A 72,089-nucleotide genomic window follows, 5' to 3' on the forward strand; every position below is an offset into this window, starting at 1 on the left:
AATGCATCTTCCTACATGATTTTTATCTATGCTTTTCCATAAGTCCTCTCTATAAGATCTTCCCCAAATGTGAAAGGCCTTTTCTTTATTCTTTCAATATCCTTAGACACTAAGCTAGCATCCAAGCTACTTGTTCTCTATCCTTCTTGTTACATGATGAACGTATCTTCATTTTCTAGTCATATATATCCTCTATGCCTCCTATGCTACTTAGCACATATAAAGCAACCGTGAAATTGTGCTGTGGTCAATTCACTCTCATTATGTGTTTTTCCATTACCCTTTCATTACTTGAAATCAGATAATCTTGTATCATTCTGTGAATTGAAGCCAGCTTGGATTACAAGAACAATGTTGACATTTGGGCTTTTGTGCCATAGAACAGTTTGGACCATCAAAAGTACTGTTCAATTTCCCCACTTTGATACAATCTGTTCTCCTCCTCCAGCTCAATTCTGGCCCCACTTTATTGCAAGACAATAGATTTAGAGGTAATCTTAGAGGTCCTTTAGTCCAACCACTCCTTTTTTTTCTTTTAATAGATGAGGAAATAAACCCCAGAGAAGTGAAAGTTGCATAGGTCATGCAGGGCTCTAAATCCAACCATCTTTTCACTTATCTGTGAAACAATTTTTTTAGTCTCCCTGTCTCTCTCTGTCTCTCTGTCTGTCTCTAGCTCTCTCTGTCACTCTCTGTCTGTCTCTGTCTGTCTCTCTGTCTCTCATTCTCTGTCTCTCACTCACACACACACATTACACACATATATACATATATATCAAATGAGATAATATGTACAGCACTTCACAAACTTTAAAGTGTTATATAAATGATAATTAATAGATACTCATAGATTAACTCAATATACTGCCCAACCAGGTATATGGCATAGTGTCTAGGCAACATGTTCTTTTCATATACTTTTTGTTCCAGTGTATGAAGACTAAACCACGATCTTTTGCATTGGTTGGGTTTTCCCAATGAAGCTTTATAGGGTGAAGATCTAAACGTAATAAAGACAACATGATCTGTGAAGAGTAGTATTTGAAACAATATTAACATTGACAGAGAATACTTTTATTTGGACTATGTTTAGGATATCTTCTAAGAAACTAGTGAAGACTTATGCAAGCAAATTTGTAAATTTAAAAATTATGTTACCTCTACATTAGAGGCAAATCTAGAAAAACAAATGCAATCATGTCATATATCATAATATATCATGCTATATATGTCATATTGTACCATATGACACAACATAGAATTGATGGTTGGAAGGAGCCTTGGAGGTTTTCAGTTCCCTTTACAGGAGTATATCAGTAGATTCCAAGAGAAAAATATTCTAAACTGTCTCAAGACCGACAGTCTTCCCTTTCTGATAAGATGACATTGACAAAATGCCTGTTGAATCATATTTTCTACTGATTTTCATTATCCCATTAGAGATTTGGCCTATGGGGGAATGACTCTGACCTTAAGATATAATGAAAACAAATAAAAGGTACTTCTTTCCTCTGGCTAAGTAAGACCTTGCATTGCAATTTAAACCCCTTTCCTTTATTTTTTATCCTCCAGTACCTTGTATAGCAAGCAGAATAAGTGCTATTCTAGATAATTATATTTGAGGGCTAATGAATCATTGCTTTAGAGAATCAAGAAGACATATTAGAAAGACTGAATGCAGGCAAAGAATATATATATATATATATAGAGAGAGAGAGAGAGAGAAGGTTTAATCTTCTAACATTTTAAAATATGTACCCAAGTGGCAATTGTTATTGCAAATTCAATTTTGGCAAATGTTAAATGGCAGGGCACTGAGGAACATGAAGCAGATAAAGAGATAGACAGATATGGTTCCTACTTTTAGAGAGCTCAGTATGTACTTGTGAATATATGAAAGCATATAGTTTCCCAGAATTAACTCTGAAAACAACAGCATGGAAAATCTGAAGATTGGAACAGTGCCCCCACAAGCCCAGGAGCAGAACCCAGCTTTAATATAAAGTTAAAAGTCAAGAAATAGGCTGGAAACAGAAGCAGAAGCAGAAGCAGAAGAAGAAGAAGAAGAAGAAGAAGAAGAAGAAGAAGAAGAAGAAGAAGAAGAAGAAGAAGAAGAAGAAGAAGAAGAAGAAGAAGAAGAGGAGGAGGAGGAGGAGGAGGAGGAGGAGGAGGGGAGGAGGAGGAGAGGAGGGGAGGAGGAGGAGGAGGAGGAGGGAGGAGGGAGGAGGAGGAGGAGGGGAGGAGGAGGAGGAGGGGAGGAGGAGGAGGAGGGGAGGAGGAGGAGGAGGGGAGGAGGAGGAGGAGGGAGCGTTCGAGGAGGGAGGGGAAGAGGAGGGAGGAGGGGAGGAGGAGGAGGGGGAAGAGGAGGTGGAAGAAAAGAAGAAGAGGAGGAAGAGGAAGAGAAAGAGGAGGAGAAGGAGAAGGAGAAGGAGAAGGAGAAGGAGAAGAACCTGACCATAGAAAGTTACTTTGGTGACAGGGAAAATCAAAACACAAACTCAAAAGAGGACAGCAATGTCAAAACAGCTACATGATAAGCCTCAGTGGGGGGGGAAGGGGATATGAATTGGTGTCAGGGCTCAAAAGCACTCCTGGAAGAGCTCCAAAAAGAGGTTAAAAATTTTAAAAAGAGAGAAATTGAAGAAAACTTGGGGAAAGAAATGAGAGTAATGAAAGATAATTATGAAAAAGTCAATAGTTTAGTAAAGGAAAAACAAAAAATAGGAAAATATATAAAAGATTCACTGAAGTAAATGACTCCTTAAAAAGAAGAATAGGCCAAATGGAAAAGGAAGTACAAATGCTCACTGAAGAAAATAATTCCTTAAAAAATAGAATTAGGGAAGTGGAAGCAAATGACCTCATGAGACACCAAGGAAAAATGAAATCAAAAGAATAAAAAATAGAAAATGTGAGATGTCTAGTTGGAAAAACAATTGACCTAGAAAATAGATTGAGGAGAGATTTATTGGACTACATGAAATCCATGATAAAAAAGGAATCAAGATATCATCTTTGAAGAAATCATCAAGGAAAACTGCCCTGATATTCTAGAACGAGAGGGTAAAATAGAAATGGAAAGAATCCACCTCCTCATCACCTCCTGAAAAAGATCCCAAAATGAAAACTCCCAGGAATATAATAATCAAATTCCAGAGTTCCCGGGTCATGGAGAAAATATTGCAGGCAGCCAGAAAGAAACAATTCAAATATCAGGGAGCCATAGTCAGAATAACACAAGATTTAACTAGCTTCTACATTAAAGGATCAAAGGGTTTGAAACATGATATTCCAAAAGGCAAAGGAGTTAGGATTACCAGTAAGAATCACCTACCTAGATGAGTATAATCCTTCAGGGGAGAAATGGATATTTAATTTAAATAGGGGACTTTCAGGCATTCCTGATAAAAAGACCAGAGCCAAAAAGAAAATTTGACTTTTTTTTCTTTCTTTTTTTTTAATTTTTAGTTTACAACACATGGTTCTACATGAATTTGAGTGCCAGATTTTCTCCCCTCCCTCCCCCCTCCCTCCCCAAGATGGCATGGAATCTCATATAACTACCACGTATAACTTCACATTGAATTAATTTATACACTAGTCAAGTTGTGGAGAAGAATTATGACCAATGTAATGAATCATGAGAAAGAAGAAACAGAACCAAAAAAAAAAAAACCCAGAAAACAAAAACAAAAGAGAAGAAAAAAGGTGAGCATGTAGTGTGCCTCAATCTGCATTCAAACCTCACAGTTCTTTCTCTGGATGTAGATAGCATTCTATATCGTGAGTCCCTTGGAGTTGTCCTTGCACCTTGTGTTGCTGAGAAGAGCTAAGTCTGTCAGGGCTGGTCCTCACGGAATCCATATATCCGTGGAACTTGATAAATCTAACCTCAAAATAAATAAGAAAAAAGTTAAGGAGGTAAACAGAATTTTAGAAAAGGCAGGTATGATAGACCTCTGGAGAAAACTGAATGGGGATAAAAAGGAATATACTTTCTTCTCAGTGGTACATGGCACATACTCAAAAATTGACCATGTGCTAGGGCATAAAAACCTCACAATCCAGTGCAGAAAGGCAGAAGCAGTCACAGCACACTTTTCAGATCATGATGCAATAAGAATTATTTGTAACAAAGAACCATGGAAAAATAAGCTAAAAATTAATTGGAAACTAAATAATCTAATTCTAAAGAATGAGTGGGCCAAAGAACAAATCAGAGAAACAATTAATAACTTCATTCAAGAGAATGACAATAATGAAACAACATACCAAAACTTATGGGATGCAGCAAAAGCAGTTCTTAGCGGAAGTTTTATATCCCTAAATGCTTACATGAATAAAATAGGGAAAAAGGAGATCAATGATCTGGGCAAACAGCTGAAAAAGCTACAAAAAGAGCAAATTGAAAACCCCCAATTAAATACCAAATTAGAAATACTGAAAATCAAAGGAGAGATTAATAAAATTGAAACCAAGAAAACTATTGAATTAATAAATAAAACAAAGAGCTAGTTTAATGAAAAAACAATAAAATTGATAAACCTTTGGCCAATTTGATTTAAAAAAAAAGAAAGAAGAAAATCAAATTACCAGTATCAAAAATGAAAAGGGTGAGTTCACCTCTAATGAAGAGGAAATCAAAACAATAATTAGGAATTATTTTGCCGAACTGTATGCCCATAAATTTGACAACCTTAGAGATATGGATGAATATCTACAAAAACATAAATTGCCCAGTTTAACAGAAAAGGAAGTAAAATTTCTAAATAACCCCATCTCAGAAAAAGAAATTGAGTACGCCATCAATGAACTCTCTAGGAAAAAATCTCCAGGGCCAGATGGTTTTACATGTGAATTCTATCAAACATTTAAAGAACAACTAATTCCAATACTTTGTAGACTATTTGGGAAAATAGGTGAAGAAGGAGTCCTACCAAATTCTTTTTATGACACAAATATGGTACTAATACCCAAACCAGGTAGAGTCAAAACAGAGAAAGAAAATTATAGACCAATTTCTCTAATGAATATTGATGCAAAAATTTTAAATAAAATATTAGCAAAAAGATTGCAGCCACTCATCACGAGAATAATACACTGTGACCAGGTAGGATTTATTCCAGGAATGCAAGGCTGGTTCAATATTAGGAAAACTATTAGCATAATTGACCGTATCAACAACAAAATTAGCAGAAACCATATGATCATCTCAATAGATGTGGAAAAAGCCTCTGACAAAGTACAACACCCATTCCTATTAAAAACACTAGAAAGCATAGGAATAAATGGAACCTTCCTTAAAATTATAAATAGCATCTACCTAAAACCATCAACAAGCATTATTTGTAATGGGGATAAGCTAGATGCATTCCCAATAAGATCAGGGGTGAAACAAGGATGTCCATTATCACCCCTATTATTCAATTTGGTACTAGAAACATTAGCTGTAGCAATAAGAGAAGAAAAAGAAATTGAAGGAATTAGATTAGGAAAAGAAGAAACTAAATTATCACTTTTTGCAGATGATATGATGATTTATTTAGAGAATCCTAGTGAATCAAGTAAAAAAACTACTTGAAATAATAAACAACTTTAGCAAAGTTGCAGGATATAAAATAAACCCACATAAATCCTCAGCATTCCTATACATTACTGAAAATTTGACTTTTAAATGCAAAACTCAAGAGAAGAACAGAAAGGTCAACAGAAAAGAGAAATCAAAAGATATTCAATAATGTTAAACTGTTTACATTCCTACATGGGAAGATGAACCTTGTAATTCCTAAGAACTTTATTATTATTAGAGCAGTTAGGAGTATACATAGACAGAGGACATAGATATGAGTGACTATGAAAGGATGATATCTAAAAAAAAAATCTGTTTTGCCTGACTGCAAATGTATAACGTGTATCAAATTGCTTGCTAATCAATGAGTTGGGTGCGGAAGGAGAGAATTTGAAACTCAACTTTTTTAAAGATGAATGTTAGAAATTGTTTTTATGTGAAATTGGGAAAAATAACAAATTATTTTTAAAATGAAGTATAAAAAGTCAGCATTCATCCAATGCTGGTTGGTAAAAATCAACTCCGCCACTGACAAATTAATTTATACTACATGTCACTGCTACACAACAAAATATCACTGCATATAAGGCATTTTCTCAGTGACTTTCCTGTAGTATTCTTTGGATGTTTTTCCATCCCAGGGCTGCATCTGGATATGAATTTATCAGTGAAGAAATTTCCTCTACCAACGACGGTGAGCAACAACCCTTTAACTCAGTCTTAGAGAGTTGCCTGAAGCATTGAGAGCTTACCCAGAGTCCCACAATCATTATTTGTCAGACCCTAATATCTATTCCCAAAGAGGAGAACAACTCTACAAATGCATATTTACAACTATTCTAGAATTTATAGTCTTGGAAAGTTGCCTAACATACTAAGGAGTTAAAAGTAATTTGCCTCAGGTTACAAAACAGGAAATGATTCAGAACTGAGACTTACCCATCCCTGATTCTGAGGTTGGCTTTCTCACCATTAGTCCATATTGCTTCTCTCTTTGAATACATGCTTCAAAAAAACATTGGATTTTATTGTAGTTTCGTTATGCAGCCTAAGTATTTGTTTCAGGCAGAGTAGTTCTCTATGCCTCTCAATACAAGCTTAACCATGCCATTTCCAATGCTACATTTTTCATACATAATAGCAATAGCTGATATCACTACATCACTTTAAGATTTTAAAAGCACTTTGTATACATATTATTCCATGTAATCACCACAATGACCCTGAGAGGCACATATTATGGGAATTATGATTCCTATTTCACAAGTGAGGAAATAAATTTTGGTCACAAAATTAAAGAGCAACAACTACAACTCTATGACATTCACAAGGTGTTTTCCTCAATCCAACAAAATGTGTTGTATGAGTATTATTATCACCATTTCACAAATAAGGGAACTGAGGCTCAAGTAAATAGAGTAACTTGCTCAAGAATAAATATCAGAGATAGAATTCAAACTCAGGTCTCCCCTGATGAATAATGGACTTGGGTTCTTCCCACTATACTACACTGCCTCATCCTTGAGCAGATGAGTCAACAAAGAAGCATTTCCTTCTCATTTAATTAATGTTCATGCATGTCATATGACTCTGTACCATCAGATATGGATAGCCCAAATGGCTGACACAGCACCAGAAGGCATGCAAGGGTAAGGACACAAGATGGGGGTGGGGGGGAGTTGGGGAGGGCAGACTATCCTGCCAACTGCACCCATTGCAAGGATAGTGTCACAGCCTGTGAACTACACTTAGCTCCACCAATGAAAAACACATGTACAGTCTTTCAGGGGGGCAAGGGAAGTTAAAAGTGAACCACATAGTTTTAAATACTAATCCTGTATGTTTTGTAAAATTTCTATGAGTTATTATTAAATTATCTTTTATTGTAGTATTATATTTTATTATAATATTATGTAGAATATATATTCCACATAGTATATATATTCTATATAATATGATTTATTATTTTATTAGATTATCATTTCTATGAATTATTATTAAAATTTCTATAAATTATTATGTTAACAAGCAAGGATCCCATTACAAATGAATGGCATAATACAATATCATTTATTTCTCACACTCATTTACATTAAGGTATTTAAAAAGCTTTTTCTGTAGAGAAGATTCTCTCTTAAATGTTATATATGTTTATTTATACACACATACATACATATATGCACACATATATAGCATGTAAATATACACATATATAGATAGGTTTATCTTTATATAACAAATTTATTTACATATGTATATGTATATAGGTAAAACTTACTAAAATATTTACTAATTGAACATAACAATCAATTATACATAGAGACATATCAATCAGTGTCCTACTATTTGAACCCCAAAATAATAGAAGTCAGAGAGAGGAAAAGGATTGGGAATGGGAGAGGCACAGAGAGTCATTCATATAGACATGGATTAGTGTTTGGAACACTCAGCAGCATGGACCCAGTGAGAATGGAAGAGGACCAGAATGGGAGAGCAGGAGTTTGGGGTCTTATTTTCATAATGTTTTGTGGGAGACAGACTAACTCTTATACATTTCACTTAGGGATAGTTCATTAATATATTCAAATCATCTCAAAACTGTCAGTAAAACTTTAAAGTTAACAAATCCATGTCATCTGAGTTGTCAGCATCATTTTATATTTTGCTAATCTTACTGCAGATATCTAAAACTCACATGAAATTTATGTATCATAAGACCAAAAGGCCCTGTCAGCAAAGCCTGGATGGCTTCCCTTGATTTAGTAAATATTACCAGAAGGTGACTTCTGCTTACTATATGATACAATTTATGCTCCTTTGATCTTTGGGACAGTTTGAACATGACTTCTAGGTTCCCCTTTACCATTTTACTTCCTACTATTCCTACTTTATGCTGGCTACTTATAAACTGGCACTCCCACTGTTCAGTGCCAGCACACAAATTCTGTTTCCCACCTGATACCTAAGTAAAGGCTGTTCCCTAGCCTGGAATGCTTTAACCCCCTTTAAAGTACCAAAGTTCCATTCAAGCACCACCTCTCCCAAGCACTTCCTTTACCCCACAGTTGTTACTCCTTTCCTCTTTCCTGTTTTTGCATTATTATTCTTATTTACTTGCATGGGTACATGTCATGCCCCCTAATTCACTCAATATAAGTTTCTTGAGGTCAGGGATTGTTTTAATATTGTCTTTGTATTCACTGTGTCTAACAGGACCTGGAACATAATACATTGATAGGAACATAATATACTGATAATGATAGTATATCGACTTATGAAATGTTATTGAAGAAAATAAAAAACTTGGGGTTGTCTTCCTGGTTTGTTTCCCCCCTCCAAGACTTTATGGTCTAAGTATATCATTACACCCCAGTAGACCCACAGTCCATAAAAGAATATGAATGTATCTGACCTGTTTTCTTTCTCTTAATTCCATACCTCATTCAGCATATCATCTTTGCTTTTAAAATTGTGTGCCCCATTATGGGAGTTTTTGGTGTTGTTAATACATCTCCTCTTAACTTTGCATTGTAAACTGTGCTGGCAAGAGCTGCCCACTTTCCCATGGTACTTTTAAATGAGCACAGAGGCTAATAAGCAATCAGAACAGCTCATGAAGAATCCAAATATTTAAAAATTTCATTTACAGTTATAGTGCCATGTCAGAGACAGAACCTCTCTCAGCTGGGATCTCCTGGCTCACACAGTCTTTTTACATGTGATTTCTTTTGTTCCACAATGCTGGTGAATCTCCCAACTGAAATTTAACAGCAAACACAATTCTTTTTTTTCCTTTTAACCCTGACAAGGAGAGCCAAGGCACAATATTTGTGAAGCAGCTGCAATACAAATATAAAATGCATGTAATTTCATTCTTGTCATCCAATCCTCACACTTTTTAATCTATGTTTATCTTACATTTTCACTTAAGAACATTTAAAAATAATTAAATGACTGGAAAGGTCTTTATGCTGAGAGCAGATGGCAACAACTTCCTGAATCCAACATTTTTTCTCAGCTGAGAATCCTGCATGAGACAGAGCAATAGGGGGGTGTCTGGTGTTTGTCCGTTCAGTTTCTGTGTAATATGTTTTGGCTTAGTGGCAGTTGGTACACTGATTTGTTATAATAAATGAGTTTTCTGTTTGCTGCAAGCCCTCTCTGTGCAACCTTTAGTTATGAATTAGATGAATATATTTTTAAATTGTGGCCACCAGAAACAATCTACCTCCACTTCAATAGTCATTCTAGACAAAGCAAGACAGTAGTTTACATCTGACTGACCAATATTCCAATTGCGCTATTTTTTAAAAGATTTGATTGTTTTAATCACTTCCTAATGAACCATTCCTTATGCCAATTCAATAAATCAATAAATTGGCTGTATCTGGCAATGGATGCCTTTCTCCGAACAATGAACCCTCCTTTATAGCAATTCAATAAATCAACAATTTGGCCACGTCTTTCAATATATTCATTATTCCACGCCTATAGTCCACCACCTCTCAAATGAGCAGCTCCTCAAACAATCATGAGGACATAGTACGTATATGGCATAGGGCTGGTCACAGGCTTCAGTCTGTGGAGTAATAAAATGATACCTTTTCAAAACCCTTGCCCTATCATTTCCCATTACAATAGAAGTTAGGATTACCACCTTTACAGTGTTCTGTCTCATCTCTCTTCTGCTTTGTTTTTCTTCCTGCACTTATTTTGGCTCACTTTCTCGATTGTTTTGTTCATCTCGTTACTCAGTATTAGTTCAATCCTCATGCATTGATTTTTTCATCTTCTGATCCCAACCCCATGAGGTGCTTAGAAAGACTACTGATACCAAAATAAAGTCAAAGTGGGTTCATGATTTAGCAATTTGGGAGAGCAATTAATAGTTTACCTACCAGATTTATGGGAAAGCAAGGAATTCATGACACAACAAGAGACAGAATTACAAAATGAAAAATGGATAATTTCGATTATGTTAAATTGAAATGTTTTGTATAAAAAAAGGCAATGCAACAAAGATTAGGAGGGAAGCAGAAAATTGGGAGAAAATCTTTACAACTAGTGTCTCTGATAAAGACCTCATCTCTAAAATATACAGGGAACTGAGCCAAATTTATAGGAATACAAGTCATTCCCCAATTGAGAAATGGTCAAAGGATATGAATGGGCAATTTTCAGAGGAAGAAATTAAAGATATCTATAGGCATATGAAAAAATGCTCAAAATCACTACTGATAAGAGAAATACAAATCAAAACAACTCTTAGGTACCACATCTCTCCTGTCAGATTGGCTAAAATGACAAAACAGGAAAATGATAAATGCTGGAGAGGATGTGGGAAAATTGGAACGCTGTTTCATTGCTGGTGGAGTTGTGAACTGATAAGCCATTCTGGAGAGCAATTTGGAACTATGACCAAAGGGCTATAAAAATGTTCATGCCCTTTGACCCAGCAATACCACTTCTAGGGTTGTATCCCAAAGAGATCACACAAGAGGGAAAAGGACCCATGTGTACAAAAATATTTACAGCTACTCTTTTTGTAGTAACAAAGAATTGGAAATCAAGGGGATGCCCATCAATTGGGGAATGGCTGAACAAGCTGTGGTATATGAAGGTAATGGAATACTATTGTGCTATAAGAAATGGGGAAGATATGGATTTCATAACTACATGATATAATTCTGAGTGAGCGGAGCTGAACCAGGAGAACATTATACACAACCACAGATATCTGGATTCTGTGATGACTAAACTGGATAGACCTCACTCTTCTCAGCAATACAAGGTTCAAAGACAACTCCAAAGGACTTATGAGGGAGAGAGCTATCTACATCCAGAGAAAGAACTATGGAGACTGAATGCAGATTGAGGCAAACTGTTTGCTCTCCTTTGTTTTTTTTTTCTCTTTTGTTTTTGTTTTGGGTGTTTTTTTTTTATTTTGTTTCTTCTTTCTCATGATTCTTTCCATTGGTCATAACTCTTCTTTACAACTTGACTATTGTGTAAATAAGCTCAATTTGAAGTTATATGTAGAAGATATATCGGATTCCATGCAGTCTTGGGGAGGGAAGAGGTGGGGGAGGAAAATCTGGAAATCAAAATCATGTGGAACTGAGTGTTGTAAACTAAAAATAAAAAAAAAAATCTTAATTAAAAAAAAAGAAAGACTTCTGCCAGTACACAGCCAGTGAAGAATAACTTCGAATCTAGGAAGGGTCCCTTCAGAGGGAGAAAGAGGCTTCTATAATAATTTCAAAGCAACTTCAGAATGTTCCAAAGCAGCTATGACATTCAAATACAACATTGCCATGGATTAACACCACATGGGAGGTAAGATGTTTCTGTACTGATACTGAACATTGCCTATACCCTGTCCATAACTCAGTCAACTTCAGCATCATTGTATCTCCCTATCCATCCCTGAGTAACTTTTACCTGGTCCCCCTAAGGAAGAGAAAGCAAGCAGCAATAGACATCTTTCGAGGGGAAGGAAGAAAATAAGTATTTCTTAAATGCCTACTATGTGCCAGAAATTATACTAAGTGCTTTATAAATATTATCCAATTCAATCCTTACAGTAACTTTGCAAGGTAGGTTCTATTATCATCCCCATTTTACAGTTGTGGAAACAAGTAGACAGAGTTTATGTGACTTGCCCAGGGTCACGCAACTAGTAAATATCTGAGGCTGGATTACAATCCAGGTCTTCCAGGCCTGGCTCTCTATTTGCTGTGCCATCTAAGTGCCTTAATAATAAACAAGGTCATTTATATACCACCTACTATGTGCCAGGCATGTGCTAAGCACTGCACAAATATTATCTAATTTGCTCCTCACAAAGCTGAGAGGTAGATGCTATTATTATTCCCTTTTTACAGTTGAGGAAACTAAAGCAAATAGAGGGTAAGTGACTTGCCCAAAGTCACAAAGCTGCTAAGTTATTGAGATCATATTTGAACTTGTCTTCCTGACTACAGGCACAGCACTCTGCCTACCCTATCACCTAGTTGTTCCCCATTTTTAGGAAGTTACATCATTCTTCTAGAGAGATGTAGGGAGCATAGAAGATAGGAAAATGAAAATAGCAAAAGAGGAAAGAAGGTGATGTAACTGGGGTGTATGTCTAAGAAACAATATGGTATAGGAAAGCCAGATCTGAAGGAGGAGTCAGGAGACCAAGGTTTTCAACCTGGATCTGCCACTGACTTGATGACCTTGTGTAATGTTGATGGAATAGGAAGATCTTCCTTGGCCATTAATAGGCCTATGTGACCTGCTTTGAGCTCTGGCCTAGCTCACAACTGTGATACATTCTGAGTCACAGAGCCTACTGTGGGAGGGAGGCTTGCTTAGTGGAGGCTTGCTTGTGGGAAGGCTTTCACATCCTTTGGTACTAAGCTGATTAGGCACTGAGTCATGAAGGTTGTGATGCCTTCTGGCTCTGAGAAGTGTATATATCCTCTGAGTTGGTATTTTGCTTTGGGGGTTCACTTATGAGAAGGATCTTTTGATTCCCTGGTTGAGACTCTGAGTGTATTCAGACCTGCCCACCACTAGACTACTCAGATGTAAAGGCTCTCTCAATCCAGTGATGTATGTAAAGTGGATAGCAATATTGCTTTCATTCAGGCAGTCAGAGCCCTATCTGTTGGTCTTTATGCTAATTTCTCTGCTTGTATTTTCTCTGATGTTCAGGGGGCTAACTTTTCCCCTGAACTAGTGAATGTAATTAAAGAAGATTATTGACCCATTTAGAATTGCTTTCCTTTAAAAGCAGATTAAAGGGGGCTAAGTGGCACAGTGAGTAGAGCACTGGTCCAGGAATCAGGAGGACCTGAGTTCAAATCCAGCCTCAGACACCACTTACTAGCTGTGTGACCTTGGGCAAGTCACTTAACCCCAATTGCCCTACCTTCCCCCCCTCAAAAAAAAAGCAGATTAAAGAAACTATGCTAGCAGGTCATCCTGAGTTTGCTAGGGTGCTTGCTGCTACACCTTGCCAAGACACTCTTTGGATCTATTTCTTCATTTGTAAAATGAGAGGGTAGGACTATATGATAACTCATATTTACATAGTGTTTCAAGATTTGCAAAGCACATTCAGCACATCAACCCTCTGAGGTAGGTAGTATAAATATCATTTTCTCCATTTTTGAGATGAGGAAACTAGGGTTCAACTAGCTGAAATGTTTTTTCTAGGGTCTCCCTGCAGTAGCTAGTGGCAGGATTCACAGCTAAATTTCCTCAAATCCCAAACCTAGCACTCCTTTCACAAGTTTAGACTGACTGTTAGGTCTCTAACATTCTATGATTCTGGAGTAATGCATCTAAGATCTATTGCTACAGCCTCAACTATTATCTTCAAAATGTTTTGGTACAGTTAGGAAATTGAAATGACTGTACTCCTGTCTATTTCTTCCATCCATGAGAAAATTAAAAAAAGAAGGTTGAACAAATTGTTTCTAAGGCATTGCTAAAGTCTCTTCATAAAGCAGAAAAAAAAAATTAGTATCCAGGCAACCTAGCCAAAAATGTTGATGATATGGCAAGTTAAAAAAAAATTAAAATCTTAAAATAAAAGTTGCTGGAACTTTTTGCCCAAGATAGAGTATACAAAGCTGAATTCCCAGAATCCCTTTTCACTCATTCAAATATTTGACAGCCTACTAAGCCTAATATACTATAGAGGATAATAATAAGCAATAAAGATACAGTTTTTGACCTTAAGGAGCTTATGGTTTACTACTGTAGACAAGGTACTTATGCAAATACATATAATAAAGAGGAGTAAAGGGTAGTAGATGGGCAAGAAGTTACAAAAGTTAGCTGGGGCTGGATCTTGGAGGGTTTTGAAAATCAGGATATACAATGTTAACCCTAGACAAAATTGTAAAGTAGAAGAAATACTTTAAGGCATTTCTATCTTTCTTTTCTGTATCTCCTTATCCTTTGAAATCTAACCTTCCTCTACACGATCAGTACACTCATATCACCCCTTTACCTAGAACATTTCATGCAAACCTCAATTCTTTCAGTAAATCCAATGGGATGACCATAATTTAGGAAGTGCCCTTTCTTCACGTCCCATCAAAACTTAGTTCTCTTTTGTCTAAATCCTTCTAATCACTTTGAGGTGATTGACTTACCATCTCTAATAAATTAATCTACAAACTGTTATAACTAAAATATTTGCATTTTTCAAAGAGGATTATTGATTGACTCTGAAAGAATATACCTCCAACGATGAGAACTTAGGCAGCCTTGCCTTTTAAGTAAATTCTTATAAATCACATTGAGCAAGTGTCTGCTCACTCCTCGAACCAGAATTGAAAAGACAGTACTGGACAACTAACAAGAAGGCATGAGTTGTAAGAAGGCAGAGTTAGATAGCATGTCTCTTGGAACCTAGCATCTGAACTCAATAGGTAATGCACAAGATACATAGTTATTAAAACTAGAGAAAGCAAAAAAATAAAACTGTTTTTGTTGTTCAGTCAGAACTAACTCTTTGTGACTCTTTTTGGGGTTTTCTTGGCAAAGGGTGGTTTGTCATTTCCTTCTCTAGCTCATTTTAGAGATGAGGAAACAGAGATAAACAGGGTTAAGTTTCTTGCCCAGGGTCACATGCTAGTAAGTATGTGAGGCTAGATTTGAACTCAGGAAGATGAGTCTTCCTGACTCCAGGCTGGACATTCTATCCATTGTGCCACTTTGCTACCTAAAGAACACAATGGAACACACCAACTCACGAGGTAAAGCTGTCTGATCTAGAATAGTGGAGTAGAATTGAGTTCAGAACCCTCCCCTCTGCCCTTTATCCCTGCTCTCTATCTCACTATTGCATTAATCCTCCTACTTCACAATTACTCAAAAATGTCCAGTTGAATTTTCCATGTCAAAACAAATAAAACCTTTAAAAAGGAATGGGGAAGAGTAGTCAACCTCATGCCTCTGAAACATCAGATGAACAGTAGCTCCTGCCCCTTTACTGAAGAACTTCTGAACTGATGTGAGTTTACAAATGTCATGATTATGAGAGTATTATCACTTACTACGATTTTCCTTGCTTGCTTGGAGAAAAAGGCATGCTCTTCACTAAGGATTACAAATCTGGTGCTAGAAGACTAAGTGGTTATCCAATCCAACTTCCTCATTTTAAAGATAAGAAAAATGAAAACTAGCAGATTAAGTGATATACCCAAGGTTTCATATATATCCATTATGTGGTAGCAGCAGGACAGGGAGAATTTCAACTGAAGACCTCTGATTTCTGAATCAGTGTTCTTTCTGCTGTATTTTCTTCCACCTTTCACCTATGTCCTGACTGTATGCCCTCTAGATCCAACATCCTTTCTTTCTCTATCTGTAACCAGAATGGCCTTTGTTTCCTTTGAGTGACTCAGCTTACCTCATGGAGCCTCTGGACGCTGTGGCTTGCTCTTCCGGGGCAGGAAGTCCAGTGACCATGCCAGGAATCAGAACTTCCTGTGTGATGAATCATGGGGCTGGCTGAGGGGAGGTGTTTGCTCCAGAGCCACACCCTATTGGGTGTTAACCTGGTCTATGCTAGGGGGAGGGGCCAGCTCAAGAACCAATTGGCTCTGGTCATTCAGGTGGCGCTTGATGGTGTCAAAAACTCTATAAGAGGGGAGAGGACAGCTTGAAGAGCTCTCTTGCCTTTTCTGGTTGGTGTGGGAAGCAGCGGCAAGCAAGCGTGACTCTGGGCCAGCCCTTGCTCTCAGGCCAAGCCCAGATATTGGTAACTATGAATTGTATTGGGTCTGTCTGCTGATATTTGTAATTTGTTTGTATTTTGGTTTTGAGGTTCAGGTGCTGGTTTGTTTTCCCCTGAACTAAATGAATGTTTTGAACCTCAGGGTGCTGGTTTTTTCCCCTGAAGTAAGTCAATGAATCTGTATTTGGTCTGTCTCTTGATGCTTGTCTGTATGCTCCCCTGACCTAACTGAATGCTAACTGAATGCTGGCATTTTCCCCTGAACTAAATGAATGTTGTCTGTATGCTAACTGAATGCTGGATTAAAGTAAGCTGGTCAACCCCTTCACCGTGCTTTCCTTGTTTAAGCAGATAAAAAGAACCTGTGCTTTCCCGGCATCCCAGCAGCCTCCTGGGTGCCGGCAGGCCCCTGGGTGCTGGCTGTGGGTGCATCTTACGCCCCCACAGAAGCTGCTAGCTGGGTTGTTAAAACACTATCTTATGTTACCTGGGATTCAACCCTGAGTAATTTGCATAAGATTCTCCTTATCATGGATAGAATGGTCATTGAAGGCTGATGCCTATGTGAGGGACAGACTACACACTCACATGCTCAATTGCTCTTTTTTCATTGACTTCTTATCATCTACCTGGAAAACAAACAAACTTAGATCTCCTAAATCCTAAAAAACAAAAATAAAATTATCCTCTTGGACCTCCTACACACCCAGCTCCTATCTATTCTCTAACCTTCAGACCCAAACTTCATAAAAAAAAAAGACCCATCCATTATACAAGACTCTTCTACTTTGCCTATAAGTACATACAATGTGATGTTTTTCTCCACCTATCTCCCCCACTCTCTAAATCCTTTCCCTTGATTCAGTTCTCATTGTCTTTGATGTCTCTGCAGCAGCTAATGTTGCTGACCACCTCTTCGTTCGTGTACTTTTGTTAGATGGTCTGTAATACGAGAGTATTGGACTAGATGAAGATAGGTCACGTCCAGCTTCAGAATTTTATACTATGTGATCTGAGTACTGGATGTGGAGATGGTATCTTTACCAAGAAGATCAAACTCCTTTAAAATACTTTTTCACTTGATAAGTACTTGTATTTTCTCCTCACCACCATCACTCCACTTGGATAGGGAGAGGGGACCCTGTAACAAATATGAGGGAAAATAAATCCCCACAGAAGCCATGTCCAAAACTATGTGTCAACAAGCAGTTTCCAAGAGAAGTTCAAACAATAAATAACCAGAGGAAGAGCTCCAAGTCAGAAATAATTAGAGAAATACAAATTAGTTTATTTACTCTTTCATTAAACAGTTCAGTAAATGATATCCCTCCCTCTCTGTCCCTGTTGCTCTGTCCCTCCGCTTAGTGCAGAGTCTGGTAATCCCAAACTTAAATTATTTCAGCTGTTTCCTCAAGGAAATCTCTGCCTTCTACATTGGCCCCTTCAAGTCATATTAAGTTTGTTACCAGATTTGAATTCTTCCCTCATTGCTTGGACCATGAAAGGTTTCTTCATAAAGCCTTATATTCTGAAGCTCAGATCTCAAAGCCTCCCTTTTTTGGATTTTCTCATTATGAGTCACCCTTTATCTCCTAACCTATAGGCAAATGATTCATAGTTCTGTTTGTCTAGTTGTTCTGATCTTGATTCTGAAGCTACTCTTGACTCATATTTTAAGCTCTCTACTGCATAGCCCACTCAATCAGGAATCTTTAATCTTGAAATCTCTAGCTCTCCCACAAAGTTTCCCAGGCCATTATGGTTGCCTTTGGCCCCACAGGGGCAAACTTCAGTAATTCTGAACAAATCCAACAAGCATTTATTAAATACCTACTACACAGGGTATCACAAAACTCTTGGTGCAATTTTAAGCTTTAATAGTTTTCATAGCTTAAAACTGCATAAAGACATTTAGGACATCCTATATAAAAAGCACTTGTGTTAGATAATAGAACACAAAGATATTCTCACATACTCATAGCCACAGAATTCCTTGTGTCAAGAAGCTTATATTCCATGGAAGACATATGATATAGAAACACATAGCATAATTTGAGGAAATAAAGAATACTAGTTTTCTATAGACAGCAAAATAGTACAATAGAGTTCCAGGCTGGGAGTCAAGAAGAATTGAGTTCAAAACCAGCCTCAGACCCAACTGGCTGTGTGACCCTGAGCAAGTCACTAAGCTGCTATTTGCCTCATTTTCCCTCTCTGTAAAATGGGGATAACAATAGTATTTACCTCTCAGGGTTGTTGTGAAGATAGAATGACATAATTATTGTAAAGCATTTAGCTATTACAGTGCTGACACATAGGCACTATATAACTGTTAGCTGTTATCATTATCATCATCATCATCGTCATCATCAGGAAACATTTCCTGTAAGAGTTGGCGCATAAGCTGATCCTTGAATAAAGCTAGGCAGAGGTAAGGAGGGACTGCATTCCAAAACTGGTGGATGGTCTGTACAAAGTCATGGAGGTAGGAGATAGAAGAGCAAATAAACCGGCTAGTTTGTCTTGAATGTAGATTATGTGAAGGAGTAAAATAATATGAAATTAATCTCAAAATGAAGGCTATGAGGAACATCCCAAGGAAGTTCCCAAGAGAGTATTTTGTCCTAGAGGCAGTAGGCGGCAGGGAATTCACTGTGCCACTTCATTTGAAGATGAAATGAGTTTCAGGAAGCCTCTATGGTTACCTTTTTGGGGAACTCCCCTCTTCCAACAAATGGAAACTGAACATGACTCAGTAGGTGAGTTTTATTTAGTTGTCTGGAGCATTCGATGAGAGCTAATTGATTTGCCCAGGGCTTCCACATCTAGTAATTTTGACTTGTAAGATTTGACCCCTGTTCTTCCCAATTTCAAGCCTAGTACTCTAACGCAGTGTCACACTGCCTCTACTGAAATGAATTAATGCATATAAAAACATATTGACAAACTCCCAGGTGACGGGGAAATATAAGGTATTATTGTTGTATTCTTTTGGTTATGAGGACTTCAGATTTCTCTACATTTCACCAACTATTATCTGAAGGAAGAATATAATTCATAACATTTTGTAGAGACAATAATGTTTTCAATTAAGTTCATAGTTAGGTGGATGAACAAATTAAATCATAGACATAGAATTAACGTATTTGTGTTTTATATCAAATATTGCAGTGCCTCTTTATCAACTTTAAGACTTGAAGAAAGTAGAGGTCCCAAGCAGTTTCAAAGGATACACTACTGAGTGTCCTCATAGTTCATTGACTTCCAGTCCTTCAAAGATCACACAAGGGACTCACACAAAAAGCACAGCAGGACAGTAAACAGTTGCCACAGCTGTGAAACTAAAACAGTCTCTAAACCATGAGAATACATGGCAAACAGAAGAAAGGGTAGAGGTTAAAATTACTGACAAAAGATCAAAGTTGTTATGTATTCCCGTACAAACAAAACAAAAGGGAATTCTCCAAAATTACTTGGTTTTCCATGCTCTTTTCAATTCGATACAAATTAATTAAGTAATTACTTTGGGCAAGGTTCTGGAGATAGGAACCTATGCTCAAAGGTGCTTACATTCTCCCAGAAAAGCAAACTGACATTCTACTTGAGTCTATTTGATGCAAAATAAAATCTATTGAATTGGATTTTTTAAATGTTTTTTGCCAGCTTTTAAAAATATTTTTTCTAGATCTAACAAATGATTTTATGCATACAAAGCTCTCATTTAAGCTCATCTATGTTAGGCCTATTTTAATTAATGAATTATGTGAAGTAGCTTGGGATTTCTCAGAGATTGGCAATGTGTAGTAAAGGATGAAAGAAATGGGCACTTTGGGAGTGTTAGAACAACACTGAGACAGGGTATCTTGGGGGCTAGAATGGGCCTCCAACAGGGATGCATTCTCCACAGACTACCATCAGGGGATCCCTGACAAAATCTTCCAAACCTAGAACTAAAAATATCAATGGGTGCCACATTTTTTTGATATTCTATTTAAAGTTCATAATGTCAGAGATTAAACTAAGCTAAATCATAAATTCCAAATGGAATACATCAGGTAAATGTTAAATTTCAGACCAAGTAATGTGGTATGAAACTAAGCTGCCTAAAGCTAAATCCAAGTGGAGTATAAGAGCAGGTAGATCCTAGTAAAGCTAGAAAGGATACAGGTTCAGGTAGAAGGAAATACCCTATTCCCAATGGACAACCTAGATTGTTCCAGAGAAGCTCATCACCCTAGAGCTGACTGATGGTTAATGAAGCTTTCAGCCACAGCAACTCATGAAGCCTTAAACAATGGCAGGGGTGGGGAACCTGAAGTCTTGAGGCCACATGTGGCCTTCTCGGTCCTTGGGTATGGCCTTTTGACTGAGTCTAAGTTTTACAGAACAAATCCTTTTATTAAGGGGATTTGTTCTGTGAAATTTGGGTTCAAAGGGCTGCACTGGCCTTGCGGCAGCAGTTCCCCACCCTTAAACTAGGGTATGGAGAATTGCCATTTGTGTGGAAGGATAGAGTATTCTCAGTGACAAAAATAATAATAACAGTAAAATAACATCCAAATGCACATTTATATATTTTGAAGTTTATAAAGTATTTTCTCCACATCACACCTGAGACAGAATGATGAAAGTGACTCTCAGAAAGGCTAAATCAAATCATAGGTCCTTGAAGTAAAGATGCATACATTTTTGTGTACATGTATATATACACATACACATATACACACATATATACATATATACACATATGTAATATATGTTCATGCATATCCTGTGTGTGTTTCTAGATAAATATCATGAATTCTAGAGCTGGAAAGAAATTTAATTATTATTTAATTGAATTGTTCATTTTTTGTAAATGAGACACTTGAAGTTCAAAGAGATAAATACTTTCCCCAAGGTCACAGAACTAATTAGCAGCCAAAGTGGGATTTGAATCTAAGTCCTCAGACTTCAAAGCATATATATGTGTGTGTGCACGTGCGCGCGCGCGCATGTGCGTGTGCATGTGTGTGTGTGTGTGAATGTGTGCATGCATAAGTCTATGCAACTGTGTGTGTGCTTACATATACAAATGTAAGTACACACACACATATATGTATACGTATATATATCAGAGTTTAGAACTAGAAGTTTAGATATGATTGAATCTAATCATTTCATTTTGCATGGTGGGTCACTGAAAGGTTAACAGTTGACAAACAACATAACCTCAGCTCTCAATGAGCTTATAATAATACTCATCTTTTAACCAATCGATAATTAATCTACAAATACTGCACATCTAGCTTCTCCAGAGCTTACCATTAGCTAATATAAATTTCAAGAAACCAAGAGATCACCTCTATTCAATGATGAAAAATGAGAATGGACAAAAGTCCTGAAGTATTCATCTTAAGACAAGTATTAATCTTGTTGTTCTGTATGAATTAAGGAAATTAGTTCTTCTGTATGAGTTAATGAAATTATATTTTAGGAAAAAAAATTGACACTGACACAAAAAACAAAATATTTCAAATAGGCTATAACGATGTATTTTAAAAAGCATATGTTAAAATCAGGTTATGTTTATATCAGGAACATAGGGTTGATTCATCATAAGGAAATTTTTTTGCATGTGATTCAAAACATTTTAAAAAACCATAAGTAAAAAGAATAACCATTCTCATTCTGGGTCATGTGAGCAATAAGATGGAAGGCTATAGCAACCTACTCAAGTACACAAAAGATTTTAAAGATTCAACTACAAAGTTCTCCTAAAAGAAATAAACAACAATTTAAAGAGCTAAAAGTATATTCAGGGCTCGTGACTGAGCTGTGCCAATATAATAAAAATAACAATACTTAAAATGTTAACTTACACTTTTAATGTATACAAATCAAATTACCAAGAAGATGCTATATAGAACTTGATAAAATAACAAGAGAATTCATTTGGAAAAATGAAAGATCTAAAATATCAAAGGAAAGTATAAAAAGATGTAGGGAAAATGAGGGAAAACACTTAAAGACCTTATAGTATATTATAAAGCAAAAATAATCAAAACCATCTGATATTGTTGGGGGAAAATATAGATCAATGGAACAGACTAAACAAGGGGTATTTAGAAACAAAAGAACTAAATAACCCAGTATTTGATTAAGTGGGAAACATAAATTATTTCAGAAAAAAAATCTTATTTGATAAAAATTCCTTTAAAAATGGAATGTAGTCTGCCAGAAATTATGCTGAGGCCAACATCTCATACCATATTTAGTAATACATTCTAAATGGATACATGAACTTAATATTAAAGATTACGCTATTCAAATATTAGAAGAGAAACGTGATATACCTCTCACAGTAAAACAAAAAAAAGAGACAAAGGCCAAAAGAAAAATAGATAACATTGATTATTTGAAATCAAAAACCTTCTCCACAAATAATGCCAATTATTCTGGATAAGAAGGAAAGTGGTAGAATGGGGGAAAAAAATCTTTGTATCAAATTTCTTTAATAAGCATTTGGTATCCAAGATATATAATTTATACACAGATGCACACATATATTTGTGTTTGTAGGTGTGTGTGTATATATGCTATTCCCCAATAAATAAGGGGTCAAAGGATATGAACCAACAATACACAAAAGAATTGCAAAATATTCACCACCGTATGAATGGATGCTCTGAATTACTAATAATAAAGAAGTTAAAATCAAAACAATCATAAGGTTTTACCAAACACCTTGCAAATTGGCAAAATGACCAAAAAATAATAATAATCAATGATAGTAGTGCTGTTGAATCAGAGGTAAACTAACACATTGTTGGTTGAGTACGAAATGGTTCAATCATTTCGGAAAGGAATTTGGAACCATGCGAATAAAGTGACTAAAATGTCCATTCCCTTTCAACCAGAGACTCCCTTAAAGGGCTCAAACTCCAAGGAAGCTATTGATAAAAAGAAAGTCCCCATGTTCTCCAAAGTATTTATAGCAGCACTTTTTTGATAGCTAAGAACTGGAAACAAAGTAGGTGCCCATCTATTAGAGAATGGATAAACATATTGTGGTACATGAAGTGGTAGAATATTACTTTTCTGTTAGAAATTCTGTGTATGATGAATACAGATAAGCATGTTAAGATCTATGTGAACTGATGCTGAGTAAAGTACTCTGAGCTATTAAAATAAAATGCATAGTAACAACAATAATGTAAATGGGGAGAATGACTACACACTAAAAAATCAAATGTAAATATAACAAAATTATACAGATCAAACAGCACTTAAGTGAAGAGATATGAGAAAACAGCCCCAATCAACCACTCCATGGAGGTGGGAGGTCTACAGGTATTGTACATTGCACATTTTAAGACTTTTTCAATGTATCGATCAATTGGGCTTATTTTTTATCTCAAAAAAAAAACCTCACAATTTAATTCATGAAATATCTCTCTGGGAGTGATTCTTGCTATAACTATGATGATGTAAGAAACAGAAGATATCAATAAAATTATTTGTTTTAAATAACAGTCCCAATTTTATCTTGATGAATAAATTAATTTCAGTGTTAATTACCAAATTACTCATTTGCAAATGAATAATCAAAATCTGCACAGCACTTAGATCCTCTCTTGTTGAGCACGGCATAACACAGTGTGGTCCCATGGCAGTTTTTCATTCATTGCCAGTGCAATTTTATTTGCATTGAAATTTATTTAAATTTGGTTCATGGGAATAACCTTCTGAGAAATACTTTTTAATGGATCCTTGGGGACTAACATACTGCAATTTTATTCCAGCCATGTAAAGTAAAATAGAAACATGAAAATGTTAATATTCAATAACTGAGTAGTTAACAATTTTACTTAACATTTCTTAAAGCAAATAATCTTGGGTTGAACTCAACAGTGCAGAAAATCTTATTAGAGAAATTTCCAATGCCTATAAGCTCACACTTCTGGTCCATTTCATTTACACTTGAAAATTAAATCTAAAAGTCTCTTCTTTCCCAGAGGCAATTATGGGCACAAAATAGAGCACTTGCCAAAAAAAAATGCTATTTTAAAGGGATGCTGTAAAATAAGAAGGAACTATTGTGGCATTCAGAATGAATTAGTTTTCTTGAATTGTTATAAATGTCTACTATTTATGTATTTTTACAGATTAGCAACAAATCTGAACATTTTAAATATGAGTGTCCATAACCCTTTGCTATAAGACTCTGCTTTCTTTGTGTGTAACCAGTTATCTGGGCAAATTCAGATAACGGAAGGAAGAGCAATCATTATGATCAGAATTTTCCCAGTTAATTCACTACAAAGATCAGGTTCATAAGATAATTACTTAACTCTTTACTTCACTTTTACATACACAGCCTTAGTCAAATGGGATAAACATCTGCATTCACAGAATCTCAAGGGGCTTTATAATTTAAAATATAGCATTTATGAACTGATACAAAGGGGTAGAAACTGCATCTGAAAGATAGAGACCAGGTCTGAAGCTCAATTTTATGAGTGTCAGTGAGAAAAGCCTTTAATCAACCAACTAGGTATAAACAGTAGACCTGTGACTTCACTGGAAATACAGAATCCCCATATTAGGAAATTTTCTCCACTAACATAGGTCAGTACCTACACCTTGTCAGTACTCTGCAACTTGTAGTCTTCAAGAGTTGCCTAGAACATCAAAAGGTTGAGTAATATGTTCAGGATCCCATAGCCAGTTCATGTCAGATGTAGCACATGAACACCGATCTTTCTGGATTTGAAGTCAGTTCTCTATCCACTAGGCCCCACTCTCTCTCATCAACTAGGTACCATATAAATCATAAACCAGACATGAAGAAGAGAAGTAGAGTCTGGAAATGATAGATATTTTAGTGAAGCATTGACCAATGACTTTGATTTGAAAAGTACCCTTCACTATGACACAGTATGATGACTTCCAGAAAATATTTTGATAAAATAGGCTAATACAGTGCTATCATCAAGACACCGCCTTCTATAATTATGAGTAGTAATAAGACGAGGCTCTGGCCTACGTGTCCAAGGCCAAAAAGTAACCAATTCAGCTTGAACTAAAGGTTTGCATTTGTCCTTCTGTATCTTTTTCCTCTTATGGATTTTCATGTAATTCTATGTTAAAGAGGAAATATTGACTTTATGTCCTGCAAGTAAAGGGTTATATGTCAACTGAGAATTCTACTAAATTGGAAACCAGTCCAGGCTACTAAGGAAGAGTATGGATTGAATAAGTAAGATTACCAGAGGACAAGATCGGGAAACTGAAAGGAAGTGTATATTAAGTTTTCAAGAGCTTATGACAGAAGGACATTTGTTTTTTCATTTAACTATCTCTTAGGCAAAGGAGACAAAGAAAATTTGAGGTAAAAAGTCATTAATACAATGAAATTGAGATGGGGAAAACCCTGAAACACCTCTGTTTTATGAAATGTCTAACCACAAATAGGTAACAGATAAGAAATGGAATTTTAATATAAAATGGTGAAGGATACTTAAAAAACTTTGTGTGTTTAAACCAGTGAACCATTTAAACCATTTAAGCCTTAATGACTTGCACGCTACTATAGTTAAGGATCTGGTAGCTAGCGTATCAGGAGCAACATATGCCCATATAGAAAATTGGAAGGCTAGCAAAGGGAACCTGTGGAATCCATATTAGAGAAGAGACTTCAGTGGTAGCAAATCAATCAATCAACACATAAATATGTCTATTCACCAGAACATACTGTGGAACAAATGAGCGGATAGCATTTTTTTTTCTTTTGAAGTGGATCTAAGAGGAGCAAAAGAGGCCTGACCTTGGAAATGAGTTCAATTTCTGCTTCTTACATATACTAGATGTTTAATGATAGGCAAATGATTAGCTCCCACTTGCCCAATTCTAAATTTTAATGAATCGTTTTCTTCAGTTAGCTTTTATACTCCCTTTTCCATTTGGCCGATTATACTTTTTAAGGAGTTGTTTTCTTCAGTGTACTTTTTTTCCGTTTTGTCCACTGTATATTTTATAGGAATTGTTCAATTTTTCTTCTACCTCTCTTATTTGACTTTTAAAATCCTTCTTGAGCTCTTCCAAGAAGGCTTTTTGTGTTTGAAACAAGTTCATATTCCCCTTTGATGTTTCAGATGTAGGTATATTGACCATGTTGTCCTCTCCTGAATTTGTGTTTTGATCTTCCCTGTCACCAAGATATTTCTCTATGGTCATTGTTTTTCTTTGGTTCTTCTTGCTCGCGTTGTTTGCAGTTTTTCTGGCTTTTAAATTTGATCTCTGCTTCTGGGGCCCAGGGGGCACTGTCCCAAATTTTTTGTGCTGGAGGGTAGGGGCCTGGTTACTGATTTTCTGTGCTGGGGCCTCAGGTGCTGGCAACTGGATCTTGTAGTGGTCTAGTAGTTTACCTGGAGCCAAGCTGGAGGCGGTGGTGGTGGCTGGTGTGTGTCTAGTGTTGGCATTTGCCTGCTCCTCCACCCTGGGGCTCTGGATCTCCTGCTGGTCCACTGAGGTGGGGCTTGCTGCTGGCTTTCTGGGACACCTCTCATCCTGTACTGGTCCCCTTCAGCCACAGCAAGAGGGACCTTTCCCATGATCCCCATAGCCTCACAAGTGAAAAGACTCCTATACCCCGGCTTTCTGCTGGCTCCACTATTCCAATTTTTCCTGGCGCAATATTCTCTATGTTTTTCAGGGTCAACAAGGGAAGGTGAAAGGGACTTACTCTGCCCCCTGGCTCCCAGAAGTTTAAATAGGTAACTTTCAAATGTTCAGTCTCTGGGCTGCTAGTCCCAGGAGCAGCTGCTTCTGCTACCGCAGGCCCAGCACAGGACCAGGCTTCTCTCTCACCTAGTTCTGACAGACCCCCGTCATGTGCTGAGAGGTCTGGGAATCACCACTACTGCCAGTGATTCGGTCCCCTGGGGTCTACCGTGATAGACAAAAGATGATGGGCAATGCTCTAAAAATATAAGATAGAGATGAGTGGCCACTATTTATTATTAGCAGAAGTTTCCAGTCTGAGAATTCCTCATATCACTGAATTTACAGTAAATCACAGGACTGAGTTAAAAAAAATAGGTGATTCTATATTAGGCAAACAGCCTAGTTATAAGTTCTAATGTTATCAGTGGAGACAAAGCAATCTCATAGAAAGAACACTTTAATGGATAAGAAATCCAAGCTCTAGTTTCAGCCTTCGTGCTGTGAATGGAGCGTCCTTGGAAAAGTCATTTGGTCTCCGTCCACAAACACAGCTATTTGACTCTTTCTAAAGAAGACACTAAGATAGTGGAGAATCTAGATGGGCTAATGGGTTTCTGAAGCACGTTAAGTAAGAAGAGGAAGAAAAAGAGGAAAAAGAAGTGGGAAGAAATAGTCAGAAATTATTTCTAGAGTGGCAGATTTAAGCCCCAAATAAGGAAAACTTTCTAGCAATTAGAGATTCTACAAAGTGTAATGATATGGCTTGGAAAGTAGTTAGTTCTCCAGCCAGGAAGGGCTTCAAGCAAAGGCTCAGTGACTGCTATGTCAAGGACATCAGAGAAAGGATTCTTGGGTAGGCAGAAGCTGGATTTAATGATCCCTGAGATTCCTTCCAACTCTGAGATCCTGTCTTCCTGTAATTTGGTTAAATGAGATTGGAGCTCTATTATAGAGGGCATCTTTTTTGCTACTGTTCAAACTTGTGGTTTTAACAGTATAGGCAACTCTAGTAAGGAAAGTCCCTTCCTTGTGCACATATACAAGTGTTCTGCAACTTAAAATTCAGGACATCAAAAGCACAAATGTCCCAAATAATACAATCAATATATGTAGAGGAAAGAGTTAAACCTAGTTCTCCTTGACTCTAAAGTCAGTTCTTTTCCCATTATGCCACATTCTCTCTTACAGTTGCTTTTAAATGCCCCAAATTACAGTTTAGTGGGGAAACTTTTTCTGGGATTAAACAATTTTTTGAATTGATCTATTTGGAATTCAGAAGATCTGGTTTCTAGGTTCAAACTCCATTTATTAACTGGGTGGTCATGGGCAAGTTAACGTCACAAGCACTCTCTATATGTCAGGCATTCTGTTAAGTGCCGGGGATAAAAATATAAGTAAAAAGGGAGATAACCCTTGCCTTCCAGGAGCTAACATGCTGATGGGGGAGGCAAACATGTAAAAGGGAACTGAAAAGTAGAATAGGAGGAAGTAGGAAGGGAAGGGACTGGTCTGGGGGCAGAATGACAAATCAAAGAGTCAGAAACACATCCACAAGGGGAAGGAAGGATGACTGGTCTAGGACCCTCCCAAGAGCAAGTAACTTCTCTGAACTTTAGACTTCTCATTTGCAAAATAAAAGTGCGGAACAAGATGGCTCTAAAGGTCTTTCCAGTTCTAAATATATGATCCTGTGATCTTCGCTTATGGAATAAGAAAACAGATTTCACTATTACCAATCTATGATAACAGACACTGTAGTCGATTGTGAGTAGGTATAGTGATCATTATGCCAAGGTAATTGAGATCCAATGAAGATCTTATTGAGATCTAATGAAGACTTGTGAGCAATGGAATGACATGACCACACCAGGGTATTAGTTGGATTATTTTGGCAGCTGCACAAAGGGAGGAAAGAAAGTGAAGAAGGTGGACCTGATGGAATAAAGACTAGGTCACCAGGAGCCTGGGTTATATATGAGAAGAGAGTGCCAAAAGTGTAATACGAACAGAGTCAAACATTTCTTTTTATGTGTAGCCTTTTTTCTCCCACTATCCTCATTCCAATTATTCAGTACTCCTATTATCCTTTAATGACAGGGACAATCCTTCCATCTCTGGGGAGGCTCAGCCGCAGAGACAGGTTTAACCTGGATTTCCAGCACATCAGCTTGGACCACTTCTGTTTGTGGCAGATTTTGGAAGGAAACTCTTAATTACAAATCAAACACAGCTGAGCAAAGTAGGTAGTAGCATCCCATCAAGAGAAAATCTTCTGCCTCATGCAACAAAATTTATATATGATTTCAGGTTTTTGATAAACCTCTTAAGGATCCTCACTCTCAGAAATGGACTGGATCAAATTAGATGTTTGTGCTATTTTAAAGCCTCATTTGAACACATTATCTCACCATTTCATGATTAGGTCATGAACATCCCATTTAAAGTTCATAGCCAAGTTCTCATTGTTTTCTGTATGTATTTCTTTGAAAGGAATTCTGCCCATGGAGCAGCTTCATGGGGTACGGAAGATGAGGCTTTAACTGATTAAGCCCTGTCATGAATTGAAGGTTTCTGTCTGTGTGTGTTCCAGTACCATCAATAAACACTTCATCTAATTACTGAGAATGCAGCCAATTCCCGCCTTGTGATCTGATGTGTTTTAATACAAGCCCAACTGACCCAAAGAACCATTTTTAGGACTGAATGCACTATTTTGCTTATTTCCAAAGTCAATATGCTCCTGAAGTAAGGCAAAGACTCATGAATTTGGATTTTTACATATTAGAGACTTGTGCTATTTTCCATAGGAATGAGTTGAAGTTTCAACTAAACTGCAAATTCCTTGAGGGCAGACATTATATAATACCTCCTCCTGTATCTTCAGAAGGCCTACAGCAAGTGTGACCATATAACTTAAACATAGCTTGACTTCAATATCCAGGTGCCTAATAAAGTGTACTCTTACTTAACTAATTCATTTAATAGTACAAATTGAATTGAAGGGAGAAAGTTGATTAGCCAAAGTAATCATTTTAAATTAAGAACTAACTAAAAGTCATTAAGAATTAATTAATAGAATTAACTCTTTTCAAATTTATCAAACAATTCAGCCCCTCACAAATACCAAGGCAAATGCCTATCAAAATTAATGGTGTCAGACCTTTTCTAATAATAACTTATATTTGTATAACATTTAAAAATAGTTTTTAAATATATTATCTCATTTTATACTAATATTAACCCTGAGAGACAGATAGTAAAACTATTATTATTGAAGGGACCTGGTCAATGTAACATAGTTATTGAGTGGCAAGACCAGACCACGAACCCAAGTCTCGACTTCATATCCAGCATCTTTTCCTTAATCCTCTGCTGTTTGTGAGAAGTGAAATAATATATACATAGATTTTTAAAGACAAAAGGAAACTTAGAGATCATTTAATTCAATTTGTTCATTTCCTAAATTGAGAAAAATCAAGACCACAAGATCCAGTGAGGTCCAGATCTTTGCTTACCATATACAACTTATTTTGCAACCTAGTGATAGGACTCAAATGCACATCACAATTCTATCATCGTGATTCTGTACCTACCACACCCCGTAACTGAGTGCAATGAGCCGAGTGTATTGGAGCACCATGAAATGTGGCCTGTGGGGGTCCAGGGGCAGCTAGGTGGTGCAGTGAGTAGAGCACCTGCCCTGGAGTCAGGAGGACCTGAGTTCAAATCTGGCCTCAGATACTTGACATGTACTAGCTGTGTGACCTTGGGCAAGTCACTTAACCCCAATTGCCCTGCCAAAAAAAAAAAAGAAAGAAAGAAAAAGAGAGACCAGCCTGTTTTAGCAGTCAGCATTCTGTCCACTCATATGAAATTTAAGAAAAGTAAGCACAGAGTAAAGAAATCCCTGTGCAATTATCATTGTTAGACATCAGTGTTTCTGGGTCAAAGATAATATTTGCAGTATTGTTTGATCAGTGATAGCTAATATGCCATCCTGTAAAGAACACTGAATTGGGATTCAGGACACCTGGGTCCTAATTCTGACTCTACCACTAACTGGTTTTGTTATGGTGGGAAACTTACTTAAACCTCAATACAGGCCTCAATTTCCTCATGATGAAAATGAAGGAGTTGAAACAGACTGTCTCTATTGTCTCTCCCAGCTTTAAGGTTCTATCATTTTATTTTTAATACTAACACTAAAATGCCCAATATACATACACACAAATAAATATAAGCAAACCACACTCCTCTGATTTACCAAGTTAAAAAGAGAACCGTAAGGTCTTAGAGCTGGCAAGAACCATAAAGTCAAAGGAAAACCACCTTTGTTCCACTTCAGATTATGAAAACATTATGTTATGTCAAATACAATATAAGAAAAGTTTCATTCATCACAGCATTAAAAAAAAGGTAAAGAAAAAAAACAAAGCAAGAAACCAATGTGTCCTTAAGTACTTCAGAAAGTCGCTAACTGCTTTAGGAATGAGGATGTCATGAAGGCTCTTCATGAGAGGATCAATCGATTCATGAAAATCATTTTAAGTACTTACTTTGTATAAAATATGGTATAAGTGTGAGCAACACAAAGAGAAAATTTGCTTTTACTCCCTGTTATCACGGAGTTCATGAGAAAGAAAAGGCTCATAAGATCGTCCCATAACAAAATACAAGAGAAATCACAGCAATGCTTAGGACATAGCAGCAAAGCAGACAAATAAAGCATATTCTTTAGTGTCATTTCCATGTCTCTTTATGATTTAGGACTATTTGATAGTTCCAAGGACTTGGATGTTGAGAACTTTCCTTTGTGAGTCTTCAGTATTCGATAGACATTTGCTAGTTCATATCTCAATTATCTCTGCACCTTGTGGCAATGGTAGCCAGGCTGGAAGCAAAGTAGGTGGACTAGAGGCAGTGGGTGCTACCACTACTACTAGGCACCAACAGGCAAGTAGTTGATGGTGGTGCTGGAGATAGCAGGTACAGAGGCTCTAATTAATTCACAAGGGTTGTTCCTGTGAACAACCCTTGACTACCACTAGGTAGCTAGATGTGTTCCTAGGTTGAAGCTGGTGGCCTGGGATCAAGGGCTCTTTGGCATAAGTTCACCAGGGACTAAGGGAAAGTGGTGGTCAGAGTGTGATGGTGTCTTGACCTATCTAGCACAGGTTACTTCTCATCTTTTCCTCAAAGCACTTTGCTCCTTCATCTTGGTTGGATTGTTTTCATGTCTGTGACAGTTGTTTGGCTTTGGTGACAGCCACAGATTGTTCCTCTGGACAATGACTGGGGTAGGAGGGATATATTAACTGGAAGCAAGACTGGTGATATGGAGGGATGGTACTGACTTCCTAGAGGTCTTGGCTTTACCTGTCCTTTGGTAGTATGATAGATCTTAGTACCACATAGAGATTAAGGGACCAAGGCCTAGAATAAATTAGATGCTTAGTAAATGTGGGTTGATTGAAGGAAAATGAACTAGAACTGCTTCTGGACCTAGAAGAATAGGGTGCTAATCCTATTAATGACCTTGTACAGCTCTGGACATGCAGGCCAGGTTCAATCTTAGGGGAATGTGACCTCTCTAGAGAGGATTTAGGCTCTTTATTGAACTATCCAGTTTTTATACCACACACTCTCCCATTCTGGATCCTTAGGGAAAACTACTTAAAGCTTAAATATGGCTCACGTCTAGGGTTTCCACGCAAAAGGGGAGGAGGAGAAGAAAGGCATTCAGTAGACAATTAAACTCAACTGTAGGGGAGCTATTTTTCTTCCTCCACACACAAAATAAGTGCTACATAGAAAAGACTCATGAGCATGCATTGACAGAAATTTTAAATGAATTGTAATAACTTTGTAACCCTATTATACTCTCCTTAGAAGTATAAGACTCAAACATTAAAACATGAAGCAGTTTGCTAGATTGACATTTTACATCTCAACTCAACTTAGCATTGTCCAAACAATTCCTCCAGATCCACAACTTCTGGCAAACCAGGCCAGAGGTTGGGTTTATCCCTCTGCTGTTGAACATCATCTCCAAAGCAAAAGTTACTTCTTCCACAAGTCTTCTCTGACTAAAAAACCCAAGAGCTCCAACCTCTTGTATTCATGAGGCTGCTTCTGTGGCTGAAAATGTCCATCTCCAGATCATTATCTGGTCACTTGTGCTAAAGAATGAAACATAAAGCCAAAAAGAAAAGTAAATCTGGTACAAAACCAGACTCAGTTTACCTATCCAAAACTGTATTTTAGCTTCCTTGTGCTCTCCAGACACCATGCTGCCAGAGTGAGGGGTAAAGAGCCACATCCCTCCCACCTACCTAGAGAGCTGTATAGATATATGTGGGGGGCGGGGAGAAGAAAGGGAAGACGTGAATGCTCATGTCAAAGCTAAATACTAACCTGTAAGCCACATAAAGGGAAGGATTCTGTTTTACTAATATTTCACTCTTACTAGGATTTGACATCTACAGAACACATATCCTGGTGGGTATCACTAAACAAAAGTAGAACCAAAAAATATTTGTGTATTGTCATGTTAGTTTCAGAATGGATGTGTTTCACTACTGAGTCAGTCACAAAGATAACAAGAACTGATTACTGAACTCACTGGGACCACATGACACTGTAGATTGCCCACTAACTTGATATTAACTACATGTCAATGCAAAACTCATTAGTTACATTAATGTAATTGTAATGTAATATAATTAATTACATTAAGTACAAAACACTTAATTCCAAAAAGCAAAGGTCCCCTTGGCAAATCAGGCATATATTAGAATAAGTCTCATTGGATCATAATTTTATAAATGGAAAGGATTTTGAAGGTCATCATCAGATAAGAAATTTGGGGTCAAGTGAGGATAATTGACCTATCTTAAATAGCACAGGTGGGAAAGTGACCAAACTGGGATTGAACCCCCAGTCCTCTGATTTGAAATTGAATATTCTTTCTACTGTACTATACTGTCTCCTCTGTATCCACAGTGTTTCCTTTAATCAGGCAATCATTTTTTTTCCTCATTGGAATTGTTTCCCTGTACACATTCATAATTTCATTATTAAAAACTTCCCATCCATCTTAGACTGTCTTTCCCTGTAGAATTTAAAGCTGTAGGTTCATATCCATACTTTCTTTGAACACTTTATCATGGTCACTTCTCCCCATGGTTTCCTTTTTTTTTTACTTCTTGGAACTAACTATTCATGACAAATCAATGTCATTTTCCCTTTGACAGAATTTCTAGGATAATAGATCAGGAGAATGCCATGGACATAAAATATTTGGATTTCCAAAAGACATTCAATGAGTCACATGTAATTCTTGTATATGCAGTAGAAAGATGTGAAGCTGACTCCCTCAAAAATGAATTCCCCTTTACTACAGGGTCCCAAGAGATGGGGCAAATGAACACTTTCTGAGGATGCTCTGGAAGGGATTTTGGATGTGGTTTGAATGAGATCCCTTCCAATTTTTCAGTTCTGCCATTCTCGTGCACACTTGTATCATCTTTCTGGGGAAATTACTATGACAAAAAATTTAGGATTTCTACCACTAATTATTATAGGATCCTAATATCTTCGGATCATGTACTGAGATCTGGAAAGAACCTTAGAGATCATCTAACTCAATCCCTCATTTCTCCTTAACTGATAAAGAAATTGAAGTCCACCCAGGTGAAATGCCTTGTCCAAAGTCACACTGAAATTAAAGGCAAAAGTAGGATTTCAATTAAAGTCAAATTGTCCTACGTTCAGAGCTTTTCTGATGCTCCCTCCCATTATTTGATCCAGATTGTAGGTTCACAAACAAAAACTCAGAATGAATGTCGGCATCTTTTGGCTCTTCACTGATTTCTAGTTTTGTGGTACTGTCAGGTTACTGAGAAGCCTAAAAACTGATAATGTAAATAAGTTTTTATTATATTCTTTAAAGAAAAGAATCTTGTAATGGATAAATATGACCTCATTCAAACTAATTATTATGTACATGGCTAGAATTGGTCATTTCTTTCAGAAGCATACACTTTATTGCCAAGAGAAAGACTACTTCACTTACTTTGCTCCTGTACAGAATTGCTCTCACTATGTCTAATTAAGCAACTTAATTAAGTAAAGAGCTCAGCTCCTTCCACAATTCCTACAAGAAAGAAATTCCATTGGTTGCCTGTGAGTAATATACAACCCTTCCAAATAAAAATTATGGTACAGGGTAGGACTTAGGAGCACGGAATTTCAAAATGTTTTTGCTATATCCGATCAGTCACCAAATTTTGCTATTTCTACCTTTACATGTCTCTCATTTGACCCCTTCTTTTCACTCACATAGCTGAAAACTTAGCTAAGGCTCTCATTATTTCTTAACCAGATAATTAAAGCATTCTTCTAATCGAACTTCCTATCTCAAGTTTCTCAACCATGCCAGTCCATTCTACACACAGCTGCCAAAGTGATTTTAACTTAAGCTTGGATATGACCACGTGATTCCCCTACTCAAAAAACTCCAGTAGCTCCCTATCATTTTTTAGGATTAAATACAAACTCCTCTGTTGAGTATTTAAAGCCCTATATAATCTGGCCTCAACCTGTCCTTCCAGCATCATTAGATTTTATTCTCTCTCACACTGTGAGATCTAACCAAACTGACATTTTCTTTGATCCTTGCACAGAACACTCCATTTCCCATCACCATGTCTTTGTCCAAGCCATTCCACTTCTATATTGTACTTCTTCCTTACTTTTATCCTCAGAATACCTCTGTTTCTCTTAAACACATCTGAAGTACCACCATTTTTATGAAGTCTTTCCTGATCCTTCCAGCTGCAGTGCCCTCCCTCCCAAAGCACTTTGCATTTAACTGTTTTGTATATATTTGTATTTATTCACCTTATATTTATATTATTTGTATGCATATATGTATTTTTGAACATATATATTTGTCTCTTTCATTAAAACAAAAGCTTCCTGTGAACAGGAATTGTTTTTCTCCCCGTCCTCGATCCTGTCCTCCCCTTCTCCCTTCCTCCTCCTTCTTCTTCGCAGATCTTTATGACATTATATATTGTCTGGACATAATAGCTTAGTGATTGATTACCATTTTGGTTTTATGCTGTCTCCATGGTTTGAGTTAAATACATTCTTCAGAGGAAATTATTTAGGGTTGTTGCTTATGTATTTTGTAGGAGGATCTAATCAACATTTCCTTGAGGTAGATCAATGTGTATAGGAAAGGATTCATTAAGAAGGAACGATATTTTCTTGATGTCAGTATTTTTCAGAATGAAAATTTAACCAGGAGATTGGCTTCTTCAGTAATTACCTAATTAGGAGACTTGCTGTTAATAGAAAAGCAAATTCCAGTATATAATTTGTAAGGACAAATGAGCACATCGGCTGGGCAATATACAGTTCTTCAAAATGTTTTCACATTGTTTATGAAAAGGAAATTATAATATTCAAAATACTCATGGAATTTGTTTTTAAAAGTTAAATTTTCCTCATTAGCATATCATAATTTTGAATGATTGAGTAGCTATCATATTTCAGTTTTCCAGAATAGAGATGAATTTGGCTTAAATTGGACCAGATATGGAATTTTATCATGTTAAAAAAGTACTTCCTATTTGGAAACTTTCTCCCCTGCTACATATCAGGTACTTTGTAACATGTAACCTTCAAAAGCTATTTGTGACTCTGAGGGGGGAGGTGATTCAATCTTGGCTTCACAGACAGAATAAGTCTAAGGCAGATCCTGAACCAGAATGAAAGTGATTCTGATTTCCGTTACACTGCACTAGTTCTCTCTCATTTAGCATAAAGTGATTTTACATTATTGGACTCAACTTAATGCATTTGTATCCCATTTAGATTTCATGGTCTCAAGATTTTCCTTGTCCATGGTATCTATATTTTTTACAAGTTCACATTATGTTATTTAATTATGTTTTCTTTTTTAACACTATATTTATTCAATTTTTCATAGTTTATTTCTTTATACAAACCTTTTATTTCTTTCTACTTGATGTTTCAATCAAGAAGTGATATCTAAGGTATATGGAGACAATTAAATAGATTTTGTTAATTGGTTGTGTATGGTGGAGATGCAGGAGTCAAAGATGACCCTGAGGTGTCAAACAGGAGGATGAATCGGTTTTGTTGAATGTAAAGGAAGGAACTGAATAAGACACTACAAAAACAGTAAAGGCCAAAAGAAAATAGCCATATTTTAACACAGCCTTGCATTTTTCTATGTGCCAGCTTTAAGACCAAATTAGTTTCTAGGGCAATTCTCACTTCTTTTTTATGGTATGTTGAAATAAGTATTTCATCTGAGTTGAGAAAAGTGATATGCTTTATTTATAAACAGTGATTATATTGTGTTAATACAGTATCATTTGGTATTTTTATAAAGAGGGGAAATGTTATGATGAAGAGCAGAGAGAATCTTTTTGAAGGATGCAATTAACTTGTTGACTGCTTTATTTTAGTTTTAAATGGAAAACAAGTGACTACATAATACTAATGTTCCCTGCTGGGTGACACAGAATGAAATAATCACTTGGGCTTCTATATCTATTTTTTTAAATCCCATTAAAAATGACATAATGACATTCTTCAACTGCTGAAGATGAACAATTAGAAAGTTAACCATTTTCTAGGTCACATCCAATTAGAAGGAAAACTATTAATTAATATACTGAATCCATGATTATGTCAGGTTTTCTTGGGCTGAAACTAATTCAAGGAAAACAACACATTTTGGAAATAATGGATTTTTACAAACAAAATGTCTTTCAGTGCTTAAACAGTCTGTATCACTATTTTTAATCTCATGTTGTTCCTTATGGCAGCTCCGTAGTACAGTGGATAGAGTGCTGGAACTGGAAACAAGACGTTGTTGTTGAGTCATCTTCAGTCATGTCTGACTCTTCACAGCCCCAGTTAGGGTTCTCTTGGTAGAAATACTGGAGTGGTTTGCCATTTCCTTTTCCAGTGCATTTTACAGATAAGGAAACTGAGGCAAACAGGAGTAAGTGACTTACCTAGGGTCACACAGCTAGTGCATGTCTACAGCCAGATTTGAATTCAGGAAGGAAGATGAGTCTTCCTGACTCCAGGCCTAGCATTCTATCTTCTCTGACTCCTCCCTGTCTCTGGAATCAGGAAGCCTAAGTTCAAACTCTGCCTCAGAAATTTGCTGGCTATATGACACTGGCCAAGTCACTTAACCTCTACATCCTCATTTTCCTTATCTGTAAAACTAGAATAATAAAAGCACCTACTTTCAGAGCTGTGCTAAGGAGAATAAGGGATAATCTTTGTAAACATTTGCAAACCTTAAAGCAGTATATAAATACTGGCTACTATTATTACTATTAGCTCAGCACAATGCCTTGGACATAGTATAATAAATGCATATTGACCAGTATTATTACTGCTAGTAGTACAAAATTGACAGTGACATCAATTAGAAAATCAAATCATTTATTCCATTCCATTTTACTTCCCCTGTGTACATGTAGGGATCCTGGTTGGGAAGACTGGCCTTTGGGAAGCAGTGAGCTTCACAGCTCATATCGTACAAATTGCCTAGTACTTCTTCTGCATAGACCTGGCTGAATCATATCCAAACATCCCATGGCCCATGGCTAAATAAAGCCTGTTTCTTCATCTGTGAAGGTGGGAGGCTTGAACTGAATGATCTTTCAGTTTTTTTCCAGTTCAGAAATTCTACGACACCTTGTGTCTCTAAGTTAATGTGAAACAACCAGTAAGGCTTTCACATTTTGCTAACCAAAATCCTAAAATGAGGGTGGTGTAAATTTGCTCAATTGATTAAAGTATAAACAGTGGCCACTAGTCCCACAAACCATGTGGTTGGGTTAGTGTTGCCAATAGCAGATGGTCAATTCTGTTAAGGTATTGTTAGCCCTTTCTTAGACTGAAAAAGATCAGAATTTAATTTATTTTGTACTTTTGACTTTGAAAAATATAAGCAAGAACACCATATGTATATTTATATATGATATGGATTATAGAACATTTTATAACATCATCATATTCCCAAGAAACTTCTTCACCAAGACACTCATCATCTTTGAGATTACATTAGCTTTAGCACTCACACATCTTCAGTACCTTCAGCACCCTCTGTCCTTCTGACTAGAGGTCTAGAAGGTGAAGCAAAGAACTCTCCCTGAAGCCTCTGTTTAAAAAGGTATCACAGAATAGCCAATTCTTCATTTCCCACAAGCTGTACTCTTTGGACTCCACTATCCCCTACCCAGGGAACCTCCTGCCCCCACGCTTTTAGATTTCTTTTGTATTTTGTGTCTTCCTTCTTTAGCTTGTATGTTCCTCGAGCACAGGAACTATTTTTCTTATCCTCTATTATTTTTATTCCCAGCACTTAGCACAGTGTTTGCCATATAAGCATTTAGTAAATGTTTATTAATTGGCTATTTTTATAGACAGCTAGGTGACTCAGTGGATAGGGCACTGGGCCTCAAGTCAGGAAGCTCTGAGTTCAAATTTGGCCTCAAACTCTCATTAGTTGTGTGACCCTGGGCAATCACTTAACCTCTTTGCCTTAATCCACTGGAGAAGGAATTGGCAAAGCACTCCAGTATCTTTGCCAAGAAAACTCCCTGGGCTCTATGGTGCATAGGGTCACAAAAAACTGAATTACAAATTTTTATAATAGCAAAATAGTCAATAAAGTAAAATACTACATTATCATGTCTGTGGTATCATCTTTACATTTCACCCTCTGATTACTTATAGTGCTTATTGATAGAAAGAAAAGATTGATTTAATGACATGGTATTCATCTAGCCCAATCCTATACAAATATGGCAAAGCATTGTGATGTTAAAAAAAATTCTCCCAAAGCAGCTTTACCTAAAAGAGAAAAGTAATTCTGCATTAAGATAGAACTCACTCACAAAGTAATAGAAGCCCAGAGTAGGGAGAGATTTTCAAGGCCATCTATTCCAGCCAGTAGTTGAACAATAATTCTCTGCAATATCCCCAAAATATAGGCATTCAGCCTCCATTTAAACAGCTCCTATGGTCTCCTGAAGCAGTTCATTCCACCTGGAAACTGCTCTACTTATCAGAAAGGTTTTCCTTCCATTGCCTAAGTTTGTCTCTCTAGACCTTCCAAGATTTTTTTCTAGTTCCTCCCTCTAGAACCAAGCAAAACTAAGTGAATCTCTCTTGAACAAGACAGTCCATCAATCATTGCAATTAACTTTCATTTTTTCCCTGCTAATTCTCTGTCATTCCCCATTAAAAATTCCCAATTTCTTCAAATGATTATCATGTGACATGGTCTCCAATACCTTCATCACCAATGTTGTCCTTCTCTGCATGTGTTCCATTTTGTTAAAGTCTCTCCTAAAATATTGTATTTAGATCTGAACACAGCACTACAAAATGTCATCTGACTTTGACAAAGTACAGTAGAACTCTCACTTCACCCATTCTGGACATTATGATTCTCAAAGGATCCTAGGCTACCACTAACTCTGTGGCTGTCATGTCAATCCATTGATGTATATTGAACTGACAGTCCACAATCATATCAAGAAAAATGGAGCCAATCTAAATAATGAAAAACCTAAAATAATGGCTCCATCTGATCTTGTGGATTTTGAAGTATATTAAAACAATGACTTTTTCGTAATCATTGTCTATTTACTCTCCTTTCTGAATTCTACCAAAAAGATTTGCAATAACAATAACTTTTATTGAATTGAATGGGAAAGGTCAATTATAGCTATTCTGATGTAGGTGAAGAATGATTTCCTGCACGGCTCTCTACCTAAATTAAACAGTCATCTCTTTATTTATTGTTTCAATCAAAGATGACTAACATTTGGAAACCAAAACCAATTTTAAAAGTTTCTGTCACTTTTAGACTATTATAAAGACTGGGCTTGTAGTTTTAATGTTATAGAGAACCCCAAGATAATGGTACCCACTTTCCCCATTGCAGGTTGTCACCCTCTCTGCACTTTACAATCTTAGGGAGCTGCCAAAATACTGAGATTATGTGACTTGCCAAAAGTCACTTAGATAGTGTGAGTCAGAAGTTGAGCTTGAACCCAGATCCTCCTGGCTCTGAGATTATATTTCTATATACTACACCATGGTGCCCCAAGTTTGAAGCTGCCATGTCATCAATTGTCAATTAGACATTTCAAACTTCATAACCAATAAGCATCTTAAACTCAACATGACTAAAACAAAACTTATGAGGATTACTTGTAATTATAGCACCTAGCCTACCAGGTTGAATATAGTAGGCATTTATTAAACATGTGTTGATGTATTGCTTGATTTGCAAAACTATTTCCTAAGAGAATAGATTCTGAGGACCAACTTACTTAAGTTTAGGTTCTCTTCATCAATTTGTCCTCAGAGGGAAGAATTTTTTTTCTGAATATGACAACTCTTAAAGATCATCTGCTGAGCTACAGGGAGTTTTCAACCTTCATCAGTAGCTCAAACCCAGCTGAAAATATTCACTAGCTGCGTGACCCTGGGCTAGTCACTTAACCTCTGTGTACCTCAGTTTCCTCAACTGTTAAATGGGCATAATAATAGCAATAATAATAATAATAATAAGGTTGTTGTGAAGATCAAATGAAATAAAAGTTGTAAAAGTTTAGCATGGTATCTAACACATAGTAAGCGCTTATTAAAACCTGGGGGAGAGGGCAGAGGGGGGGAGACTAAGTACTCACATTTGTGAAATTATAAATCCCTGACACATTGAAATATTGGCATCATTTACAAAAATTGTGATTCATAAAGTAATTCAGAAATATCTTCTCTGCATAAAGTGAAATTCATCTATAGATATTTATTAGGACAGGTTCATTTTATTTGAGATTAGACAAAAATAAATGTTCAATTGCATTGGGCTTGAATTTTCTTTTCTGTAAAATAAAGGCCTTGAGAGGCAAGATGACACAGCAGAGAAAGCCCTCAGATAAGTTCTTCCAAAATTGTTCTCCAAACAAATTTAAAATAATGCTTCAAATCAAATTCTAGAGTGGCAGAACCAACAAAAGGTCATAGTAAGACATTCTCCTAGCCCAAGACAAGTTATGAGGTCAGAAAGAAAGATCTGTGACACATGGGAGGAGGGTGGCCCAGAGATTATGTGAATGAAATACCAATAGTGGGACTAGGTAGTGGTGACAGAAGCAGCTGTAGCTTTGGGAGCTTTCAGTCCAGAGACAGTAAGGGGATTGGACAAAAGGTTAGAAAGTGACTATGATGGCCTCTTGTGATAGCACTGGACAGAGGACCAGATACTGTTTGGCATTGCCTATATCAACTTCTCGATCATAGTTCAAAGGTAGAGAGGAGCACTTTTAGTCAAGTGTTGGGGGAGTTTTGAGGAACATTATTTCTTTTCATTACAGGGGATCAGGGGCCCTTCCTGGATAAGGATCAGAGTGCATACCAGGAGAGCAGTGACCAAGCCTATTCCCAGATCACAACACCTTAGAAGCACCAAAAACTTCCAAATTGTTGGAACTAGCTCTGAAAACAGCAGTGCAAAAAACCCTGAAGCTTAAGACAATTGAGTTCCTCTATTCCTACCTCCTGCCAGAAAGAAAACCCAACTTTAAAATAATGTTGAAAATCAAGAAAAATAAGCAAAGCACAAAGAAAGAACCTGATCATAAAAATATACTTTGGTGACAGGAAAGATAAAGACCCAAACTAAGAAGACACTGAAGTCAAAATACCTATGAGCAAAGCCTCCAAGCAGGGAAAAAAGAATGTCAATTAGACTGAAATCACAAGATTACTAAAAGACCTAAAAAGGGACTTTCAAAGTCAGAGTGGTGGAGGAAAAATTAGATAAGGAAATGAGAGCAAGGGAAGAAAATTTTCAAAAGATAATTTATAGTTTTACAAAGATACAAAAAAATACTGAAGAAAATCATACCTTAAAAGAAAAACCAGAATCAGACAAATGGAAAAAGAGGTACAAAAATACACTAATTAAAATAACTCCTTAAAAAGCGTATTTGGCCAAATGGAAAAAGAGGTAAAAAATCTCACAGAACAAAATAATTTCTTAAAAATTAGAATTGAGCAAGTGGAAGCTAATGACTCCATGAGACATCAAGTAACAATAAAACAAAGTCAAAAGAATGGGAAAAATGAAAAAAAAATGTGAAATATATCATTTGGAATGACAACTGACCTGTATAATAGATTGAAAAGAGATAATTTAAGTATTATTGGACTACCTGAAAGCCATGATTTTTTTTAAAAGAGCCTAGATAGCATATTTCAAGAAATGAGCAAGGAACACTGCCCAAATATCCTAGAAGAGGGTAAAATAGCAATTGAAAGAATCCACCAATCATCACCTGAAAAAGATCTCAAAGTGAAGATTCCAAGAAATATTATAGCCAAATTCCAGAGCTCCCAGGTTAAAAAAAAAGGAAGCAGCCAGAAAGGAACCATTCAAATACACTAAAGCTACAAACAGGATCACACAAGATTTAGCAGCTTCCACATTAAAGAAATGGAGAGCTTGGAATATGATATTCCAGAGGTCAAATGAGCTAGGATTACAGCGAAGAATCACCTACCTAGCAAAAGTGAATATAATCCTTCAAGAAAATAAATGCAAACTTAATGAAATGGAGGACTTTCAAGCATTCCTGATGACAAGACCAGAGCTGAATAGAAATTTTGACTTTCAAATATAAGACTCAAGAGAGGCATAAAAAGGTAAACAAAAAAGAATTCATAAGGGACTCAATAACATTAAACAGTTTACCTTTCTATATGAGAAGATGATAAACGTAACTTCTAAGAACTTTATTATTGTAAGGGCAATTAAAAGGAGTATACAGAGACAAAAACACAGAAATGTGAGTCAGCTATGATAGGATGATGTTTAAAAAAATATGAATAGGCAAGAAAGAGGTTTGCAAGGGGGATAGGAAAGGGAAAATGATGAAAATTGTCACACATAAAAGAGACACTCAAAGCTTTTACAGTGGAGGGGAAAATGAAGTGAAGACAGGCAATGTTTGAACTTCACTCACATCTAAATTGGTTCAAAAAGGGAAAATAGAGAGATAGATAGGTAAATAGATATTTCCAGCACATCTAAAAATGACTGCCCAGAGCCTATATATTCTGCAAAATTGGACATAACAGCAATTCTGAATATTCAGCAATAATGTTGTTGTGTTATTTATAGCAATTTATATAATTTTATAAATATTGTATAGAAAAATTTTGTACAAATATAATATGTTATAATCATGTTATTATCACTGATGGAAAATAGCTAAGGATTGGGTCATTTATTCAGATTCAATGCATGGCATATGAATAGGAAATTGAATTCAAAACTGAAGTTTCAGAGTGATAATATTTGATTTGCTCAGTTGCATCATGGCTAAATTTCACGTCAAGGACTCAAACCTAGGTCTTCCAACTCCTTTTTTCTACTACCTCCCAAATGCCACTTGCTATCTTAATTTGTTTACTCATCCATAATATATTGTAATATTGAGAGGTACATATAAAATTGCTTCATGACTTTAAATTTTGAGGGACTTTGTTATAGAAGAATCCCAAGTATGATTATAAATATCTTCTAGGAGAAGAATTTAAATAAATGTCCTTCAAACCATAACTGTCAATAAAACTCTTTTGAATTTGTTTCAGTTTGGAAAATGTTAAAGGCAAAGATTACATTCAGAAATGCCAATGCCTATGATTATCATCTATGGTAGTCACAATTACAATGTTATTATTTTAAATTCCTACTCACCCACTAGAGAAAATCTTTTGTTAATTTCATATTACATTGAAAATGAAACACACCCTATTCTCCTCTTCCTTTCCCTGTCTTCCACAAGAATTCAAGCCCTTCTATCCCTCTACAATAAAATTGTTTATAACTCAAGTAAGATTATGTAATCACACTAGAATATAAATGTGAAGCAAGTCAAAGAAATCAAAATGTTATATTTTACCATGTGCAATTTGATATATTTAAATGAATAAAACTTATTTTTTTCCTCTTTTGAAATTTCAGCATATCCTGTGATATATATCAGCATATCCCATATATACTTACAAGTGTGTAAAAGATCACCCTCACTTGGACATTAACAGCAAATATTTTGGTTTCAGGTTACATAAGCAAGATGGAAGACTAGAAACTTTTCTGATTTTCACAACCTCTCAAATATCTAAAAAATAGGAATTATGTGCAAGAAATAAAGCAATTTTACCTGACACCCTTCCCTAAGATGCCAAGAACTCTAATAAAGTTACGTTTCATTCTCAAAGAGGCTCAATGACATCATGGGGGTCATGTCTTCATTTGAGCATGAAATGGATTTAAGTGAGGCTGAACTGTGCAAAGTCATTAGCCTCACTCTCTCTCCAAGAGTCATCAAAGTCCAGTGGTAAGACATAAGTCAAAATGACTGGTGATGACCTAGGATACAGTAGGTGACCAAGTAAAAAGCTGAAGAACTAACAACAGAGAAGGCCAATGTCTAACCCCCCCAAAGAATTCATTTAGCCCTCCTCCCCTGCCAGCTATCAGGCTTTGGCAGCTGAACTAACAAAAATCAATTCTGCTACCACCTCACTCTTCCACCTCCTACCAGTGTCATGGAAAACTAAAAGACAGAAGCTTGCTTGGATAGAATGGAAACATAATTAGAGGTCTGAGGACCAGAGGGAATTAAAATACACCCTACATTATTCTAGTGTGTGTGTTGTACCACCAAGTCTGAAGGCAAGTGGCCTGGTATACATCTGGGGCCAGTTCTGGTATCCCCAGAAGTCAGTTGGGACAGATATTTAGACTGATGAAACTGAATTGCCCAGTGTGCTCAGAGGCTGAGATGGCTTTGAGGTAAAGCTCCACAGGGAAACCACAAAGAATAAGAAAAGGAGCAACAGGTGAATATAATGGGAAAAGTCAATAATTTCAAAAGGTCTCAGGTGGAAGAAAACTGAATTAGAGACCTAGCATTAAGCAGATCAACCAAATGGAAGATATTATAACATAAGGCAATATCGTTTCTAACAGCTAGCATTTAATATATACAATTCTTTAAGGTTTACAAAGTGCTTCTCAAATAGCATTTAATTTTAACCTCTAAGTAGCCTATTAATGTGACATTAGTATTCTCATTTTATATATGAGGGTCAGCTAAGTCTGTCTAGGCACTTATGAATAAATATTACAAGGAAAAGGAAAAAGGAAAAAATCAATACCCGAAGTGGCAGAGGATCCTGTGAATTCCCAAGAAGACATGGAAAACAGCAGGAGTTTCCTGAATCATTTAAAAGAGAAATAAATATTGTGAAAGAAGAATTTTTGGCTTGAACAGAAGAAATCATTAGCTGAATTAAAAAAACATTGAAACCATGGCGGCAAACATCTGTAAAGGGGGTAGAGAAAGAGAAAGAGAGAGAGAGAGAGAGAGAGAGAGAGCACACAAATGGAAATCTAAATACATAGAAGTCAAGAATGATCTGGAAGAAGAGAAGCAAAAAGGAATAGTATTAAAGGAAAACATGGCCTTCATACAAGCAAAATATATTGATCTTGAAGAAAGAATTCATATAGACAATGTAAGGATTATAGGTCTTCTAGAAGAACACACTAAATTGAATAACCTGAAAACCATAATTCAAGAAATTATACAAATAAACTGCCCAGAATTTCTGAACCAAAAAGACAAAGTGCCAAATGAAAGAATCCACATATTGCCCCCCAGAAAAAAAAACCTATGGTGAAAGTACCACGACATATAGTAATTAAATTTAACAATATCAAAGACAAGTAACAAATTCGAAAAGTGATCAGGAGAAAAACCTTCAAATAGAAAGGACAGAAAATCTGAATAACTTGTGACTCTTCTTTACTCATTACAAACTGTAGAAGAGAAGTGAATATATTCCAAAGAGCAATCACTTTTACAACTGTTTTCCAAAAATTGACCATGTATTAAGGCATAGTCAGTCAATTAATTAGCATTTATTAAGTATCTTCTAGGTGCCAAGTACTGGACTGTGCACTGGGAAATAGTGAGGGAGAGGTATGCCCCCATCACTAAATGCAGTATCTCCTTTCCTTTGTCTTATATCCTTATATGAAGGGGCATATTTATGGAGGATAGAAGAGGGGAGGTGCACCAGTCTCAGATTGCCATTAGTACCTGGAAAGATCCTTTCCTAAGTAGAAATAAAATTTTGGTCAACATTTGGCTTTCTCCCTACTTCTGATCCAAACCAAAGTTTTAGTACTACCTTTCTCAACCTTATGAGTTCTGAGTGACTAGTGAGCTAATTCCCACCCCTCATCTCACCATTTTCTCAATGGCCTCACACACCACAGCTCTATACTCTTCCAAACACCAGATCTTACAAGTACCTTATTTTTAATGAGATAGAATTGCTGAACAATGTCCCTTTAAATATCTTATCCTTATGTTACTTCCTACCCTTGGCTACAGCTCCAATGAACTCCTTCTAGAACTGGTCTAATTGTATTGACTAAATAGAAAATGCCCTGACAAGCTAGGCCTCACCAATTCTTAGGCAAGTACTTCATCCCTGGAAATGACAAATTATAATTTTCCTAGTTTTATATACAGATATAGATATAGATATGTAGACATATACAATATAGATATATACATTTCCTCTTAGCTTTATGTAATTAGTGATACTAATTTTTTAATCAAACATAGCATGTCTATTGGCTGTTCATAATATTGTGGAGAAAATGCATTTAGACAATTATATTCTTTCCATTTTATTATTATTAGAAATAAAATTTTAAATAAATATTTGATGACTAATGTTATAATATTTTCATTATTCTTGGTATTATTATTATTGCTGTTATTATTTCTCCTCAACATTTCTTTTAATTTAATGGAAACAGCTCTGATATAATAAGAAGCATGATAGATTTTTAGTACAGAAGGCATGTGTTTAAATCCTGGCTGAGCTATTTGCTCTCTGCGTAAACTTTGTCAAGCTATTTTATCCCTCTGAGCATTAGTTTCCAGTTCTATAAAACAGGAATGATAGACAATGTTCCCATGACACACTTCGTAGAGACTTTGTTGTTAAACTTGAGAGTGGAGGATCTGGTAAACCATAAAATACTATACAGGCAGTTATTTCTGGAGTGACCTATGAACTTGAATGAAGATATTAGTGTTCATTCTGGGGGTAGAAACACAGAACAAATGGTATACAACTTAGAGTTTATTGTCCCAAGGGTTTCGATGGAACTTATGATTATTATATGCATGCTACTTCTTGGTTCATTGTCTAAGAAAGAAATGTCACCCAGCTTACATCATTTTTCAACTAGAATTTAGTTGTCCTCCACATACAACAAATACCGATGAACAGGGCTTAAAAACAAATTCGGCGTGTGTAGGGTCTTCAGATAGCCACAGTAATTTAACATTTCCAATGCAAAGCATCAACAAATCTGAAACTTGTTAGAAAATTTCCTGATCCACCCAATTAATGGTGCTCTCCCCACCCCTTCATTCTTTATATTTAACTATCTAGTATTCATTCTGTAACTACTTAGAATTTTCTAAAAGTACACAGATATATATGTGCATGTTGTCCTTCCTAATAGAATGAAAGCCTCTTAAGGGAAGGGATTTGGGAGGAGAGTGTCTTTGTGTCCCCCAATGAATTACACAGTACCTTTCACAAAACAGGAAGTTAATAAATGACTGTTTATTAAAGGATTCATTGTTCTGTGGGGCAATGGGAGTTAAGCAAGTTTTCCCTAAAGTCCCACAGATAATGAATGTAAAATGAAGTCTTCCTAACTCCAAAGCTGGCCTATTCACTATGATAACTGCCTCTCTGTTACCAGTTTCTTGACATGCAATTATTTAATAAAATCAGTTTTAACCAAAACATTTTTCCCCCTTATTCACTCTAGTCACATATGAGAATGCTATTGTCATATAATGGCTGTCCCAGGACTATGCTTGTGCTAGGTTAAAAACACACTGGGTTCCAGACTGCATCTAAACTTTTAAAAATAGTTAAGTAGCAAGTCATAATATTTCAAAACTAACTTGTTAAATTTAGTCAACCAGCAGCATGGCACAGAGTAAATAGAGTCAGTAAGACCTAGTTTTGAATCCTGCTTCGACATTTCTTAATTGTGGGAGCAAGTCACATAATATCTCTGAGGTTCAGTTTTGTAATCTGCAAAGTGGACATAATAATATTGTAGCCTCTTAGCCCTGTTCTGATTTTCTGTATTAAAATATGCCTCTATTGTGTCTCATCCTGGAATATCCATCAGTGCCTGAGGTCCTCCTTGCCCACGAACATCCAATCAAGTCTTTTGCTTTCTCACCCTAGATTATTCTTCCATATAGTCCCCTCCCACTGGTGAATCCCTTGTAAGGCTTCCATTTCATGGAGGGGTCCTTATCAGTCTGCTTCTGTTTCCTTCCTGGCCCTGTTTCTAAAATTCAGGACTTCAACACCATGCCTCTACTGCTTTCTTACATTGGAACTTCCCTCAGCACCTGGGGCCCCTTTGCTCAGAAAACATCCATCCTATTTCTTTTGCTTTCTCATTCTGTAACAACCCTCCACAAGGCCCTTTCCCATTAGTGGATTCATAATGGGAACTCCCTTTCTACGAAGGATATTGTTGACGCCATTTTCGCCTCCAGGGAGCACCTTCTCTACTTTCCTGTTTTCCAGCTCTCTTTTGTGTGTTCTATTCCCTCCTTAGAATGCTAAAATATAAGCTCATTATGCTTTTTGCTTGTATTTGTAACCCAGCACTTAGCACAATGCCTGGAACATGGTAAATGTTTAATAAATGTTTTCTTCCTCCCTCCCTCCCTCCTTCCTTCCTTCCTTCCTTCCTTCCTTCCTTTCTGTATTCCAGAATTACTGTAAGGCTCCAATCAAATAATATCTATAACCTGCTTCCCAAAATTCTAAGATCTGTAAAAATGTAGGCCATTATTATTATTACTAATCAATGAGTTTTTTTAAAATAATGCAATGATCTTGGAAATTGTTTTGTAAAAGACAACAATAATATAAATGAAATTGATAGGAAGCTTAATTAACACCAAAGTTAAAGGAAGAATCTTTCCTATTTCCTAAGAGGCAATCTGTTCCCCCCATATATATATATGTCAGCTGAGGGAGGGAGGGAAATGTATTTTGTAAGTAGGTTTTATGTTTGTTGAGCAGTGTCTGCTGTGAATGGAACATTTTTTTAATGACAAGAAAAAAAATTGAATATGGAATGCCTAGGCTCAAGGACCAGCTCTGCTATAACTAACCATGTGGACCAGTGCAAGTCCATTTAGATTTCTGGAGGGGGGCGGGGTTAATTTACTCATCTATAAAAACACCACTAAAGATCCATATCATTTCTGAGAATCTAAACATCAATGGGGCAGCCAAACCTAATATATTATTATTATTATTATTATTATTATTATTATTATTCATAGGGTTTCTATATGGTGCCAGTTTAAGTGTGTATGAGGTAAGATAGGAAGATATTCATGGGTAGATGTGGTGTGGCCTGGGATCATAGGTATGTATAGATTGTGGGTAGAATGTGTTGGTCCCTATTATATATACTCTTACATAGAACCTAACCTATTCTATTCTGAGACCTGACCTCCCTTTTTTAAAGGAGGAACATTGGCTCAAATTATCATTAATACATTAGTAAAGCTTGGGGGATTCTCCACCATTACAGTCCATACTAGGTATCCATTGTTTGGGAGATCCCCAAATTACAGGATTGGGGCCCTGAATGAATGCACATAGCCTGTTTATAGGCTTTTTACTCATCCATGGAGCCAGACCAATTGCACAATAAACCCAAATATTTCCTCCAATTATGGCTACAAAAAAAATTTGCTCCACTATGGTGGAAACTGACCAAATATGGTCAAAACTAATAGTCATGAAAACAACATTTATACCAATAAACCAGAATCCATCTTTAAAAATGATAATTGTATAAAGCCTATTAATGCTATAAAATGTTATGGTTGACTCAGTTCTCTTCTTAGAACTGCTACTCTCACACTTCCCACTCCCCGGTATGAGTCATTTTCAATTTTCATTTTTACACCCTTCTTTTTTTCCACTGCAAAGTAGATTCTTTCATTTGGTCTTCTATAATTTCAACTAGAATCAGGTAGTTAGTTTTAAATAGAGAAATCTAATGAGAACAATAAACTCATTTTAAGTTGTGAATCTACATTTATGTCAATAGCTAACTTTAATACATTCCCCAAAATCTTGTTGAATATTCTCTCTGTCCATTCTGTTCATGACTTTCTGAAAATCCTTGACAGACTGGATAAACCTAAATTCCTAATGATTTCTAGAGCATGGAGTCATGAACGGGATGAAAGTATTCACAGTTCCTATGGCAATGGTTGAGATCCTATATCCCTTGCTCTGTATGAGTTCCAAAATCAATCTTGCCAGGAAGGGCTCCCAGAGTTTCCCATAGAGTTCGATTAAGAAGTCATCCAGCTGATATCTTGTATCCAACTACACCAGCAATGACCAACTGTGCTCCTAATGTACAGTAACTTTTATGAAAAAAATCCAACATGATCAAATATCGATGTATTATCTAAGTGTTGGATCAACGCTCACTTTAATAGCTTGCATTGCTAACAATTATCTTACTCTGAAAATGTCTGTTAAAATAGGCACCATATTCTCACTTTGTTAAAATGGATTATAGCATTTAAATTCTTTGCCGGAAGACAAAAGAGGGTAAACTACAGCTGCTGCATAGCTGGGTATAAGGCATAGACAGGTTTTCTTTTTTAATGGAGTTTTTGCCTCTCAGCAGATGCAAAGCACTGTGGGGTAGGTTTCTATTTACATAAAGATTAGTTTAGTTATTCTAGAAACTTTGGCACTGGTAACAAAGGAGTGAGAAATTCAAGTAACTCATGACTATGAGCTAGAGATTCTTATAAGTTGCAGTTACCAGGGAAAATAGAAGATAAATAAAGTCTCTAGAACTTGTGAGACCTGATAATAACCTCCTGAGAAGACTACTTTTGTGAGAGAAAATACACCTTGAAGCAGAAACTCAGAATTTTCATTTGAGAAATTTCTTCTCTAAGAGTGGCTTTGCAGGAGGAAAAACAAAAAAACAAAAAACTTTAGGCTTGGTGATATAGAGGTGAGATGAAAATCTGGAAAATCTGGAATCTTGATCAATGTTATGGGTAGGAAGCTTTTACCTAAAGGTACAAATATATTTATTTGCAAGTGATATGATCACAAGAAAATAGGTGAATAATTTTAATACTCTATCCATGTGAATTACTTAATTCCCATTCATTTCTCTGAGATGATTTTCTCACACAGAAAATCAGAGTTAACATTCCAAAACAAATTCTTGGTAACTCTGAAGAAATGGTCTTCTTTTTCTTCTGGTAGGAATTAGGTGTTTTAGGTAATGTCATATTTAAGATAATAGGAAAAGTAATAAAGAGTTTGAAGGGATTTCAGAAGCCATCTAGGTCAAAATCTTCATTTTTCAGTTAAGGAAACTGAGGACTAGGGAGGTTGAAGAATTGCCAAAAGTTACATAGATACTGAATGGCAGAAACAATATTTGAACACTGATCCTTTGTCTCTAGAACCAGTATACCTTCCATTGTATTGTTTTTAATTGATTCTATTTTTAATTTATGGAATAAAAAACCATTTTCATAAGAGTATAATTTTTCAAAAAGATGATTGTACATGAAACTGCAAATCTATTATGTACAACTTGCTATTCCTTTTAAATATATGATAAAGTTATCATGTAAATTCCTGTTTTTTCTTCCCTTCCCCCCACCTAAAGATGGTTATCATTAGACACAAACAGTATATGTGTGTATACACATATAATTTATATGTGTCTATACAAAGTTAGTAGTGTGTTTGTATATGTGTGTTTATATGTAAAATTATTCTATACATATTTCTTTTTATCAATTTTTTATCCAGGTACAGATAGTGTCTTTCTTCATATGTCCTTTATAGTTAATTTGGATATTTATAATAGTCAAATGACTTATTTGCTCAAAGTTGTTCTTAAAACAATATTGCTGTTACTGTATATAATGTTCTCTTGGTTCCTTCCATAGTACTATTTATATCATATGTGAAAATATTGTGAAAGTATTTTAGAAAATCATTTCCTTGTTCAATCACTAAAGAGAATCTGAGGAACTCAGTGAAACTGGTAAACTGAGATAGGAAAGATTTTATTTTAGATACCATTCATTGGTCCTCATATGTCTAATCTCTGCTCAACAGTCTAACAGATGAAGACATCCCTCAGATGAATAGACAACCTAGCAGTAAGAGTAATGTCTTCTACTGGTCATTTGAGAGCCCAGGTATGAGTACAATAAACTCTAAAGATAATGACACTATCATCAAAGCTGCTTGGCTGGAGGGATAATTGGCACAGATATGGTTTGGAACATAACAGATACTACCACCTCCACAACAACAACTCAGGTTTATAAAGAAACATAAAATGATGGGTGAAGGATCCAATCTTCAAAGGAGAATACTGAATAGTACATATACTTCAGGCAAACTAAACAAGACAGAGAAATTGGTCAAAGAATAGTCTTCCAGGACCTAGAGCCATAGAGGCCTCCATCAGGACTAAAGTTCAGTATAGAATGTCTGGAAACCCAGGAATAAGATCTTTAGCGGACAAATAAGAAAGTCTATAGTTGTTTGTTTGTTTTTTTAATTTTGTTTTCCTATCCAAAAGACTAAATAACTATAAAGAACAGGTGATGCAGTCTATAACAAATATAATTCATGTATTCATTAATTCAATCAACATTTATCAATCACCTATTACGTGTAAGACACTGGGTTGAACACTGGGAATACAAAGATAGTTATAATATAAGGGAAACTAGGTACACAACTATGATAAAAGAAACAGTAAAGTAAGTGAAATGGAGAGGCAAAGGCATAGCCTTAACTAGGATAAGGAGACTGGGCTTCCTCTCAGGCCACAAAAATGTAGAGGGTACTTACAACACTAGAAGTATTTTGGCAGAATAACAATGTTAGGAATTAGCAAGAATAACTAGTTAATATAAGAAGCTACATGATGTCTTGTCACAGCTCTTCACTCAGATGCTTATCCCAGCTTCTCCAGAAGCATTTGAGAATGAATTCTGGAAATTTTGCCTAGAATCTAATAATTACTATTTACTAAGTTCCTTTGGGAAAATCACATGAGAAGTTTATAAAAGGGAGATGGCATTCACTTTAGGGGTGGAGGAGGTAACTGGAGGCTTCATAGAGGAGGTGGCATTTGATTCATACCTTGAAGTAAGGGAAAGACTTCAAAGGATGGATAGCAAGGGTGGAAAAGTCTATTTCAGACATGGAAGACAGCTTAAGAAAAGGCATAGATGAAAAATAGGGAAATTCAAGGACAGAAGGTAAGAGAAGCAGCCCCATGAGAATGTTTTCTGAGGGAGTTGATTGGGAGGGAAGGGGACAAATGATAAAGATAGTTTGAAAGTAAAATAAAATTTGGAAGATATTCCAGTGTGGAGAGAGAAAGAGAGAGACAGAGAAAGAGAGAGAAGAGAGAAGTAAGAAGTTAGAATGAAGGCCAAAACAGTACCTGGGATGACATTTCTAAAGAGAAAATTAGGAAATTCTGCCTGGAAAAATTAAAAATCCTAACACATCTAGCAGGCAGTGCCAAAAAGGAAGTTAGCACAGGCTAAAACTGCGGGCACCTTGTTGTCATTTATCCTTCATTCTCAAAGAGGACCATGACATCAGGGAGGTGATACCATGGCATGCAAGTGAATTGGATTTAAGTCAGGAAGAGCTGTGCAAAGTCACCCACCTCACTTTCTCCTCTGGAGCCCTCTGGGTCCAATGGCCAGATATAAATCAGGACAACTGGAAATGACCCAGAATGCCATGGTGGACAATGGCCTTTGCAAGCTAAGGTCTTTAACATTCTATAGACCTATATTCTTGACAAAGGATGTGACCTTCTGAAGGTAGTGTACATGAATGGATCTGCTCCCACCACATGTCACTTTCTCTTTACTCAAGCGACACTGACCTTCAGGCATTTTCTCTTACCATCCCTCATGCCTAGAATATTCTACCTTCTCATCTCTGCCTGCTGGCTTCCCTAGTTTTTACTTTGACATGCAACTCAAATGAAATTAAGGTAGAGAGGAGGAATTGAACTTATTTTTCAAGCTATTTAGGTTTTGGGTCAGTTGAATCTTTCTCTGGCAAGCTGTTAATTAGGCAACTTGTGTAATTATTTTGTTGAACCTTTGTTTCCTAGTAAGGTTCCCTTTGGAAAGTTCCAGCTCTGTCTCTGCTAATATTAGGGAAAGGTTGCTTGTCTATACCTAGATTGGGACAGATATACAGCTAGAGGCCATTAGTGGTGTTAACATTGGAGATTGCAAATGTGTATCTCAAGAAAAAAGATGAAAACTTTTGTGAGTTTCTTTTTTTGTTTTTAATTTCCACATTAGTCATGTTGCAAAAGAAAAATCAGAACAATATGGTAAAACCACAAGAAAGAAAAAAAAAGAGAAAATAGTATGCTTCTATCTGCATTCAGACTCCATACTTCTTTCTCTGGATGTGGACAGCATTTTCCATCATGAGTCCCTTGGAATTGTTTTAGATCATTGCATTGCTGAGGAGAGCTAAGTTTGTCAAAGCCAACACAAAATGTGGCTGTTACTGTGTACAATGTTATCCTGGTTCTGCTCACTTCACTCAGCATCAGTTCATGTAAGTCTAGGTTTTTCAGAAATCTGTCTGCTCATCATTTCTTTCTTTATGTTTTAAATTTATTTATTTTTACTTTTTGGCATTCACTTCCACAAGATTTTGAGTTACAAATTTTCTCCCCTTCTCTTTCCTCCCCCTACCCCAAGACAGCATGCATTGTTATTACCCCTTCTCCAAATCTGCCCTCCCTTCTATCACCACCTTCTCCTCTTATCCCCTTCTCTTCTGTTTTTCTGTAGGGCAAGATATATTTCTATACTCCATTGCCTGCATATCTTATTTCCCAGTTGCATGAAGAACAATTTTTAACATTCATCTTTAAAACTTTGAGTTCTACAGTCTCTCTCTTCCTCCCTCCCTACCCACTCATTGAGAAGACAAACAATTTCATATAGGTTATACATGTGTAGTCATGTAAAACACTTCCATAACAGTCATGTTGTGAAAGACTAACTATATTTCCCTCCATTCTATCCCACCCCCCCTCCCATTTCTTCTCTTCTCTCCTTTGGCCCTGTCCTTCCTCAAAAGGTTTTTGCTTCTGATTACCCCCTCCTTCTATTTGCCTTCTCTTCTATCATTCCCCACCTCTTTTCCCCTTTCCCCTACTTTCCTGTAGGGTAAGATAGATTTTCATAACCAATTGAGTGTGTACTTTATTCCCTCCTTAAGCCAAATCTGATGAGAGTAAGGTTCACTCATTCCCTCTCACCACCCCTGTTCTCCTCTGTTGTAAAAGCCTTCCCTTGCCTCTTTTATGGGAGATAATCTACCCCATTCTACCTCTCCCCTTCTCCTTCTCACAGTACTTTCCTCTATCACCCCTTAATTATATTTTTTAGATATCATCCCTTCATATTCAACTCACCCTGTGTATATATATTCCATTCCTTCATATACAACTCACCCTGTGTATATATATTCCCTATATTCCTTCCAACTACCCTAATACTGAGAAAGGTCTCATGATTTACAAATATCATCTTTCCACATAGGAATGTAAGCAGTTCAACTTTAATAAGTTCCTTATGATTTCTCTTTCCTATTTACCTGTTCATGTTTCTCTTCAGTCTTGTATTAGAAGGTCAAATTTTCTATTCAGCTCTTGTCTTTTCATCAAGAATGCTTAAAAGTCTTCTATTTCATTGAATATCCATTTTTCCCCTGAAGGATTATACTCAGTTTTGCTGGGCAGATGATTCTTGGTTTTAATCCTAGCTCCTTTGACCTCCAGAATATCATATTCCAAGCCTTCTGATCCCTTAATGTCAAAGCTGCTAAATTTTGTGTTTTCCTGATTATGTTTCCACAATACTTGAATTGTTTCTTCCTCGCTGCTTGCAATGTTTTCTCCTTGACCAGGGATCTCTGGAATTTAGCTACAATATTGACAGGAGTTTTCCTTTGGGGATCTCTTTCAGGAGGTGATCAGTGGATTCTTTCAATTTCTATTTTACCCTCTAGTTCTAGAATATCAGGACAGTTGTCCTTGATAATTTCCTGAAAGATGATTTCTTGGCTCTTTTTTTATCATGCCTGTCAGGTAATCCAATAATTTTTAAATTATCTTCTTGGATCTGTTTTTCCAATGAGATATTTCACATTGTCTTCTATTTTTTTTATTCTTTTGGTTTTGTTTTATAATTTCCTGATTTCTCATAGAGTCATTAGCTTCCATTTGCTCCATTCTATATTTTTTAAGGAATTACTTTCTTCAGTGACCTTTTAGACCTCCTTTTCCATTTGGTCAATTCTGCTTTTTAAGGCATTCTTCTCCTCCTTGGCCTTTTGGACCTCTTTTGCCATTTGATCTAGTCTATATTTTAAGGTGTTATATTCTTCAGCATGTTTTGAATCTCCTTTAGCAAGATGCTGACTAGGTTTTCATGATTTTCTTGCATCACTCTCATTTCTCTTCCCAACTTTTCCTCTACTTCTCTTACTTGATTTTCAATATGCTTTTTAAGTTCTTCCATGGCTTGCGACCAATTCATATTTTTCTTGGAGGCTTTGGATATAGGAGCTTTGGCTTTGTTGTCTTCTTCTGGTTGTATCTTTTGATCTTCCTTGTCACCAAAGTAAGATTCTACAATCTGATTTTTCCTGCTGTTTGCTCATTTTCCCAGTCAATTGCTTGACTTTTGTGCCCTTTGTTAAGGTAGGATTCTGCTTCCAGTGTAAAGGGTATAACTTCAGGGGTTTTGTGTAGCTATTTTTCAGAGATATTTCTAGGGACATGTGAATTTTCAGTTCTTCAAAAGTTGTATGACCAATGGAGAGGTGTTTACTCCTCTCCTGGTCTGTGATCTGGTCTTTGAGTGATCATAAGCTCTCTTTTCTGCCTTGGAACTGTGAGGATTCCCTCTCCACTGCTGCCACAAGCCCCGCCACACCAGCAGTCCTCCTTATCCCAGGTCTGCCACCCAGGACTGCAATCCAAATTGAAGCAGGGCAAAGCAAGAGAATCCTGTCTCAATGCCAACAAAGATATCCGCCACTCGATCCCTCCACCATCTGTGTGCCGAGAGCTCTGAAAGCAGCCACTCCTGCCATCCTGGGACTGGGGCTGGAGCTGGCCATGGTCCTCTCTCACCCAGGTCCAACAGACCTTTCCTTCTGACCTTCTAAGTTGTCTTTGGCATTTGTGGCTTGAGAAATCTGGAAACCACCACAGCTGCTAGTGATTCAGTCCCCTGAGGCCTGTTCCAGTTTTGCTGGGGCCCATCTCTGCTGGCACAGCCCATGCTAGACTATGCCCCTCTCCCAGACTGGCACAACAGACCTTTCCTGTTGATGTTCCAGGTTGTCTTGGGCTGGAAATTTGTTTCATTCTGTCCTTCTGTGGGTTCTGCTGCTCTACTATTTGTTTAGAGTCATTATTTACAGGTGTTTGGAAGGGTTGGGGGAGAGCTCAAGTAAGTGCCTCTTTTGACTCCACCATCTTGACTCTGCCCCCCCCCCAAATTTTTTAACGAAACAAAAGCAAGGAAAGGCAAGACATTTATTAAGCCACTTACTATTTGCCAGGCACTGTGCTAAGTTCTTGGGAAACAAATACAAACAGAAAGAACTATGGTCCCTACCCTCAAAGAGCTTTCATTCTGAGGGAAGAAAACATAAAAGGAGGTTGAAAGCAGAGAGGTGGAAAAGGTAGAGAGAGCTGAGAGCTTTATTTCAAAGTCCAGGGAGCAAGAAAGAGTCAGGAGGACAATGAAGGATGGCTTGCCTGGGGATGGGAAAAAAAAACCAAATAAACAAAAAATTTTGGTAAGGAAGACAGCCAGATGGTTTTGATTGTCCATTCTTTCTTATAGCAGATTTTCCCCTTTTTTCCAACATTAGCAGTTGCAGCAGCAGTGGCAGTGTTATAGAAATGCTTATCTGGATATGGCACAGTATATGGTTTTCATTGTTATTCAGTTGCTTCAGCTATGTCCAGCTATTTGTGAACCCATTTGGGGGTTTTCTTAGCAAAGATAATGCAGTAACTTGCCATTTCTTTCTCTAGCACATTCTACAGATGAGTAAATTAAGGCAAACAGGGCTAAATGACTTGCCAAAGGTCACACATATAGTGTCTGAAACCAGATTTGGATTCAGGTCTTCTCGTGCTCTATCTACTGCACTACCTAACTGTCTCTATGATAAGCCTTGTATAATATATCCAAAAGTCAGAGATGATATTCTATGGAAGCATAGAAATTAGGGCAATTACAGTGATATGAATAGCTTTATAAGGGACCAACAAGTAATTCAGCAACCATGTAACAAATGTGTAAGTTATATAAACTCTAACCTTAAGTTAAATGTATATGTAAAAGAACGCATATGATGTATAAGGTCATGAGGAAATAGTGAGCCATAGTGTTGAATGTTTTTTTGGATAGAATGTATAGAAGAAGAGCTCAAAGAAGCTTCTAGGTTAATGGAAGAGAGAGAGCCATGAGATTGGGAGAAACTTCTAGGCCTGGGTTCAGCTTAGGAGGAAAGAGGATGATTGGATGAAGAAGGTATATATGATGTTTGCTTTTGTTTAGTGAACAAATCACATGAATAGCTTAATAGATCTCTGTTCTCACCCATTTGAGTACTCCCTTCCTGGTGTTAAGTTGTAACTACTTTATGCCTTGTCATCCTGTATGATTCAAGACCTTGTTCTTTCATAGATTAGCCATGAAGAATGTATCCCAATGGTTCTTTGCCATCTTCATATCATTGTCTTCAGTCTGCATGCTGGTAGAGCAACAGCATCTATTGAGAAACTATACCATAAGAAGAAAAGTCATGGGAACTTCTCCTTCTGAGGCCATTTGGTTCCATAGGAAATAGGGCTTCTTAAGCCATTTTGTTCATATTTTTTTTTCCATTCCAGGTAAAGAGATTAGAGTCTCCAAACTTGGAAGCTTCAAAGAGTGGGAGAGTAAGCCACTAGAATCTGAAAACTGGAATATAGACCTGATTTGCAGCCACTGAAGCATCAACACCTTGAGGAACCAGATAAATAATATTTGGGAGCGATTTTTAGTAGCCCAGTTCATCAGAAGGACTCAACTGGAAGAAAAGGAAACTTTAGACATGAACTTGATGGGATCAATGTTATGTAAAAATTGAGCTAAGTTATGAGCCTAATTCCACTCCACCCTCCCACTCCTAAAAGTTCTAGATGGTGTAAGGCAGGCTATTCCCCTAAGGTGTTGTGAGAAATGTTTGTATGCTTCTTCTTCTATACCTTTGAAGTAAATATCAGATTGTAAAAGCTACTCCCCCCACTCAAGAAAGAATCTACCCAATGCTTGGGAAGATTTCCTCAGGTTCTTTTAATGTTTCTAGTGTAATCAGGGTAACATTTGGACTCCCCATCTGCTATTACTTGCTCTTAATACATATGTGATCCTCCTTCTTGTTCCGATTTATATATCCTTTATTCCTTTATGTCTTTTTATCTCCTTCTGGCATGCAAATCATTGGGAATATTTTGCAACCCACTTTCATCCATGTAATGTTAATGGAATAGGAAGATCTTTCCCACCCATTAATAGGCCCATGTGACCTGCTTTGAACTCTGGCCTGAGTCACAGGGAGCCTAAGTCACGTGGACCCCGTGGTGGGAGGATTTTGCCCAATGGAAATGGAGGAGCATGAAGTGAGTAAGAGACAGAGCTGGGAGAGTGAGGCAGAGCTGAGGGAGAGAAGCTATCGTGTGAGTGGGCGGAGGAATTTGCTTAGAGTAACTTGTTTGTGGGGAGGCCTAACTTAAAGAATGCTTAAGATGTTGGTGATCCCTGGATTGGTGATGTGTACAAACTTTTTTGTTACTGTGGTAAATCTTGCTTTCTGGTATCTGAATAAATATATTTGTGTTGCCATTGAGGAAGAGAGTTTATTATATTTTGCACATCTACCCTGGAATTATATCTGCACATCCATAGCAGCTGCTAGGGATATCGCACTGATGTTATAAACCACTACATGTATTTATTTTGTCCTTTAAGGCCTCTGTAATTTTGATTCTTCTGAAATCATTGTGTTCCTTAAGAAGACTATTGGTGTTAAAAGAAGGGCCTTTGTGGCATGAAACAAATTGCTGTCATTGAAAATAATATGTAATTTCTTGAATATAATATAGGCTGCTCTCCTCCTACGCCCAGTTCACTGTCTATATATAGCACATGTCCAAGATATATGAATTGCTGGATAACTTCAATAGGGTATCCTTCTGACCAAATGTTACAATCTGACAAATACATATCGTTCATGATTTATTGTTATTATTGTTATTTTTTGCTTGTGTTTGTTTTAGTTTGTCTGTATATGTATTTCCGAATTGATCTCTTTTGACTGGCCATGGATAAATTCAAAATTGTTTACAATGTATTTTGAAATGCAGTCTTCTGTGAGGTGTGTGTATATGTATGGATTATTGCTGTATTTTTTTTGTTAAAAAATAAGAATTCAGGAATTTTTCAAATTAAAAAAATTGAAGCTTATTGACTCTCAGCAACAAAGTTAAACCTGACATACCACCTTCCAAAGTTCACCATTTTATCAATTGCTACACTTTATAAATTATTTCTAGCTGTGAAATGTTCATTATATGTAGTGTATATGTTAATTACATATGGTGAAAAAGTTCATTCAAACCAAGTTAAACTAGGATTTCTTGTTTGATTTGACTACTGTGATATTCTGCCACATACAAAGATTTTTGAGTGGATTTTTGTTAAAGCTATGAGTTTGTCTACCCAAATAGCAATGCAAACATTGGATCCCCAAAATATCTTTCTTTACTGAAACTTCTTATCATCTTCTTTAAAAGTTTTCTTCAGACATTTCAGTAGTGTTTGACTCTGTGACCCCATTTGGGGTTTTCTTGGCAAAGATACTAGAATGGTTTGCTATTTTCTTCTCCAGCTCATTTTACAAATGAGGAAACTAAGGCAAACAGGGTTAAGTGACTTACCCAGGGTCACACAGCTACTAGGTATCTGAGGCAAGATTTGAACTCAGAAAGATGAGTCTTCCTGACTCCAGGCCCACTATTCTGGCCACTGAACCACCTAGCTGCACCTCTCTCCCACTCCAGGTCCTCTTACATGCTGCTGCCAAAATAATTTTTCTTCAGTACAGAGCTAATAAGTTCATCCCTCTATTCAAGCTCCCTAATATTTCTAGGATAAAATATAAACTCCATTTAGGTTTTTTAAGGCCTTTCATACCCTGGATCCAACCTGTCTTTCCAGGCCTTGCTTATATAACCTTACTCCCACCGCACTCCATGATCTAGTCAGATGGTCTTTCTGCCTCACATGACACCTCATTGGCTATCTCTGTGCCCTTATCTGGCTATCTCCATAAGCCTCCTCACCTCCACTTTAGAGAATCCATCTTTTCCTGCAAGGGTTAGATCAAGAAATAACTTCTACCTGAAGCCTTTCTTGATCTCTTCCTACTTTATTTACTTGTATTTATTCTCTCTCTCTCTCTCTCTCTCTCTCTCTCTCTCTCTCTCTCTCTCTCTCCCCCACTCCATACAAGTATGCATGCACACATACACACACATGCATATATACACATACACATATACATATGTGTATATGTATGTACATATATATGTAATGCCCCATAGAGTAGGGATTGTTTCTTTCTTTGTATTCTTCACACTAACACCTGTGTCTAATACAAAGTAGGCAATTAATGAAAACTTGTTGATTGACTGAAGGAGGTTACATTCATGGTGGGGAGGCAGAACTAACATATATGATGCAGTTAGAGAACAGCTAAGTGACAAACTGTAATTTATCTATTACTGATCCTAAGTGAAATAGAATTTCAGAGAATTAAGAAATTAGTGTGATCAGGGAAACCTTAGGAGTCGGTAGGACTTAAATTGAATGCTAAAAAATGACAAAAATTTATATAACCATAGAGGAAAAAAGGGAGGACATTCTGGACAGGAAGACTAACATGATGACAGAGATTATCCAGGTACTTGGGAGAAACTGTAAACAGGCATTTAAAAGGAATGGATAATTCATGCTGAAGAGAAGTGAGGAACAAAGTGGATGAGTAACCTTGGGCCAGATTATAGTGAACCTCAAAAGCCAGGAAGAGAAATTTAGATTTGTTATAGTAATTGATTTGTAACAACATGATGAAAGAAGAATTTTTTTAAAATTAGACTTATACATATAGAACTCATTCAACCAAAAGAACTTTCACCATCATGGTAGGCCTCTAGACGTGTTCTAGCTCTAGTTCATTAGATCTCTTAGAAAGTTACACCCACATCTGAACATAAAATTACAGATGTGGAATTGGGACACTGGGACTCATATTGTACCCCCTCTCTCCTTGCTCTATAAATTCTACTTCTAATAAATCAACCTAAAGCTGATGTAGCTTTTTGGCAGCCATATCTCAATGCTCACTCATATCAAACTTGTAGGCCACTAGAACTTGCCATGACAACCAGCAAGATATGGTGGAAAGAAAGCTGGACTTGTATTCAGAAGACACCTCAGTTTTAATCTTAGCTCTAGCAGTTACAAATTGTGTGATGCTGGTCTTGTTTATAAGCTTCGTAAACATTGTTTATCCCCCCAGATCATAGCATATTATACTATGCCTAATATGTAATTAATACATAATTTTTGGACAGATATTCAATTCAACAAGTATTATACAGAGTATGATGGAGAAGGTTCATGTTGAGCATCCTTAGAATCAGGACAACCTATGGTTAAGACCCATCTCTGAAAAATACTAGCTGCACTGAAGCTGAGGCTCTGAGTGCCAGATCTGTGTTATAAAAGTAGTTTCATTGTTGGAAGTTCCCTACAACAGTCAAATAGCAATCAAATAAAATTAGATCTAGACCAAACCAAAAAAAAAAAAAAACAAAACCTTACACAAATACTAAAGTTAATCTATGCCCTTATTGGTCACTCTTGCTGGTTGTTCTTCATTTCCAAAGAGGACCATGACATCAGCAATGTGATGCCATAACTTGCAAGTGAATTGGACTTAAATGAGGCAAGGCTGTGCAAGGTCATCAGCCTCACTCTCTCCTCCAGAACCATATAGGTCAAGTGGCAAGATATAGATCAGGATGACTGGAGATGGCCCAGAGCTGGTCACTCTAGGTATTCCTCAGCCATCCACACCATAGACCAACCATACCTCTTTATTCTGTGGGATCCTGTTATTCCCACACTTCCACAAGTTCACTAAAGGGGTGTGGTTGTGTCACTTGAAGGGAAGAATAGACAGCTCTAGCCTCTTCTCCCTTGACTTTTCTCCAAGAGACAATTTCATTCCTGCTGTAAGATATGATGAAAGAGACAGTTTCAGTGAAATCTTAAAAGACTTGTCTGGACTGAAACAGAGTAAATTGTGCACAAGAGAGAAATTTATACAACAACAAAATTGTAAAGACAAATAACTTTAAAAGTATTAAGAACAATGATGAATGCAATGACTATCCACAGTGTCAGAGAACTAGTGAAGCATAATATCTACCTTTTATGGAGGCTTTATGAACTCAGGATGTCAAATATATGTCATGGTCATTTGTCATGACCAATGTAGGTGTTGTGTTTGAGAATAGATATTTGTTTCAAGTTTTTCTTTTCTTTTCTTTATTTTCTTTTCAGTGAAGAATGAGAGCAGAAGAGAGACAAAATCATTTTTACAAAAAAAAATTTAAGTTTTAGGAAATAAAACACAAAGTAACTCAATGGGATCCTTACCCTACAAAGAAGTATTAAAGATAAATTTAATTAATGGAATTATCTCTATGACACTAATTCCATTTAGCTTAAAATCCTATAAAAATATTCATCTCACTTTAAAATGAACAAGATATATTTACATCAAAGTTTCTATGAAATCTCATTTTTAAAATGAAATCCTTTCTTCTAACAGCTTTACCTTTTTTTTCATCCAGGGCCATATTCACAATAATAATAATAATAGTTAACAGTTATATAGCACTTACTATGTGGCAGGCACTGTGTTGAGCACTTTACAATTATCACATCACTTGATCCTCACAATAACCCTTTGAGGTAGATACTATTATTATCCACATTTTACAGATGAGGAATCTGAGGCAAAAAAAAACATTAAATGACTTGCCCAGGGACACACAGCTAGTAAGCTAGTAAGTGTATTGGGCTAGATTTAAACTTGGATTTCCAAGGCACTTTGTATATGTTTTTTTCATTTAAGATAGGCATTCTTATGATTTCCATTTTACAGATGAGGATCAGTTAAGTGACATGTCTAAGTCTACACAGTTAGTAAATGTGTGGGGGAAGTTGAACTCAGATCTTCCTGACTCCAGGTCTAATGCTCTACCTACCACACCATCTACCTGAGTAGAATGCCCAGAGAAAGTCCAGTTCAGTCCAATGTGGTCCCTTGAAGGAAAGAGCTTCACAAAAAATTCTTGGTTTCCAAAGTGATCTATGGGAACCTTCCAGTTTCTGCCAGGGGAGACCTAAAAGGTAACAGTTGGGCTGAACAGCCATTGTTCAGTCATTTCTGTTATGTCCAACTGTTAGTGACCACATTTGGGGTTTTCTTGGCAAAGATACTGGAGCAGTTTGCCACTTCCTTCCCTGTCTCATTTTACAGATGAGGAAACTGAGCAAACAGGATTAAGTGACTTGCCCAGGGTCACACAGCAAGTAAGTGTCTGACACCGGCTTTGAATTTAAGAAGATGAGCCTTCTTGATCACAGGCTTGGCAATCTATCTATGATGTCACCTAGTTGCTACATGAATGAATGAAAATTAATAAAATGAAAATTAATGAATGAAAACCCCTGGAGGCAGTGTCTGTATAATAAATCAGTTTATTAATTAGGCTAGCCAGTTGGTTGTTTGGTTGTTGTCCTTCATTCACAAAGAAGACCAAAATGACATCACCATGCTGGAGTCAAGTTTCAATGTGTCTGACTATAGCTGATCAGACCAATATGAGTAGGAATGTTCTACCACAGGCCGGGCACAAATAGTCCATGTGAACATTTGGGGTGGATTCTCTAAATTTGCTCATCTCATGTTTCCTTTGAACTGTTTCAATTCTGCTTTGCTCATAGAGCACAGCACCTTCTCTGATGTGGGAACACCATGCTGAGCGGTCCTGTGCCAGTGTCTCCCATATCACACAATCGATTCCAAATTTCTTAAGGAAGACCTTCAGAGTGTCCTTGTATCGCTTCTTCTGATCACCATGTGAATGCTTTCCACGTGTGAGTTCTCCATAAAATAGTCTTTTTGGGCAAGTGTACATTTTGCATTCAAACAACCTGGCCAGCCCGTTGGAGGTGCACTCTCTGAAGCAGAGTTTGAATGCTTGGCAGTTTAGTTCAAGAAAGAACCTCAGTGTCTGGTACCTTATCCTGCCAGGTGATGTTCAGAATCTTCCTAAGAAATTCAAATGGAAGTGATTCAGTTTCCTGGCATGGCACTGGTAGACTGTCCAGGTTTCACAAGCATACAACAATGAGATCAGCACCACAGCTCTGTAAACCTTCAGTCTGGTTGTCAATCTAATACTTGTACTCCACCACACTATTCTTTGCAGCCTCCCAAACACTGAGCTAGCTCTAGCAATGTGTGCGTCTACCTCATTATCAATGTGCATATCCCTGGAAAGCATACTGCCAAGGTAAGTGAACTTATCTACTTGAAAGACAAACAGCTCTTGTTGCAAGAGAACTCAGCAGATACAGCATCCAAATAGCAGCCCTGAGTGAAACAAGGCCTGCAAGTAAGGGCCTGCTTACTGAAGTTGGAGCTGGATACACATTTTTCTGAAGTGGCCACATAAAACTGGAGTAGGTTTTGAAATCAAAACTAATCTAGTCAACAAGCTTGTATGCCTGCCAAAAGGAGTTAACCACAGGCTCGTGACAATGAGATTGCCACTTGCAGGAAAACATCATGCCACTATCATCAGTGCCTATGCTTCCACCCTGATGAACCCTGATGAGGCTAGCCAGCAATCAATACATTGACTTCAAGGGAGACTCTAAAATGCCTAAAATCCCTCCTGCAGGGGAATTCCCCTGATAAGTGAAAATTAACCCTTATTAGTGGACAGCTAATGAGGAGGTGGGCTAAAAGTCTTCAGGTCCTGCTTCTGAGAACATGAGTTAATCATAAGACTCAGCAATCTCCAGCAATCTGGGCAGGGAAAGTAATTTCTATCTTGACCTCTCTCCTTCATGAGCTGGGTGACCCTAAACTCTGATGGAAGAAGGCAGCGGTTCCTTTCCCCAGGATAAAGGTTCACCCAGACTGGATTTTGTTTATACTCTAAACAAAGATTAAGTTTCATGGGTAGGACCCCATTCCTTGAGGGCTAGGAGCAACTTCATCAATCAGCCATGCCCTTTAGAGATCGACCTTAAGAGGAGATAACCCTTTACAGAAAATGAAGAGGAAAGGGTGGATCACAATTAATAATTTATTATTAGTATAATATTAATTTCTCTCACTGCCCTCACCAGCCATTATCAACTACCTAAAAGTTGACTGTGTTAGATCTCATAATCCCTAGATTTCCCCCCCCCCCCAACCAGAACAGTCTGAGGAGAAGAGATTGTAAGAACAGACTAGAATACTCTTACTCTCAGGGAGTAAAAAATAAAAACAAACAAACCATAAAAAGGATTAACTCCTTTTGTTCCTTAAGTTATTACCTTCTTCTAAAGGTCTTTGGGCTCAAATCAGTTTAAGTAGACTGTCTTTATCTGACTGGGACATTCACTTACCAGAAGCATTTGCATTTAAATTAGAAACCTGATTCTTTGTACCAATTAGATACAACCATATGGAGCAGCATATAAATCCTTCTCATGTTACACTCAGGATATGATCCTTTACTAGGGCAATTCTAGAGAGAGAGTTATTAGTCTCATATTCAGATACTATAAAACTTATTTTATAGTCATGACATCAAAAGTATCCAAGAGAAAAGCAGTCTATTAAGCCAACCTCTCAACATTTTTCCCCCTACATCAAGATTAACTGTAGTGCATTGATTGGAATGAGAAACTTGGTGATTTTAATTTGAGGCAAATTTAATATTTGCATTTATAATCTATGAAAAGTAGTTAACATTGACACAGTGATCCCACTACTGCATATGTATCTCAAAGAGGTCAAGGCTAGAAAATAAGGGATAGGAATTGAACTTATGATTTCATTGGCAGAAGGAGTGCTTCAATAGGAGCTCCCCTTCTCGATGTATGTCAGCACCTTCTCTGCAACTTGGTGCATCCAAGTATTGCTCAAAAGATTGACCAAGAAGTTAAGTGACTTGCCTGAATCACTCAGCCAGGATGAGGCAGCTCTTCCTGGACCCAAAGCCAGCTCTCTAGCCACTAAACCAGGAAAGGCAACCTCTTCATTGGAATGTAGTGCAATATTATTGTGCAGTAAGAAATGATGACTATGAATATTAAGAACTTGGGAGGCTTCTTTTAAACTTCTGCAAAGTAAACAAAAATTCAAACCAGGAGAAAAACAAATGCAATAACTTTAATGATGTAAAAGAAAACAACACTCAAAGATAACTGAATTCAGATGGTCAGAAAAGGACCATTATTGGCTCCAGAGGCCAGATGATAAACTACATCTCCTGCCTCTCTATTGTGTGATGGGGAACTAAAGGTGCTAATTGTTACATGGAGATGCATACTTAATTAATATATCAGTTGGTTTCTCCTAATTGTTTTTCTTCATGGAGTTGATGAGATAGGAATGGATTTTGATAAATGCCCTGTTGGAAAATGAATAAATGAATGAATAAACAGATGAATTTTTTTAAATGACATTGTTAGACTTTGTTTTTCTTTAATTTGTTGTTGCTGTTATTTTCTTTTGTTTGGAAACTGGGTCTCCCTATCTTGCCAAAGCTGAAAGTGCAACATTATTCACAGGCCCAATCATAGTACTCATTGGAATGGGAAATTTATCTTTTTGACCTGGGTTGGTTTGCTCCTCCTACGGCACTCAGGTATCTCCCTGTTCCTGAGGGCTCATGTCATGATAATGTGATTAAAGATCTTTTCCCTGCCCATTCAATAGGCCTGAGGTGGAGCTAGTTAAGGGAAGTTTCTCAGGAGGAGCCAGTAAAGGGAAACTAGTTTAGGAGAGGCTTGATTGTAGGCAGTCTTACACCCTTTACTTACTAGGCCCACACTCCTTTGCTATTTAGGTCATGAGAGGTGTGAAACCCTCAGGGCCCTAAGGACAGGTGCTAAGACCAGAGCCAATTGTATGTGCAACAAGTTCTAGCCAATCAGATGCCAGCTAGGACTGTATATAAGGAGAGCCCAGAACTGAGAGCAGGGGAATTGAGAGAAGCAGAATTGAGAGAAGCAGAATTGAGAAGCAGACATCAAGAAGACATTGAGGCAGCCAGTGTCAAGAGACTGCAGAGTGGAGAGTGCAGAGATCAAAGAGCTAAGAATCCACAGCATCAAGAGATTGGAGAACTGAGAATCCAGAGAATCCAGGAAACTGCAAGGACTCTGAGAACTGCAAGGGCTTTCAGAACTGTGGAAAAGGACACAGGCAAGCAGACAGTTAGGATTCCTGAGTGATTGTTTATGGGAAGGTCCTAGCAGGGGGAAAGGTTACAAGATGACTTGGTTCCTTGACATAATACTGTGTTATAATTTCCTTGTGGCTATATTGAGGTGGGCTTACTGATTTTGGAATATAATTACTGCTATATTGAATTGGAGTCATTGGTTTTGGGATTGGATCCTCTGGTGTCTAAATAAATGTTACACTTCCTCTGCCTTCTACCTAAAGAGCTTTTCATACTTTGTGATTCTAAACTATTCAGGCATGTTCATGGTCATCCTCGAGGTCATGAATCTTGTCTTATTGACACAGTTCACCATACTGGGATGGACTTAGTACAAACACCTGATTAGCTTTAGTCCCACGGCAGCTCAGAGTTCCCTAACTCAAGCAGTCCACTAGCTTCTACCTCCCCAGCAACAGGATCTATGTATGTCACCCATGTTTAGCACTAAGACTTTTAATCTTATTAAAAAGGTTTAGATCCTTTGTTAATGTCAATAGGTGGTTGGAAAAAGGTAAAGGGTGCTTTTAATTTAAAATGATCCACAGAAAATAACCTAGAATGTTCATTAATATCCAAAAAAAGAGGAGGGATTACTATTACATATATTTCATGTGCATCCTCACCACTGTTTGACAATTTTTAAATTCATTTAATGATGACTCTTCTTTTCAAATCCATTCTTTACACTGCATTAAAACAGATTCCATGTTCTAATTTGTATCATTTGTATAATTATTGTTTAGTTGTTTTCAGTCATATCTGACTCTATGATCCCATTTGTGGTTCTTTTGGCAAAGATATTAGTGTGATTTGCCATTCCCTTCTCCAGCACATGTTACAGATGAAGAAATTGAGGCAAACAGGGTTAAATGACTTGCACAGAGTCACAGCTGGTTAGTGACTGAGGCTGTATTTGAACTCAGGTCTTCCCGACTCCAGGTCCAGCACTCTATCTATTGCTCCACTTGGTGCTCTAATTATTTGTATATATGCCTCATTTTTGTAAGTTTCTTGAGGGCAAGGCCTACATAGTTTTGTGTGTGTGTGTGTGTGTGTGTGTGTGTGTGTGTGTTTCCCTTATCTACAGAGATGAGTAAAATGCATTATACATAAAAGGTTCCTCAGAATTTTTTTCTTCAGGAATTCTGCAGTACTCTTTACTAGGAGAAAAAAGGAATTAAATGTGTATTCATAGATAGGATCATGAGATTTAAAGCTGAAAGATACCTTAAAGTTTATCTAGCCCAAGTTACTCATTTCGTAAGAAGAGATCATGAGGTAAAATGAGAGAAATTGACATTGCCCAAGGTGTCATAGGTCGTAAGTGGTAAAATATATATTTTTATGGGGCAGAGCCAAGATGGCAGAGTAGAAGCAGGGCTTCACTTAAGCTCTCCCCCAAACCCTTCCAAATACCTGTAAAAAATGACTCTAAACAAATTCTATCACAGCAGAACCCACAAAAAAACAGAGTGAAACCAATTGCCAGCCCAAGAAAACTGGATGGTCAATGGGAAAGGTCTGTTGTACCAGACTGGGAGAGGAGCCCAGTACAGTATGGGCTGCATAACAGAACTTGTGGAAGCAGTAGAGAGTTCCAGGGTGGGAAAGAGTGCTTGTGGTCACTCATGGACCATAGCACAGGTCAGGAGAGGAGTAAACACCTCTCCTTAGATCATACCATCTTAGAAGAACTAAAAACTTACAGGTCCTAGAAGTATCTCTGAAAATAGCTGCACAAAACTCCTGAAGCTTAGGACAATATGCCCTCCACACTGGATGCAGAGCCCTACCTTAACAAAGAGATAAATAGACAAGTAATTGACTAGGAAAATGAGCAAACAGCAGAAAAAAATCAAACTATAGGATCTTACTCTGGTGACAAGGAAGACCAAAAGATACAAACAGAAGAAGACAACAAAGTCAAAGTTTCTATATCCAAAGCCTCCAAGAAAAATATGAATTGGTCACAAGCCATGGAAGAGCTCAAAGAGGATTTTGAAAATCAAGTAAGAGAAGTAGAGGAAAAATTGGGAAGAGAAATGAGTGAT

Source organism: Trichosurus vulpecula, chromosome 1 (genome assembly GCF_011100635.1).
Source record: "Trichosurus vulpecula isolate mTriVul1 chromosome 1, mTriVul1.pri, whole genome shotgun sequence".
In the NCBI taxonomy this organism is placed as follows: Eukaryota; Metazoa; Chordata; class Mammalia; order Diprotodontia; family Phalangeridae; genus Trichosurus; species Trichosurus vulpecula.